The sequence below is a fragment of the Eucalyptus grandis genome, chromosome 2, assembly GCF_016545825.1.
Source record: "Eucalyptus grandis isolate ANBG69807.140 chromosome 2, ASM1654582v1, whole genome shotgun sequence".
Classification (NCBI taxonomy): domain Eukaryota; kingdom Viridiplantae; phylum Streptophyta; class Magnoliopsida; order Myrtales; family Myrtaceae; genus Eucalyptus; species Eucalyptus grandis.
In genome coordinates this window covers 3,696,718-3,768,806 of record NC_052613.1, presented here as the reverse complement: position 1 = coordinate 3,768,806, position 72,089 = coordinate 3,696,718, and the positions used below count along the sequence as shown (strand labels likewise).

The 72,089-nt window shown below is 38.1% G+C and overlaps 2 protein-coding genes, 1 long non-coding RNA gene and 2 pseudogenes across 3 annotated transcripts; 3 read left to right on the top strand and 2 right to left on the bottom strand.

Annotated features, from left to right (window-relative positions):
• Positions 1 to 16,584: 16,584 nt before the first annotated feature.
• Positions 16,585 to 17,722, top strand: LOC104418587 (transcription factor bHLH168). The gene is made up of 3 exons (XM_010029968.3): positions 16,585 to 16,886; positions 16,992 to 17,363; positions 17,452 to 17,722. Exons 1-3 carry the CDS (start codon positions 16,743 to 16,745, stop codon positions 17,524 to 17,526), a joined length of 591 nt encoding a protein of 196 aa, XP_010028270.2. The 5' UTR covers positions 16,585 to 16,742; the 3' UTR covers positions 17,527 to 17,722.
• Positions 17,723 to 27,271: 9,549 nt separating this feature from the next.
• LOC108956908 lies at positions 27,272 to 28,918 on the top strand. The gene is made up of 3 exons (XR_001983287.2): positions 27,272 to 27,358; positions 27,468 to 27,547; positions 28,775 to 28,918. It is a non-coding gene; the product is annotated as an uncharacterized LOC108956908 (long non-coding RNA).
• An 11,865-nt stretch (positions 28,919 to 40,783) lies between these two features.
• LOC104418545 (serine/threonine-protein kinase STY13) lies at positions 40,784 to 44,615 on the top strand. The gene is made up of 6 exons (XM_010029926.3): positions 40,784 to 41,366; positions 42,008 to 42,129; positions 43,011 to 43,207; positions 43,298 to 43,472; positions 43,779 to 43,913; positions 44,033 to 44,615. The coding sequence occupies exons 1-6, from the start codon at positions 41,042 to 41,044 to the stop codon at positions 44,237 to 44,239; spliced, it is 1,161 nt and encodes a 386-aa protein (XP_010028228.2). The 5' UTR covers positions 40,784 to 41,041; the 3' UTR covers positions 44,240 to 44,615.
• LOC104434310 lies at positions 44,349 to 46,675 on the bottom strand (annotated as a pseudogene).
• Positions 46,676 to 65,530: 18,855 nt separating this feature from the next.
• Positions 65,531 to 67,106, bottom strand: LOC104434309 (annotated as a pseudogene).
• Positions 67,107 to 72,089: the final 4,983 nt, after the last annotated feature.

The window sequence follows — 72,089 nt, the reverse complement described above, 5'->3', positions numbered from 1 at the left end:
TCTCTTTTCCCTTCTATATCCTGCTGATCTTGAAGCTTTGACATAAGTTTGCATCTTCACATTAGGGTTGTGACTTGTTTGGACTTGAGTAAACTGGCTCATCTCAGATATTGATCACACTTGGGCCTTATCACGATGTGGGTTGAAGCTACACCCAGTTGATGACTCAGATTTGGACAAAAAAGAAAGTCTTATTTATACTGTAAAAATTTGATACCTTCTTTAGACATCCTTCTTTTAGGGAGATCACAAAGAGGGAGCCAAATCCGATTTCATCAATATATCTAATTAGACTCATATTTACTCAAAAGTTTAAGTTAATGAATCACATATCAATTAGGATATATTAATTATTTCACATCATATCAATTATCTGATGTAGAACTTTTCTAACACAACTCATGCGTGCATTCCAGCATTATATACCTTAATTTTGGGAAGGAAAAAATTATTTAAAAAGTCTTAAACTTATTATACAGTGGCTAATTGTACTAATTTAGTTCTAAACATTTTAACATTTTGCCAAACAAATCCTAAACCTTTTAACAAATTATTAATTTAGTCATTCCGGATAAAATTAGTTAGATATCAATGACATGACGATCCAATCAATATTGGTCGTCTTACGACCAGTGTTGATGTGAACAATTTTTAAAATTTTTCATTAATTTTTTTATTTTATTTTTGTCATCATTTTTATCCCAAAATAATAGGACCGGGGGGCCACCAGCCAATAAGTGAGAGTCAACGACCTTGGCTGGCCCCTAGGTGAGGGCTGCGAAGCCCTTGTCAATCGTGGGCAAGGGTTGCGGCCCTCATAGGCCAGTGAGGGTGTTGTGACCTTGCCCAAGTTGAGGGCTGTGACACCTTCACCTCGCTAGATATGATGAGGGTGTCACGACCCTCCCTTGATCTAGCAAGCCATAGCGTGGCCGTCACCTGCCGCCAATGAAAGTTATTGCTCTGCACATTTTGTGTTTCCGGATTGTTTTGAAAGGAAGATACTTGAGCACGCAGAAAAGAAGATCGAAATGGAAAAAACGCGACTATTTTGGCCAAGATATTAAAATAAAAAATGTAAAAAAGAAACAGAAGTTGACTGATATTCTTCAAGGAATTACGTATATGTATTCTTCAAGGCATGTGCATCGTTTGAATCTAAGCAGAGAAGACAAATAAGATCCGTACGTGCTGCCAAGTTGGGGAGGAGTTTTGGCTCGACATGAACTAGGGTTTTGGCAGCATCAGCAAGTTGGCAATGAGCCATTAAAAAAATGAGTAATGTTAGGTGTACGTGTTGATGTGTAAAATTGATTTGTACAAAATGGAGGCTATCTTGAAGCGAGTAAAAATTCCTCATCTCATTTTCGTGTCAATTATGTAGATTCTCAAGCAGATGCTCTAGTTTGGACCTTGAGATCTAGCCTAACCTTGTCATCGAACTGCATGCACAATCAGGTTGAGTTGAACCGAACACGTTATAAATAGAATCTCTTGACTAGGAGACCACCAACCTTCTATTTAAAGGTAGTAAAATGGGTCTAGAATCCCTATTTTAACTCATATTTAATGGTGTGGTCATAAATGTGTTAACTTTAAATATTTAAAAAAAAAAAACTTAAATGGGTCATAAATGTGTCACATAAAAACTTAATGAGTCTTAAATGGGTTTTAAATTGGTCATAATGGTGTTACCTAACAAGTTTTAAGTTAATCACAAATATGTCATTTTTATTTTTTTTTTTTTAAATTATTTATTTATTTATTATTCCTTCTTCCTCCATTGGTGGTTGGCCATAGGCGAATGACAAGCTCACCAATTTAGCCTCTAGTGAGCTCAAGCTCATTGACCTTTATCGGTGGCAAGACTCAAGCTTGTTGATTTGGCAAGGTCGAAGCCTCGCGCACCTCTACGGAGACTCAAGCTTGCTTGTAGCTAGTCGCCGACCGTCACCATGGCTGGCAACCGGGTGAAGAAGAAGGAAAAAAAAAATGAAGATTAAAACAATTAAAAATTCGATTTTTAAATAAAATAAAATAAAAAATTGACAAAAAAATAAAATAAAAGACCATATTTACCTTCAGTCTCTTTGATTTTTTTGTTTTTCATTTTTCATTTTATTTACTTACATCTTCATATTTTGTACTTTACTTTTTAAATTTGATATAAAATTTTAATCGAATAACGTGTTAACATGAAGAGCTTAAAATGGTTAAATGAGTTAATATTTATTTTCATAATTAGGATTAAGTATGGATACGTTTTCGTATGAGGTCGGTCTCGAATTTCATTCTCTTCAATTCGACCCTGGCTTGAGGATTGGATCCGTCCCTTCGGTTTTTCTCGAATGTCCCATACTAGAGCTGGTTCTAAAAATAGCCCCGTGAAGAGGAGTCCAAGAAAAGAGGGACCTCGGGAGCTACGAAGCCTGTAAACGAAAAGACCTGAGCTTTGATCGATGGTTTACGTAGCAGATCAAATAGTGATTTACATGTCTGGCCGGTGATGATTGGCGGATATTTCTGCAGAACGAAAAGTCAAGAGGTCAAGATTCAACGCAGAGACAAAAAGCAACACCGCATAAACAAGAAGCTCTCATCTGGCAACAGTACTACGTCATTGCTTTGGTCAGCGGGCTATATGAATTACATGAGAGGTATTTTCCACATTTTTCAATCGAGAAACGCTGAAGATGGAATTTACTAAACCATTTTCCCATCAAAATTCGTGCAAATTATGAAACATTTTCTCATAACATTCTTAGTGAAAATGATTTGACATGTTTGGGTATAGGTTCCAGTTTTTTCATATAAGAATCAAATTGCAATTGTGTGTTTGGTAAAAGGCTTTCACACCCCATATGTACATGTCAATGGAGAAAAGCGAAAGAAAAGTTTTAAATTTATTATATTTATACTAATTTAATCATAAATATTATATATGTGTCAATTTAATCATTTTAGCTAATATATATTTGGCGTGCCAGTTTTAAACTTTTTGATCAATCACTTGAATGCCAAATAAAAACTCACATGTGATGAGAATGTTTGCATTTGAAAACTTTATAAATAATATTCAAGTTTATCATATAACTTTAATGCTCAAATAACCTCACATAAGGAGTTTGTGAGGGACAGTTTTATTGAGCAAGTGATATAAAAGGTAATTGAAGAAAAGCATTTGAAGTCTGAATCATCATTATTCTGCATCAAGAATAATACATTCCAAATCAGGCACATAAATATATTTTTCTCCATCACCATGTTCTAGATTTTAGTTTTGAAATTTCGAATGCCAATTTTGCGGCTTACATTTATTTGATTCAATATCTAAGTATATGTAATCAATTATATATAAATCATATAATTTCAATTCACATCTTTTGTTCTAGCCACGTGTTTACACTCGAGTGGGATTGACGTGTGGAGAAAGCAAGCATTTAGAGAGGACTTTTGCTGAATTTAGTCAGATTAATTTTATGTTACTTTGTAATGATGTTATCGAGTATATTATTCGATTTGATCTTAGCGAAATTTTTGTTGACCTTATCCATATTTGATAGAGTTAAACTATGAATTTTCTAACTTCATAATTTGATCTTCCAATATCAAAACAATAACAAATAACTATAATCAAATACTAATTAAAAACAAATGATGATGTCAAAAGCAACGAATAAAAAAATATCTGTCTCCATGCCTAATTCAACAAATAAACCTAACGTAAGATATATATCATTGTCTAATTGGCCTAAAAAATTGATCTAAGGCAATTTTTTTTCGTCATTAACTCAATAAACTCAATGAGTTTTTGTCGCCTCTAGCTAGGTTATGGCAACAACTGTCTCCATGCCTAATTCAACAAATAAACCTAACGTAAGATATATATCATCATCTAATTGGCCTAAAAAACTTATCTGAGGCGATTTTTTGTCGTCATTAACTCAATAAACACAATGAGTTTTTGTCACCTCTAGCTAGGTTATGGCAACAAAGCTAAATAAGTTCTTTTCCCTTTGAGCACGACAATCTAATTTGGTCACATTTGGTACAAAAGGACTTTTGTGCACTTTGGAATCCATTTTTGTCACCTTTATACACCTAAAAGCATTAGGTAAAGACGACAGAGCAAAAGTAACAGACGGTCCGCGACAAAATTTGGACCTAACGTGTTTTCGTTATGTGTACTCGAGTGCCGACAAGCCTCGACCCCGACAAGCAGGGGAAGCAAACATGAAGATCTTAGCTAGAGCAGCATCAATGCTAATGACTAGGCGTTCTGTTTCTCGCATTATTTTATCGTCAAAGATCAGGTGCTTTCTTCCCTTCCCTGGCGTCCCGACAGAGCCTCCGAACCAAATATAGCACCAGTAATTCATCGGAAGAAGACAAAAGGCTGGTTCAAAACAATCATGCACGTAAGTAGGATTGATCGGTCCCCAGTCCAATCTAGTTCCGAGGTGGAACTAGGAACCGGATCAACCGATCCTGAAATCGGGAACCAACCGACCAACCCATCTAGTAAATTTGTTATTTTTGGACAAAAATAAAATAAAAAATGAGAGAAATTGAGAGGAATTAGGATTTGTTTCTTAAGAAATTTAAAAATATATATTATATATAATTAACCAGTCTGATTCCCACCTTGGAACCGGACCAATTGGCTACCAGTTCCAAAAGTGGAAATAAAGAATTGGACTGCACTCTTTGGGAACTGCCCAAAATAGGCCAGTTCGATCCGTTTTAGGTAGTTCCTTGTCCGAGGGGTTCCCGTTGCACACTTCTATATACAAGAACATGGATTAAACCAGAAGCCAAACATCATTCCGATGGACCCCGATGTCCCTCAAATATTCGAATAATCTCCGTAACCTTCACATGGCTAACGTGGCCCAATGGCGACTTCACCCTATCTCATGCAGACTTTACTTTCAAAGACGTTCCATGCCTGGATTGTTACACGCACCTGTCTCTCTTTTCTCCCCCTTTCCTCCTGCTGATCTTGAAGCTGACATGAGTTAGGATCTTCATGTTTGTTTCCCCTGCTTTGTGGTCGAGACTCGTTGGGGATCTTGTTAGGATGCACTTATGAATTATCTTAAAGAAGTCTCACATAAGAGAATTGATGTGTGAAGCGGTTAGTATATCTTAATTGGCCTATAACTCATTAGCTTGAACTTTTGAGTGAAGGTGTGTCTAATTGCATATATTAATGGGTTCGGATTTAAGTTTCACTTGGTGACCTCCTCAATTGAAGATATTGAACTTTTGTTGCGTGCTCTCAACAACTTACGTACACATGAATTGGTTCATCTCGATTATCAATTATGTTGGTCGTGCTTGAGCCTCATCAAGAGATTTTGTTTAGTCAGTGGCCCAAATCAAGTGAAAATCTTAATTTTTGTTTTGAAAGGAAAATAATTGAGTACACAAAAGAGGCATTTAGATGAGAAATAAAACTTCTTGCCCAGTTGATGCATGAAGAACAACTTAAAGAATTTAAGGCTCCGTTTGGTAACGTTTCAATTTGATAATGTCAATTAATATTTTATTTCATAGAATAGAAAAGTGGTCAGGAAATAAATTTGAAATATAAATAAAAAGTGGAAATAAGTGGTTTCTCATTTGTGGAATCAATTTCAGGAATAAGTTATTTTATTTATTTATTTATTTATTTATTGCTTCTTCTTCTTCTAATTGGTCACTGAAGCCTCGCTGCTAGCTACCCATCGCCCCTTCGTTGCCTACCGTCGTTTGTTGCCATTTGCTACTTAGCTACTAAAGAAGAGAGCAGGAAAAAAATTCTCAAAAAATTAAATTAGAAAATTAAAAGAAATTCTGCATCACCAAAAAAAAAATTATAAGTTGTATTAAATACATTTCCATTCTTTTTCAATTTTAATAATATAAATTTTGGACAATTGTCAAATGTATTATTTACTTAAAAACTGTATTAAAGAATAAAAATATAAAAAAATTATTTTAAAAAAAAATTATCCTCAAATGTACTCTAGAGTGTTGAAAAGTAGAAATACAACTGAATAAATATCATGAAATGACGTTTCGGGAAGAGAGAGAGAGGCAGCATTCACTGTGGTTATTTGTAGCCCACTAGCGCCAATTATTGAGAGAGAGAGCCAGCATTCACTGTGGTTATTCGTAGCCCACTAGCACCAATTATTAGCTCTTGCCACGCGTCTTAGCAAATGGCAGACAAGCTTTTCGTCCGGTGTTGAAGTCGACATATCTTATTTGTCTTCCAATTCCAACATTCAGCAGAGTTTGCAAATGACGTCGACTGGTAATAATACGTGTCAATAATTTCTCTTGATTATTGTCAACGCTGGTTTCTAATTGTCGACCAATGCCTTTTAAATCAACTCTCTTGTTTATAAATGACCTCTATAGTAGCAGGCCAAGTTTATGATGATAAAAGTAAGTCATTTGTTGTGTGAACCAGATCGACAATAAAAAATCTTAATTCTTACAAAATCTTGATTGTCGCGTCTTTAAACATGATCGGCACATCGTATTATCAATGATATGAGATAGCATATCTTAAAATCTACTTTTCATTATGATTTGATGTTGATCCTCCCTAGCTCAATCATGCCGAGAGAATTTATGATAACACTGTTGATCGTTGTAAAAGTTTAAATTCATAGATGAAGATGTAATTTATTATTTAAATTTTTTAACACATGCAGAGATTATATCTCAAGTTGTCCTTTGTGTTTTTTTAGCAAAAAAAGGGGCTACTAAGAAAGGAGCAATTAGAGATGAAGACAAATTAGGCAGTTGAATCTCTCAAACTCGATCGGAAGACAATGGAGAGAAATCGAAGAATCCGCATGAAAGGTCTCTTCTCCAAGCTCGCTTCCCTCATGAAGAATTTGTGAGCTATATCATCATGGAGGGAAAGAATAATTTGAAAAGAAAGAGTGCGTGCCAAGAAAATATGCAATTGCGTACACAAATGCATGTTTTGATTCTTTCATGTCGTGTTAAACTGTATTCTCGTGTATTGGACAAGAGGAAACAAACAAAGAAAGCCGCCATTGCCAGGAGTTCCAATTATCCAACCAAGCTTGGCAGCGATAGTTTGTAAGAAGTAGGGCCCATTTATTTCGTATAAATAAATGATTGGAAAGGTATTTTCTTAAAAATAAAAGTTGGTATCATTAAGAAAAATTAGTTGGCAATTTTTTTTTTTTCTATCATCAACAACAACTTATGTCAAAACATCCTTAGCTTATTCATTTTCATAGGCTCCGTAATATGAATGAGAACTTGTTACATAATTTTTCCAAATCTTTGATTTCCCGTGAAATGAACTTACTAGGAGCTTAATGCCGTACGTCAATTAAAAGGTAATCTGTTTTGGCATTTTCTTCCAACCCACTTTATCTTCAAGCTAGCTACAGTTGGTCTGATCAGCTTGATTTGTCAATTCATATCGAGCAAAACCAGGATCATGCAACTATCAGCTTTTTTATCTCTCTACATGTGATGAAATGCAAGGACAGCAGGTCAGTTTAAGAATTCAAGGCCGAAAGGTTCGGCTGTTTGTACAACCCATCAAAATGCCGCTAATCACGCATTTGTCGCCTCAAAGTTTCATTAAGGTCTAAAATCTTCTTCAATCGCCTTTTTGAAGAAAGAACAAAACAGGAAAGATGCTCTCTATCTTCTTGACGAAGGTTACATAGTAGATAACAAGCAGATAACAAGCAGATAACAAGCAGAAGACTACATATTCCAGCTTAAACAGAAAAGAAAATTAGTATTGCGTTGCGCCATCAATTTATATATTGAAACCAAAGCCTTTTTTTTCTAAAGAAAATGTTTGTATCCATAAATCCTATGAAAATAGGAGATGAACCATCTGAGTATAGGATTTCTAGAGGTACTCTCTCTAGAAACCCTAGAAGAGACTCTTCAAGTTTGAGTCAGCACTTATCTATTTCGAAGTTGAACGATGATTGATACAAGAGAGCGCTAATGCATATTGCTCATTGAATATGTATAAGGACTGCAGTAATACAGTACAACAGCATACCCCACTAAGTAACTACTCGACCGCGTCTTCGTTTCTTTGTTTTATAGGACATGTCCCAGCAAGATGCAGCCATTCAAGCCACGGCGGCGTACATCAACCAAGTAAAAGAGAAGTTGATGGGTTGAAAATGAGGAAGGTGCTCGCAATGAGATCCAACGGTCGTCAACCTGGGGCTCTGGTTTCTGGTCTTGAGGTCACGTTGATCAGTGGGGTGGACAAGAACTCCGTGTTGTCTGAAGCCATTAGGAAGAAGGAGCCGAAGCTGTGTGCGCCAGCGTTTCCATCGTCGGCGATAAGGTGTTTCACACATTCTATGCTCAAGTATAATATCAAAGGTGGAATCTTTGTTTGTTTTCTCCAATCTTGTTAAGTAGGAAAAGTACCAAAAAAGTCTTAAACTCATTGCATTAATACCAATTCAGTCATAAAATTTTCAATTTGACCAATTCAGTTCTAAACCTTTTAATATTTGAAAGTACTAGTATGAATACGTAGAGGGGGGTGAATAGGTGTTGAAAGAAATTTTTGCGGAAACGTTTATAAATACTTTTTCTTTTGAACTAAAATCTACAAAGTAATGGACTAGAGAAAGTTCAACAATTAAATAAATTTACGAATAAATAAAAGAGTTTAGGGAAGAGAATAGAAACACAAAATTTATAGTAGTTCAACTTAGATCGGCCTACGTCCACTCTCCCGTACTGATAGCCCACTGGCTAGATTTCAAAAGAGATTATATAGTCCCATGTCCTTGACTTTACAATATAGAAACTCTACTACATTCTTCCAAAGTCTCACAAGTGTTTGCTCTCTCTTTTGAGTACAGATTAAGCTCGACAAATGAAATAGCAAAGAACTAGGAAGTTTCAAACTTTGAAATTTTTCTTTCACGCACTCTATCGAACAACTTGAGGGTCTGCCTTAAATACTCCTTCTTGACTTCGCGACTGTTGGCATTTTCAAAGAAATTTTTCCAATCTACCCGTTATATAAAATCAATTAAGGAGATCTCGAGTCGTTTGAAGATCGAGATGAAAATCCGTCAATCCTACTCGCCCATATAATCAGGATCTTGATTTCTATAATTAGAACTTTTCAAGTGTTTTCACCTTTCAAAAGATTTGATTATCCGAACTGATTCCAATAAAGATAATTGATCATAAGGTGCTATATCCAGCCATAAGGACTTCCAAAACCATACGAATCAAATCCTTGAAGATAATAATGCATCCAAATAAGTCTTCATTCTTCAATTTGAAAACTGTTAGTGAGGGTAGACTTTGAGATTAAATTTTAGTGGTCTTAAGACTTTGACGGTAGAGTCTAGAGTTCTTTAGACTATAGTACTTAAGTCTACAAGTCTTTAGACTAGACTTTTGGAAATGTTTTGTCAACTTCAAAATAATAAAAGATTTTTCTCTAATAATATTGATACAAATTCAGTCCATCTGGCCAATTTTGGTTGGTTGGCGCTGACATAGTAATTTTTATGATTTTTTATTATTTTTTCTTTTTCTTTTTCTTTTCTCCCTTCTTCCTAGTGATGGCCAGTGATCCTCCGATGAAGCTTGCTGGCCACTAGGCGAGGGCCACGAAGCCCTCGCCTATTGTTAGCAAGGGTTGTGGCCCTCGCTCGACCTCTCCCAAGGCCGCCAGCAAGGTGACTTCACCCGAATCTAGGCGAGGCTAGCCTCACCTTGGCCTTGCCGCGGGTGAAGGCGACCTCGCCCGCGGTTGGCGGGCCATGGCGCCATCACCAGGGTGAGGCAAGGGCCGCTAAGCTCTCACCAGCCACCGCCTAGCGATGGCCGCCTTCTCCTCGACAAGGCCAGGGCGAGGCTATCCTTGCCCAAATTTGGGCTAAGTCGCCTCACCTGCGGCCTTGGGAGGTAGAGCAAGGGCCACAACCCCCGCCAGTGGCTAGCGGCCACCATGACCTCCCAGCCACGGGCGAAGCTACCTTCACCCGCGGTAAGGCCAAGGCGAAGCCAGCCTTGCCTAGATCCGAGCAAAGCCACCTCACCGGTGGCCCTGGGAGAGGCTAGGCAAGGGCCGTGACCCTTGCCGGCGGTAGGCGAGGGCTTCGTGGCCACCACCAAGAAGAAGGGAGAAAAGAAAAGGAAAAAAAAATAATAAAAAAATTGAAAAAATAATTAAAAAATCATAAAAATCATCACGTCAGTGTTCGGCTATTAGCCAACATCCACATCACGGCTAGCCAAAATTGGCCGGATGGATTGAATTTTTTACCAATATTAAAATGTTTAAGACTAAATTAGTCCAGTTAAAAAGTTTAGGATTGAATTGATACAAATGTAATATATTTATGAATTTTTTAGTACTTTTCCCCTTGTTAAGCTATTGGTGTCAAAGCACATGACATCTATGGAATAAATCATGTATAGGAGATAAATCCGTGAGCTACTTTCCACGTAGTTTAGCAACCACGAAGTCATGTAGTTGGTCCGCCACTTTGATAATTAGTATATGGAAAAAAAATTAGGGACAAGAAATAATTGATGTGATTGGACAAATGGTCTCTAAAGTACGACTCAGATATTATTTGAAAAGAAAAAGAAGATATCTAAATGATCATTCAGTGGTGTGAAAATATCAATGAAAAAAGGGGATGTGGAAGAGTGAGAAGAAGACACCTTTCGGCCATGCAGAATGGAAAAGTGCAGGAATAATGATTGTGTGTGCTATTTTCTCTCCGTCACGAATCAACAAAGTTTGTGCACCGTCGGTTTCTGCCCTAGCCGTCATTTGCCTTGCGCAACATATATTGCCTAAAATACACCCATCAAATAAATGATTCAAATCAACCACCGGGGTTCGCCTCAGTGGCTATCCTTCCATCTTAAAAGGGAAGGTGGGGATTGAGGTGGGGACAATTTTATTTCAAGAGTGAGTTTCGACTCCCACGTTCTGCAAGGAAGTAGGGCAAAAATCTAGAATGAGTGTTAGAGTAGGATTATGGTAGGACCGATCAAAAATAAATAAATAAATGATTCAAGTCGAAAATAAATCAATCCAAATCGATCAATTTAACTCATTGTGACCTATATTTATATAATACAAATCTAGTCATTTGTATCGAACTCATGTTTAATCTGACCTATATTTAAGGTGAGAGTACTGAGTGAGTAAATACAAGATCGAGTGAAGGCAAGAAAAAATGAAGAGAAAGTTATAATGGTGAGTTAAGTTTAAATAAATTGTAAACTCATTAACTTTCATATTTACTATTTTGAACCCATTCATAAAATATAATTAACACATGTAACAATTTAGTTGAGGGTTAACAAATAGGTGTATTCATTATGAACCATTTTATTAAATATAATTAAACCATATAAGTATTCACCCTATCATATATGGGTTAAGAAATTGATCTATTCATTTTAAACACATTTATTGAATACAGTTAACCTTTTCTTTTTTTAAAAGAAACTCAAACCATTTTGAATGCATTAACTTCGAACTGAGTTACGGCCCGAGCTGATTAACCTAAATTGAAGGCCCAGTTCAGTTCGGTTTTTCAATTTTTTTTATAACATTAAGCAGAGATTTAATGAAAAATGCAAAAGATTGTGTAAATTGTAATATTAAGAAGATAGATGATTTATAGTATACTGACTGAATCGAAACTATCCGAACTGAAATAAGAAAATGGTTGTTTTTTCATTACCCTTACTGAGCCAAACGGAAAATGAACGAAATTTTAATTCGGTTGGATTTTATCTTTCAATTTGATTTTGACATCCCTAATGGAAACACCGTAAATATTTTCTTAACGAGAGATCAAGAGGGAGCTTATAACTTGAGCCTTTTGACAACTTATTGGACTCCTCTAGTAAAAAACTTAAGCCATTGCATTACAACTCAACTTGGTCGTATCAAGTACTTCTTTTAAATCTGCACGGCATGTCATGTTGCTTGGTTTCACATCACTTGTTGTAATTATGGTTAATGGAATGGATCAACGGAAGCCAATAAATTAAAATACGTTTTTTCTATTCACGTATCTCTTTTGGATTCATGAATTTCCTATACTTTTATTTTCACGTATCTATTGAATTCATGAATTTCCTACTTTTATTTTCATGTATCTTTTGTTCATAATTTATTGATTCATGAATATTTTGTTCATGTATTTTTGAGTTCATGAATATCTTGAATTCACGTATCTCTTTATTCATGAATCTCGTGGATACACGCGTCTATTTAATTCATATATCTCTATAGTACATGAACTAAAAAGCTCTATAAATAGATATGAGCATAGAACTTTATAAGAGTTTTTTTGGTTTTGACTTTTCTGACTCGATTCCAAAAAGGCTTTGATATACTTTTCTACTCTTTTGTTTTATCTGGGTGTGCTGGTTCAATTGAACGATTCGACAGAGTCCTGTTTGCATAGTGCTAATCCAAACATGTTCGAGGTGTTGTATCTTGGGAGGCATAGTTCGTGAATCTGTGGGGCACCATTGTCAGGAACTAATCGCCTTAAAGAGATTCGGTTATCCGTATCTCACCTCCAAGTTTATGTTATTTTTCCAATGATATCTTATTTTATTCTTCTCCAAGATTTGTAAGTTTACAGAAAAATAAGGATATTATATAATTGTTATCGTCTTCTTTATATTGATGTTATGATTACAACAAATAGTGTGTTTTCTCTGGATTAATTTCCAACATCACTAACATGTGTACCTGTACATTTCTTCCTCACAAGTGAGTCTCCACCACATCGAGTCGGTCAATTCCCCGTCGATCTAAGTACGGTATCATTCTTTATCAACGACCTGAAACCAAATTTCCAGTCATTACTAACCGACCTAAACACAACTTCACTCGTAATCTCCTCCCGAACCGAACTGTGATGGGGAACTACATTCAGTAACTACAAAGATCCATGAGGTTTCATGTTAGGTATGAGGGAGGGGAGGGGGAGGGGGAGGGGGTGACGCTGGAGGTGGCTAGAGGTGGCAGCACTATGGTGCACAATGATATTGAGCAAAGTCTCAGTGAACACATTGACAAGAAGAAGAAGAAAGAAAAGAAACGAGATGTGTCAACCATTTAGATGGTTTAAACTTACCATCAAATTTATGGTATCGATGACTTTAAACATTTTGTTAGTTTGTCGGACTTGAAGATGGTGTAATTCACGTGGATTCACGTGGCATTTCGCTGGCCTCAATCAAATTTATCTAGGCCGACCACATAAGATCGTGGGGGATTGTGAAGGTGCTTTCACCTCCAAGTATTTGCAAATATGGCCAAAAAGAGAAACATATGGCCCTAATTTCGCCGTCAAGTTACGAACGAGAGGCGCTGGGTCGAGTGGATCTTCGCATACACGATTGTACCTGTGTGGAGTCCCGTAATCCTCGAGATCTGGCGGTCGACAGAGGGGCCGGAAGCCGCTGTTCCCGCAAGTCCAAAAAGAATGGTCACAGAGACCCCCAAAGCGCTTTGTTAACATTCCGGCAAAAAGCAAGTCTTGTCATTTCTGATGTGCCGTTTTCCTCATGTGACGTGTGATCCGTGCATTGAACATTCAAACGTTCTTTAAAGAAATTTTGGTTAACGAGTGCCAAGAGAACACTTAGACGACAGTCATTTAATGCCAATAAATCGTATCATAAAAATAGGTGCGCCAGACACCATATGAGGAAGGAATCTCTCAAGAAAAAGATTTTTTTAAATATGCCTCTCGGCTTGTGGTCCTTATTATATAAGTACAATTTGCATGACGTGGATCACTCTCATTTTCAATATGATTTAGGCATATTTCCTCACGGACATACCTTTTTTATTTTTGTACATGAAAGCTTGACCTAGCATTACCTGGACCCTTTTTATGCAACGATATATTTCACTATAACTCGACCACTACATATCTATTCAATCAAAATTGTTGAACACCTATTTAAAGACGAAATTATTGCACAAGCCCGTCACCATTTCACAAAGCTAGTTGAGAGCCAACGGTAACATAGGTTTCTCAATCTTCAAAATTGGTTCTGATCTTTTATACAATAAATTATTCGGCTCAAATGAGAAATTTCGCTATAACTCAACCCCAACATATCAATTCAATCAAAATCGATGCACACCTTCTAAAGACAAAATTATTGTCGATGCCCATCACTATTTCACTCAGCTAGCTAAGAGCCAAAAGTAACATGGATTTCTCAATCTTCAAATTCAATTCCGATTTTTGATACAATAAATTATCCGTCTCAAACGACATATTTCATTATAACTTGCCCCAACATATCAATTCAATCAAAATCAATGAACACCTTTTGAAGACGAAATTATTGTTAATGCCCATCACTATTTCACTGAGCTAGCCAAGAGCCAAATGTAACGTGGATGTCTCAATCTTTGAATTCAATTCTGATTTTTGATATATTAAATTGTCTATCTCAAATGAGTTATTTCACCATAATTCGTCCCCGACATATCAATTCAATCAAAATCGATGAACATCTTCTGAAGATGAAATTATCTCTGATGCCCATCAATATTTTGCTAAGCTAGCTGAGCCAAGAGTAACATGGATTTCTCAATCTTTGAACTCAATTCCAATTTTTGATACAATAAATTATCGGTCTCAAACGAGATATTTCGCAATAACTCAATCCCGACATATCAATTCAATCAAAATCGATTAACACATTCTCAAGATGAAATTATCGCTAATTCCCATCAATATTTCACTAAGCTATCTGAGAGCCAAAAGTAATATGGATTTCTCAATCTCTAAATTCAATTCCGATTTTTGATACAGTAAATTATCCTTATGATTACACGCAAATGGAGAGCGGGCATGCTTTTTCAGCTCTGAAGGTTACTTTTTCTTTTTTTGTCTCAAAATTACTTAAAGTGGGATTACTTTTTCTTTTTTTTCTTTTTTTGTCTCAAGGTTAGTTAAAGTGGGAGAAAGTGCTGTCACCATTTTTCTTTTTGGCGACAAGTATGAACTAAGACTGGATCAAACCTACACGCACTGGGGCAGCACATATATGGAAAGGCAGGAGATGGTGCTGCAGTGGCAAATTCGTAATAAGCTGGCCGGTGGAGCCGCGGGCTCGCGGCGGTCTACTGCGTGACTTAGAAAGGCGAAGGAAAGTCAACGGGTCAAGATCCAACAGGAAGGGCCGCCACCCAGGACATCCGAAGGGGACAAGGGACGACGTACTACATTGGACACGGGAGGGCCCCACCCTCTCGTAAAAAGATCTGGGCCCCACGCCCCCCCTGCTGTCCTTTGGGCTTTAATTTCAACGAAAAGGACTCGGTTGTCGCTCGTCCGTGCCGTGGCCCTTTAATCCGTTAGGTACAAGATTAATAACCCGTTCTTCACATGCCGGATTAAATCAAATTATATATGTGAACGAGGTAGGCGCTCGGTAACTCGCTTTCTGAGCAGTAACACGGCTCCGCTAATAATAGACGAAAAAGTTTTGGACCCATTAGCGCCCGCCCAACCGAGATAACAGGATCATTTATTATGCTTCTCGCGTGAGATTGGTACAGTGGAGCGACGATGGGGGTACGTTAGGGTCAGTCCAAAAAGTGGATGGCAAACTAACGGTGTGCTGTAAAGCGGAGCAGTCGATCCTCAAAGCCAAATGGTCTAGTTTTTAGCCCGGGTTTAATAAGCATAGCATTTATCTGAATATTTAAATTTTGCCCAACAAATCATAAATCTATTATAATTTTATCAATTCGGTGTTGAACATTTTAATATTGCCAATTAAGTGTTAACATTGATCAGACGGATTTAATTGATAAAATATGAAAATATTTAAAATCAAATTGACAAAACTATAATAAGTATTGGAATTTTTGGACAATTTTACAAACACAACATAAAACACTTTCTCAGCGAAGCAAGGAAAAAAGAGTTTCATGCATGGGTTTCAGGACCCAATACTTGATTCACGCTTCGAGAACGACTCAATTCCCCCCAAAATAATCAAAGCAAATGTAAATCCTCGACCAGGTCATCTCAACGCGGTCATACACTCTTATCTTACTCAATTCTTAAATCGAGTAATAACATCTCACACGGTCGTTATCATCTTCTTCCGTCAGAATGTTCATCATCTTTTTTTTGGGGGGGTTGTTTCGAACGTCATCATCCCTTAGTCTCCTACCATGGGGGACCAAAAACTAGTTTTTTTTTTAATCTCTCTGCGGGCTTGGCGAGTAGAAGATAATTTTTAGGAAACAGACAAAATGCGATCGATTGGTCGGACGGACACGTGTGTGTAAACATCCCCCCAAAAAAGGGAGTGGGACCCAAATCCCTCGTTCTTTGTCTTTCCTAACGTTGTTGACAGGCGAGGCTTCGCAGCCCGTTCCTTTTCTCGCCCCCTGCGGTTCGCCATGTGGGGAGTGTCAGAATAGTTTATGTTGGCTGTAGCGCCCCCGACCCCGCACCACCTGCTGTGTACTTATATAAGTGGGCGCGCCCGCTCTCTTGTACATTGCACTTACTCTCAATCCTCTCGCTCTCTCTCGCTCTTCCTGTCTTCCGTCCATCGCATCGTCCCGAGCTCACCGCCTCGTTCTTCCCGCCAGCAAGGTTCCCTTTCCTTTCCTCTGATCATCTGTCGTTCGTTCGAGGCGTGTAGAGAAAGAGAGAGAGAGAGAGAGAGAGATGAAGAAGAAGAGCAGCAGCAGCAGCGACTCCATCAAGCCCGACCGCAAGACGGTGGAGCGGAACCGGCGCATCCACATGAAGAGCCTCTGCTTCAAGCTCGCCTCCCTCGTCCCTTCCCACCAGCCCAGATCCACCCCCAAGGTAAAACCGCCACGAGCTCGTGTTTTCCCCCTTCCGGTTCGTGGGTTTTCGCCCCCCGCATTCGTCCTTTCCGGGAAAATTCATCGGGGCGTTTCCCGTTTCCAGGACATGCTGTCGCAGCAGGACCAGATCGAGCAAGCCGCGGCGTACATCGCGCAGCTGAAGGAGAAGGTCGATATGCTGAAGGCGAAGAAGGAGCTGGCGATGGCGCGGCTGGACGTCAGCCGCCGCCGCCGCGGCGGGGAGTGCGGGCCGGCATTCGACGGGGCCGCGGCCAGGCAGGCCTCGGCGCTGCCGTTCGTCAGCATACGGGACTGGGACTCCGGGGTCGAGGTGACCCTGATCAGCGGGTGCGGGGCGAGCAAGAACTTCATGCTGTACGAGGTGATCGGCATTCTCGAGGAGGAAGGCGCCGAGGTCGTGAGCGCCAGCATCTCCAACATCGGCGACAAGGTCTTCTACACCCTCCATGCTCAGGTATAGTAAGAATTCGATCGCAGAAAAGCTCAGCTTTCACCACGGGAACACGCTTTTGACCTTAACTTTTTCGAACGTCTTCTTACAGGTGAGACTTTCTCGGGTCGGAGTGGAGACCTCAAGGGTTAGCCAGAGACTACACGAGCTGGTTTACTCGTTTTAGCTGCCGCGACGAATTATTTTGACCAAGAATCTAGAAAAGAGAAATAATGTTATTATATGGTTAGTTTCTTGATCAGGGCATGTTATTAGGGGACCGAGACAGCTCGAAAGCCTTGTTCGTCCCACCACGTGTAAAAAAACATTTGTATGAGAGTAGTGATTTTCCAAATTGGTTGGAACCCTCGTTCGGAATGAAGAGTGATCTTTTTGCAATTCCCACCTCTAAAAGGTTTCCAGCATCTTTTCATGATATTGAATTTAATCTCTTCAGTTTCTTGCACTTGATCCTACCCGAAAGGCCGAGAAAGGCATACATCGATTTTCTTACAAAGATTCAATGTTGGCGCCTTAACAATCGAGAATATTCGAGGGACGAGAAAAATGTCCCAATCACGCCTCATCCCTTTTTTAGCGACCAAAAACAGATATCTATATAATTGAAAAAAATGGAAGTAAAATAGTAGAGAGCTAATCTATGTTTGAGATAATTACTACTTTGCATTTACCTCTGTGTAAATCCTCTCTCCATAGTTTCACTTTTATTATATGAGAAAACATCTAAGTTTTCAAACTATATATATTCAATTTTTTGGATTTATAATTATTTTATTTCACAATTCGAAAGTAAAGTAAGAATAAAAATGATAAATAGTTTAATTTTTCCCCCATCTAAAAGAAACACAAAAATTAAACCAACTTGTTGCCCCCTCAGATGGTAGATCTTAAGTCTGTACGATAATAATTTTCTCACCCGTAAGAGATTTCTTTTGCTCTTTTTCCGGAACATTGGGAAATGAGTGTAGAAACGACGGGATGGTTTTCACCATTTTGTTCCGATTGCCCCCAAAAAGTCGCGTTCGGAAAGGTACATTTATGTCAGGGTCTCAATCCCCACAGAGGACCATAGACTCACTCAACAAGAAATAGATTAGTTTAATCACGCGGTTCGTATTTAATCATTGACTTCCGACTAATACAATTTTAAAACAAGCGACCTCTTTTTAATAAAATTCTCAAAACTTCTGTATATAAAAGACTAAGGCGATCTTATCGTTTCAGCAAAAAAAATAAATGATCTTATCATCGTCATGGGAGAGATTGCGTGAACAAAATTGACAACAATAACTCCCCTTCGAGTTTCCACAGCACCTTTCGAAGAAGAAGACGAAATATCCTGTCCTTTTTTTTTTTGTTAGGATTCGAACCCGGACCGCTTCGAATCGGAACAAGTACAAGCCAATTTGATATTTCATAGTTCGCATTTCGATATCATCACGACATCGACTGCACGAAAATTCAGATGATCTTTATGAGCGCAACCACCGAGTCTTGTCCGCCGCCGCGCTCGTGTCCGGGTTTGAGGAAGCCCCACCATAGACCGGGGCGACCCGGACCGGACTAGACCGGAGCAGCAGCAGCAGCAGCAGGAGGAGAACGTGGTCAAATGACGGAGGCGGAATCCCCGGAAGGTCAACAGCATTAGATATGAACACGTTTTTCTCTTTCCAGTCCTGGGGATCGAGGAGCTGACGCGTGAAGACCCGCGCGGCGGGGCCGGGACCGGGACCGAGGTGGCTTATCAACGCGATGACGTCAACGTCCCCACGTCGAATCCCACCACGTGATGGGCTCCCGCGGTCGCTGTCGAGCGACCCGGATCGTGGAGTTGGGGAATGAACATGAACGTTGAGTGTGAACACGTGCGGAAGGAAGCCGCGCGGTCGCGGGGAGGAAGCTGACCTGGCAGCTTCGCGCTCGCCGGTCGGAAATGCGCTCGGATGGTCCGATGATATGTTCTTTCACGAGAGATAGAGAGAGAGAGGGGCAAAGAAGGCGTGACGAATGTTGGGATGGAGCCCACTTCTGCAATCGATGGCAATGCACAATTTATCGATTATTTTTATGTTTTATTTAGGATCAGCACAACGAAAAATTTCGAATCGATATATTTGTAACAAATGTACATCGAGTAAATTTACCTCCTATTAGTTCCCGATAAATTTTTACTGTCAAATTATTGAGTTAGATGGAACGTGACAGTTGACGATTATATCGGTTTTGGGCATATGTATTGTTTGTGGCTTTTCGTGATAAGTCACATAAGGTAAATGTATCGATTTGGGGTTTTTTTTTTTTTATCAAAGAATTAGTTTGGAGATAGATGTATTGGTTTTAGAAATTTTTTTTTTTGTATAAAAATTAGTTCATGATAGATTTATCACATATGTTATAATTTGAATTTTTTATGATATTAACCATTTTATTTATCCCACTCTCGAGTCATTCAATAGTTACTGATTTAAGTTTGTTCCATACCATATCGCAATGATCTCAATGTTTGATCGACCATGTATCAGCTAAATTAAGGAAAATAAAATGGTAAGGATGCCATCCAATTAATTATTATAGATTTTCACGGTATGAAAAAAAAAAAAAGAATATGTTCATTAGATGTTTTAAAACTTATAGTGAAAGTATAATTGAATTCTAAAATTTTCAAAAGGTATAATCAAATTCGAAAACTTGTCAACTTGATATAATCAAATCATTATGTTAACACCACCACTTTATCTAACAAAAAATGCTAATGTGATATTTTTAAAATATTTCTCTCTTTACATGAAATTTTAAAATAATTACTCTTTCTTATATGGTGTTTTTTTTTCCTTATTCAATTTATATTAAAATTAAATAATTTTTTTAAAAAGCTAAAATTTTATTTAGAAAAACAAAACTGAAAAAAAAAAAAAAAAAAAAGAGAAGACAATAATAGGGCATTGCCAATGACCACTGCCGCCACCCATTACTAGAGAGGTTGGTGGAGGTTTTCTAGCCTTGAGTGAGGGTTTGCGAGCCTCGTTAGGCCCGAGTGAGGGTGCCTAGATTTGGGCGATGCTAGTGCCCTCGCTCAAGCCTAGTAGTGAAGGTCATCAGCCCACGCCCGGGGCTAGCAAGGCTAGTTGGCCCCAAGCGAAGGCTAGGCATTGCCTAGATCTTGATGCCTTCAACCCAAGCACCCGGATCTGGCCATTCCTTGCCAACCTTAGGCAAGGGCTAGGAGGCCCCACCTAGGGCGAGTGATGGTCAGTGACCCTTCCTTAGGGCCAAGGAAAACAAAGACAAGTATGGGTCATGTTTGAAAGGTCAAAAAAACTAGGATTTGAGATTACAACAAATGAAAACTATATAAGATATTGGATGACATGTATGGGGTACTCATAAAGGGTATCAAATGACACAACTTGTCCTAATAAACTATTCATACTTGACATCATAATTGTACTTTGATCAAGTCAGATAAATCACACATTATCTTTCGAGGAAGCCCTCAATGTGAAACCCTAAATTTGTCTCTATGCCTCGAAAAGAACATAATAATCTTGGCACTTCCTCCTAATGAAAATTATAAGGCCTGCCTTCTTTTCTTCTTGTCCTTATACGGCTTCTAGGGGACCAGCAATATAGAACCAGAGAATCTAGGGCATTGTTGAAACTAAGAGAAGGTAGAAAAGAGATTGGCCTTTGTGTCTGTGCGTGTGTTTTATTTTTTTATTTTTTTTGCCCCTTGGTCGGTGGGCTTTGTTGGAGTGCCCAAGTTTGAACTTTTTAATAACAATATCCCATGTGAATTTTTTTTTTTTTTTTTTTTTTTTTTTTTTTTTTTTTTTTTTTTTTACGATTTGAGATGAATATCTCACATGAACAATATGCATATAATTATTTTTTGTCCATTATCTTTTGTCCGCCGTTCAAATTTAACAAATTGAAAGTTATAGCAATAGATTCTGTTGACTTAAATTAATGAAAAGAGGACATTCAACATTTTCATAGGATCAAGATACTAGATTGAACAATTAGCATTAGTTAAAGGACCATATTAAGTAAAATAAAAGTGCACGGACAACATTGCATTGCACCAAAATTTATGGACTATTTGTGTCAATTTTCCCTTAAATAATACTTACGTCATTATCATTGGTGATTTTACTTGTTGATACTAGGAATAGGGTTGGATGCTAGTTATGATTGATGGAGTTTCATAAACATACTTGGGGTTGTGATCATCCAATAGAGATCATATCTTAGGTGCCAGAAACAAAAAGAGTTCAAAGTCCATACTCATCAATTCACCATTACATACCGAGTCAATTCAATATATCAACTTGTTTCATATCACGACAAAACAAATTTGATCACAGCAAAAGTCCAATGCCTCACGTTACTTTAGACCGCGTTAGTTGAGTCAATACTTTTTTGGGTGGGCTGGGGAGAAAGGATTCCCGAATGTTCATGGTACAATCCTCGCTCACGTGTGTACTCATACATCATAAGAAGCGATTCCCAAGTCTTCACGGTTCTCTTCCTTTCTTCTCTTTCTCACCGTGAAAGGGATCGGACCAGGGACCAGATGATCTCGAATTGAATCGAGAAGCGATACGCCCGCAGATGTCATAGTCCAAAAGAGCAGTGAAAGTCCAATGTTCAATTGGAGTTGTCCCTAGGGGACCAGAAATGCGAACCCTTGAACAAAGATACAAAAAAGCAGCGCGTCTTTATCAACTGATAGAAAACTCAGATCGCTGTTTGATCGACTGCGCATTCCTCAGTGTAAACTCAAGACTACTCCCAATGGTCAGGCTAACCGTCCACCTTTTTTCTGTGGAAGAAAGCTAACCGTCCATTGACTAGCCGCAGAAGGAGTTATAACTGATCGACGATGATGGGCTGGACATGGACAACCTACGATACATGCAGCAAAGTTGGACATGAAGCCCACGTGCTTGCTTTTGAAAATGGTTCGAGAGCAGGACCGAAAAGGGCATCTTAGTAGCCCATCTAGCTAGTCATACTTCGTGCTCCCCCAGTTTGTGAAAACATGTGTTTTCTGTTGTCAGTGCTTTCTGCAATGATTCCAATGGGTCTCTCTTATTCAGTCGTCAACTGGGTTTAAACATTTTCTTGAATTCTTCTAGATCAAGTTGATTAGGCGCTGCGAAAATAGCCGAACCAATATTGAAGTCCATAAATAATGAACAAGCCTTCGTTCATTCTTTTTGTTACAACTTACAAAACACATTTGTTTCAACCTTACATTTTTTCTCTCGACGTTTCACAAAAGCCACTATTGATGAATTTGAAAGAAAGATTATTGTAATGATTCACGAAGTCTCTGGAGGACATGACTTAAACCTCTCTAATGTATGATGTTTTTCAATTCAAAGCTCGTGAATTCCAAATACCGTGTGCTCTCTGGTGTCCATGACATGAATTTATGGAGTGTTTTTTGTGGAATTTGAGTGCATGTCTTTGCCATAAAACTAGAGGCCGGTGGAAGCAATTGACCAAGAAAAGGTGACATCGATGAGGCGAGGTAGGCCCCCTTAAGAATATGTTGTGATGCCTTAACGGGTCGATGTTTATCACTTTCTCATGTCTGCCAAGAAACCCTCCTTTTTCTTTGATCAAATTACGATAATGCGTCACTCGAATCTCATTGCCATACCCACCTCGATAGACACCTAACCCCATGTAAAAGCTAGCTTGACAACCTCGTCTCTTTGCTATAATAGTTACACAAGGATCTCAACATTGAATCAAGCTTATATTTTCGCATGATTGGTATTACAAGGGGAGCACTTTTGGCGAAGTGAACAAATGGATGAATGAATCGACGAGGCAGACATACCAAACATTGCGCACATGCGTGGATTAGCAGGGACAAATGTATTGAGAAAGAAATTTAAAGAGATAACAAAATAAATAGTTCCTAAATTTTGACTTAATGTGCAAAGTTGTCTCTAAATGTTAGTCCAATATATAATGTGATTTATGAATTTTTAATTTGGTCAATGTAATTTTTAAACTTTCAATACGAGTTCAAATTAGTCCTTATATTATATGAAGATGTTCAATATTATTTTTCCATTAATTCAAGATCAAGCACAATATCAACATGTATCAAAAGTTCAAGGATTGTATTGAATAAATTGAAAGTTTAAAAACGACATTAATCAAAGATCATGGATCATTTATATCATTTTTTCAAACTTATATGTCCAGTCGCTACAAAGGCGAAATATCGAGATGGACATTGCATTGCACAAAACTTATGGACTATTTGTGTCAATTTTCCCTTAAATAATACTTGCATCATTGTCATTGTTAATTTTACTTGTCGATACCAGGGATAGGGTTGGATGCCAGCTGTCATTGATGGAGTTTCATAAACATACTTGTGGTTGTTATCATCCTATAGAGATCATATCTTATGTGCTGGAAATAAAAGGAGCTCAAGTCCATACTCATCAATTCACCATTGTATACTGAGTCAATTCAATATATCGACTTGTTTCATATCACAACAAAATAAATTCGATTGTAGTAAAAGTCTAATGCCTCACATTACTTCAAACCACATCAGTTGACTCGAGACTTTTTTGGTGAGTTGGGGAGAAAGGATTCCCAAATGTTCATGGTACGATCCTCACTCACACATGCGTTCATACATCGTGTGAAGCGATTCTCGCGTGTTCACTGTTCTCTTCTTTTTTTCTCTTTCTTCCCATGAAAGTGATCGGACCATGGACCAGGTGATCTCGAACTGAATCGAGAAGCGATACTCCTGCAGAAGTCATAGTCCAAAAGAGCAGTGAAAAGTCTAATGTTCAATTGGAGTTGTCCCAAATGGATCTGAAATGTGAACCCTTAACCAAGATACAAAGCATGGCGTCTTCATCAACTGATAGAAAACTCCTTGGATCATGGTCTAATCGACTGCGCATTCCTCGATATAAACTCAAGACTACTCCCAGTGGTCGGGCTAACCGTCCAACCTTTGTGTGTGTGTGGAAGAAAGCTAACCGTCCATTGACTAGCCACAGTAGGAGTTAGAACTGATTGACGATGTGGGCTGGACATGGACAACCTACGGTACATGCAGCAAAGTTGGACATGAAGCCCATGTACTTGCTTTTGAAAATGGCTCGAGAGCAGGACCGAAAAGGGCATCTTAGGGCCCGTTTGTTTTCGTTTCTTTTTTTTTGTTTTTAAACAACTTTTCTGTTTTTTTTCTGGGAACAAAAAAGGAAAAACGCGTTTGGGTGCGTTTTTGTTCCAAAATTGTTTTTTTGTTCCTTAAACACATCTCGGAATGAAAAAACAAAAAAAAAAAAGTTCTTTCTTGTTTCAAAAACGATTTTAGAAAGACATTTCTTTTTCTTTTTTTCTTTTTTTTTTTTCTTTCTTTTTTCTTTGGCCGGTCGCCGGCCTCGGCCAGGGCCAGCGACCAGCTGTCAGGGGCCGGCGACACCATCGAGGGCCGGCGACGCCATTGGGGGCCGCGTACTCGCTCGGAGCGTCCGCGGCCCTTGGCGAAGCTTGGGCTCGCCTTGGCCGGGCCGCGGTGAGGCCGAGCCTCGCCGACCTCGCGCGCCGGCCGGGCGAGCTCGATCTCGCCCGTCCGGTGGGCCGAGCTCGCCCGGCGGTCGGCGGGCTCGGCGTCGCCCGAGCCACCGCCACCGCCAATCGGCTCCGGCGGTGGCCTAGTGAGGCCGAGCCTCGTCGGCCGCCGGGCGAGTCGGCTGGGCGAGCTCGATCTCACCCGGATCCGGCGAGGCTGAGCTCGCCCGGCGGCCGGCGAGCCTCGGCCTTGCCGGGCCACCGCCAGTCGGCGTCGCCCTGGCGTGGCCGGCGACGCCGAGCCTCGCCGAGGGCCGGCGAGCCTCGCCGTGGGCCAGGGCGAGCCGCCGGCCAAAAAAAAAAAAAAAAAGAAATAAGGAAAAAGAAATAAGAAAATAAGAAAGAAAATATAAAAAATATTAAAAAATAAAAGAAATAAAAAAATTATACAAATTTACCAAACGTGTTTCGTTTATTTTTATTCCCGGAACAAGTTTACCAAACGCGTTTTTGTTCAAAAATTGTTCCCCTAACGTAAAACACTTTTTTATTTTTGTTTCTGGAACAATTTTTAAACGAAATGTTACCAAACGCGCCCTTAGAGCTGTTTGTTTGCATTTCTTTTTTATTTTTGAACACTTTTTCTGTTTTTTTATTCCCGAGAACAAAAATGAATAGAAACGCGTTTGGGTGCGTTTCTATATTTTTTTTTTTTTTTTCTCAGAAATAAAAAAAATAGAAATAAGAAACAACAAATTTGTGTTTCTTATTTCAAACATATTTGAAGAACAAAGGAACAAAATCGTGTTCATTTTCTATTTCTTGCTCAGCCATTCGAACACCGCCTCTTCTCCTGCGAGCCTCGTCTCCAAACAGGCTTCGGTCGGCGCCGATCGTCCGGCCGGAAGCTGGTCTCCCGCCTCGGCTCGGCTTTGTTGACTAGCCGCTCCTAGTCGTCGTCGTCGCCGTCGCCGTCGTCGCTTCAAGGAGAATGAAGCACCCCACCTTCGACGCTTGAGATTCGCCATCAAAGCCTTCTCAAAAATCCTCAAGCTCCTCTCGCTAGCTCGGCCATGTTCGGTGCTCGCGACGCCTTCACCGCGTGATCTTCAGCTGCTACGGCGGTTTCCCCCGCCGGCTCCGGAGAGACGATGGTGAGCAAGTTCCTCTGCGACTTCCGGTGGTTCCTCCTCCTCGCCGCGGCGGTGGCGTTGATCCACATCCGGTGATTCCTTGGTCCCGATTCTCACGCGATCTGGAATTTTGCGGTTTTGTGTGACCGATACACGTGCATATGTGCTCACGGCTGCTTTTGTGTGGTTTTGTAGGTTTTTGTTGTTCGCTTCTTTCTTAAACGCCATTTCGCGTGTAAAACAGAAGACTGATGTGAATAAATGGAACAAAAGTTGTTTCGTCTGCTAAATTTTCAGTTTGCTAATGCTGATGGACTGAAAATGCGGGCGAATTCAATTGCACCTTTATCTTAGCTTATGTATTTTGACCAGAGATTCTATTCCTTTTGCGCGTGCTTGCATCAGTCGCTGAACTAAAGTAATTTACAAAATCATGCGAGATAGAAGGACTAAGGCTTCTTTCCTAACATGTGAAAGAAGTGTTCGATGTAGAACAAATGAGAAGGGGTTGATAGCACTAGATTGTCTACTCCTAGTAAAGATGTAGAAAATTATAGTGGTTGTGGGCCGTCTATTAATTGCAGAAAGTCTCGTAACTATAGAATAGCGTGATTTTAGATGTTTGTTGCCTTCTGTGCTCTGTTGTGGGGTTACTTTGTAGGAATTTTGCTTTGATGACCATGGACATGTGGTACTTTAGGAATTTCAGCAGGAAAATTAAGAGATGCTTTGATTCAAGAGGCAAAATATGGGTCCATTAACTCGGGTATTTGATGCTTTGTAGCTGTAGTATTTTTGGTGAAACTCGTTTTTCTTTCCTCTGCTGGTCTGGTTTCTAGTAAAGGACAGGACATCTTATGATTGAGTACAGAATTGTATGGCCATGTGCCCCCATTCATAAATTTTAACTCATCAAGTTACCATCAAGAATTATAGTAATCCAATCCTAAAACATACTAATTTTCTACAACCACACTTAAACTATCTTTTTTTGTCAGATTCACCTTCAATTGCTGCCTTTTTAGCCCTTTAGCTCTCCAATTTCATGTATAAACTGTTGTTCGATGGTTAGGGAGATGCTTATCTTTTGATTATCACAAACAGATATCCAAAACGGTTCTTGGCCGGGAAAAAGGATTTGTGCTAAACTTTTCTTTTCTCAGTTTCAGTTAAATCTTTCAATTCAGTTTCTTCCCCAACATTATCGTCTTTTTTGGCTTTAAAGAGATGCTCCAGCATCAAGCAATGTACATATGTATGTAGCAGTCATGTTGGCTTCCGTGATCAATTCTTCTTGCGTTGGTATGTTTATCCAATGGTTGTCCTTACTTCATTTGTTTATCCACCAAAATTATATGTTTCCTCGTTTGACTTTTATCTTTCTGTTTTGTTTTTTTCCCTCTCTCCACAGATGTGTCTTTTCACGACACAATTGGAACATGCTGATCAACTTGCTGCTGCTGGAAGTCTCCATCCTATTACCTCATCCTGGTATCTACTTACGGATCGATGGCCATTTGAACCTCTAGCTTTGTTCCAAGAGATACACATTCAGTTATTAAGATATGTACTCGGTAAATTTGTTATTATCATGTGCAGCCAGCATCTAGACTTTTAAGTTATGTAATTATAAGCTTAAGTGAATTTAGATCTGCAACTCACTCCGCCTAGTGAATTTGAAAAAGAAATTTGAGTGTGTGGTGGAACTGTTTCCTTGCTGTGTGGGAGGAACCTTTTTGAATTTGTCATATTGAGCAAAATTTTTGAAAACGCTGAGTGCTGAATCTCTCTTTCATCCAACGTTTAGTAAATTTACTGTCTTGCTTGAAATATCAATTGGGAAGAGTCAATCCGTTCAAGTGAGAATATTATACCCCATCAAATGATGGTAGTAATTCTCATATATTGTGTTTTTATGGTTAGTCAAGAAGTACTAATGGTGGATCCATTACATTATTTGGTTAGTTTTGTCTTCGGATGGTTTTATTGTGCTGCTGTCCTTCAGGAGGAGTAGCTTCTGAGAGGATTCACACTTAAATGATGCTAGTAATTCCCATGTATTGTGTTTAATGATTGATCCAAGAAGTTTTAATGGGGGACCTGTTTAGACAGAGGGATGCTATAGTTCATTTTATTTCAAGTTTGAAGCTTCTTTTATTCATCTTCACAGCCTTATCAACATTTTCTTGTCGAAGATATGTGTTTCCTTCTCCATCTCTCTTTTCTTGTAATCTTTAAATACATTTTGCGGAAATCCTTTATCGATCTGATTTCTTTCCTGGACTGGGATGGCTGTTGACCAGATCTACATGGAAGGAATTATCCCAAAAGTGGCCTAAGGCATATCCTTATTGGTTTGATATATTGGTTTTAGATCACATATGTTTATAGCTCATGTGTCTCCCGAAATTTTCTTTGACAACACAAACTTTCTGGGATGACTTTGAGGCTACAAGAGAACCACCAAGGTCGACAATTTATTCGGCCGAACACGTATACTCGATGTGTGGTCACTTCAGTCTTGTGTAGTTACTTTGCAAGTTTTGCATGTATAATATAGTATGTAAATTTATAACTGATTATTCACGGCCATGCTCATGGTAGAGGGCTTATAACGGCTCCCTTACGCATTGTCCTTGCTTGTATTAATGATTCTAGAGTTGGATACTCTCTCTCTCTTACTCGCACAAAAGATATGATGCTTTCTCCCACGTGTAGGATGGTGTACCAAGGACAGCATATGAAGGAGCAGTAATCTCCCGGTATTCACCACCACGGCATGTGTTTCTAGTGGGTCCGGATTCTTTCAGGCTGCTTGGGATCAAACGTGTTTGATGCATTGAAGTGAGGTTCCACGGCGCTGGTAAATCATGGTGCCAGACTGAGCTTCCTCTTTCCTCCTCAACGCCTAGTGTAACCGGTACACTATCGGAGGAACCACCGGGAGCATAGCAACCGGAGCTCGCCGATGAGCGAAGTGTAGAGGGCGACGATTCCTTTTGCGATTTTGATTGAGGAGAGGGAGGATTCTTACGAACGGCAGTGTCCAGTCCATACATATGCCTTTAAATGGCCGAAGCAAGCCGTCATTCATTGGAAGAGAGCCATAGGTCATGTTAGCTTACTTTTACACTTAATAGCACGTAACCTCAACAAATTTTGTTGCTCCCGAAGAAACATACATCTGTCTCTCGCCATGTTTCCCGCTCTTTTGCCCCGCTTTGGCGGGTTGGAGCGCGGAGGACTAAAATGTAAGAGACCCACACAGTCGAAAGTGGGAGTTCATGCCTGTCTTTGTATGCAAAACACGAGGAACTTCTAGTCATGTGTGTTGTGAACAAAATGGTGAGAAAAATTTGGTACAAAGTTTATTTATAAATTTTTCTTCAAATTATGCACTTATAACCATGTTCAAAATGTTTGACTTTACTCACTATGAACAAAATTAAATTGATGAGCATTTTATGATAATGAGAATTCAAAACCAAGTTTACACTTTATTTAAAAAAATAGGGAAAATTTTGGTACAAATTTAAAAAAATTTCTTCCAAGTAAGCAAATATGATCAAGTTTAGAATGTTTGTTTTCACTTAATATGAACAAAATTAAATTGATGAGCATTTTATGAGAATGATAATTCAATACCAAGTTTACACTTTATTTTAAAAAAAAAAGAACAATTGAAAAAAAATTGGAATAGAAATTTTGTATATTACCAAACGTGTTTCTGTTCTTTTTCTATTCTAGAAACAGAAATTTTTTGCAGTTACCAAATGTGTTTCTGTTCTTTTTCTATTTCAGAAACAGAAATTTTATACAGTTACCAAACATGTTTTTTTGTTCAGAAATTATTCCTTGGAACAGAAACATTTTTTTCTATTTCTGTTTCCTTGAACAATTTTTAAACAAAAACGTTACCAAACGCACCCTTAGTAGCCCATCTAGCTAGTCAAACTTTGTGCTCCCCCAGTTTGTGAAAACATGTGTTTTCTGTTGTAAGTGCTTTCTGCAATGATTCCAATGGGTCTCTCTTATTCAGTCGTCAACTGGGTTTAAACATTATTGAATTCTTCTAGATCAAGTTGATTAGGCGCTGCGAAAATAGCTGAACCAATATTGAAGTCCATAAATAATGAATAAGCCTTCGTTCATTCTTTTTGTTACAACTTACAAAACACATTTGTTTCAACCTTACATTTTTTCTCTTAAAGTTTCACAAAAACCGCTATTAATGAATTCGAAAGAAAGATAATTGTAATGATTCATGAAGTCTTTGGAGGACATGATTTAAACCTCTCTAACGTATGATGTTTTTCGATTCAAAGCTCGTGAATTCCAAATACCGTGTGCTCTCTGGTGTCCATGACATGAATTTATGGAGTGTTTTTTGTGAAGTTTGAGTGCATGTCTTTGCCATAAAACTAGAGGCCGGTGGAAGCAATTGACCAAGAGAAGGTGACATCGATGAGGCGAGGTAGGCCCCCTTAAGAATATGTTGTGATGCCTTAACGGGTCGATGTTTATCACTTTCTCATGTCTGCCAAGAAACCCTCCTTTTTCTTTGATCAAATTACGATAATGCGTCACTCGAATCTCATTGCCATACCCACCTCGATAGACACCTAACCCCATGTAAAAGCTAACTTGACAACCTGGTCTCTTTGCTATAATAGTTACACAAGGAAGTCAACATTGAATCAAGCTTATATTTTCGCATGATTGGTATTACAAGGGGAGCACTTTTGGCGAAGTGAACAAATGGATGAATGAATCGACGAGGCAGACATACCAAACGTTGTGCACATGCGTGGATTAGTAGGGACAAATGTATTGAGAAAGAAACTTAAAGAGATAATTAAACAAATAGTTCCTAAATTTTGACTTAATGTGCAGAGTTGTCTCTAAATGTTAGTCCAATATATAATGTGATTCATGAATTTTTAATTTGGTCAATGTAATTTTTAAACTTTCAGTACGTGTTCAAATTACTCACTATATTATATGAAGATGTTCTGTATTATTTTTCCATTAATTCAAGATCAGGCACAATATCAACATGTATCAAAAGTTCAATGATTGTATTGAATAAATTAAAAGTTTAAAAACGATATTAACCAAAGATCATGGATCATTTATATAATTTTTCAAACTTATATGTCTAGTCGCTACGAAGGCTAAATATCGAGATGGACATTGCATTGCACAAAACTTATGGACTATTTGTGTCAATTTTCCCTTAAATAATACTTGCATCATTGTCATTGTTGATTTTACTGGTTGATACCGGGGATAGGGTTGGATGCCAGCTGTCATTGATGGAGTTTCATAAACATACTTGTGGTTGTTATCATCCTATAGAGATCATATCTTATGTGCTGGAAATAAAAGGAGCTCAAGTCCATACTCATCAATTCACCATTGTATACTGAGTCAATTCAATATATTGACTTATTTCATATCACAACAAAATAAATTCGATTGTAGTAAAAGTCTAATGCCTCACATTACTTCAAACCACATCAGTTGACTCGAGACTTTTTTGGTGAGTTGGGGAGAAAGGATTCCCAAATGTTCATGGTACGATCCTCACTCACACATGCGTTCATACATCGTGTGAAGCGATTCTCGCGTGTTCACAATTCTCTTCTTTTTTTCTCTTTCTCCCCGTGAAAGTGATCGGACCATGGACCAGGTGATCTCGAACTGAATCGAGAAGCGATACGCCTGCAGAAGTCATAGTCCAAAAGAGCAGTGAAAAGTCTAATGTTCAATTGGAGTTGTCCCAAATGGATTTGAAATGTGAACCCTTAACCAAGATACAAAGTGTTGCGATGAGGCGAGCGATCGAACAAAATATAGACGGAAGAAGAAAAATAAATCGGACACCAGATTTACGTGGTTCAGTCGTAAAGACCTATGTCCATGGGGAGAAAAGCGGCGAATTTCACTATAGATCAGCGATACTGAAGATTACACACTCAGTCACTTAAACACTCTCTCTGTTTGCCCCCAATTTAGCCCAAAAATTCAAGTGTTTATAAATAAACAACTCACGGCACAAAATTACCACGTGATCAAGCTCAAAGTTTAACGCGCTACGTACGCCTAGTTTGCGTACATACGGATTTGCAAAACTTGTGGCTCTTCGAAAGCGCGTGGACGTGCGACTCCTTTCTTCGTATAAGCTGCAGCGGCTTCTTACGGAAAAAAAACTTCGGTGGCTTTGTCCTCTCTCGGCATGTACGTGTAGCGGCCCCTAAAAAAGAAAACCTGTTGGCGTTCCTTTTATATGTGTGTGTGCGCCCAAGGTCAAACTTTTGACCTTGGGCCCCACCACTTTTGATTCCTTTTTAAACTCTACGTAGGTTTTTTTTCCGGACGTGCTGTGTAGACCCCTTCTTTCTCACGTGCAGGGACTTCATCAACAAAAATAAAGAATCCTTCAATATTTCCTTTTGTTTTGCTTCGCATATCCAAAAGAGAAAGTCCAAGAAAAGAAATCGTTTCTTCTTTCTTCATCCAATTTCAAACTCGAGTCATAATTTAACACAAAGCATGGCGTCTTCATCAACTGATAGAAAACTCCTTAGATCATGGTCTAATCGATTGCGCATTCCTCGGTATAAACTCAAGACTACTCCCAATGGTCGGGCTAACCGTCCAACCTTTGTGTGTGTGTGGAAGAAAGCTAACCGTCCATTGACTAGCCACAGTAGGAGTTAGAACTGATTGACGATGTGGGCTGGACATGGACAACGTACGATACATGCAGCAAAGTTGGACATGAAGCCCACATACTTACACTTGAAAGTGGCCCGAAAGCTGGACCGAAAAGGGCATCTTAGTAGCCTATCTAGCTAGTCAAACTTTGTGCTGGACCGAAAAGTTTCACAAAAACCGCTATTAATGAATTCGAAAGAAAGATAATTGTAATGATTCACGAAGTCTTTGGAGGACATGATTTAAACCTCTCTAATGTATGATGTTTTTCAATTCAAAGCTCGTGAATTCCAAATACTGTGTGCTATATGGCATGCATGACATTAATTTATGGAGTGTTTTTCATGGAATTTGAGTGCATGTCTTTGCCATAAAACTATTGGGCGGTGGTAGCAATTGACCAAGAGAAGGTGACATCGATGAGGCGAGGCAGGCCCCCTCAAGAATATGTTGTGATGCCTTAGTGGGTCGATGTTTATCACTTTCGCATGTCTGCCAAGAAACCCTCCTTTTTCTTTGACCAAATTAGGATAATGCATCAGTCCAATCTCATTGCCATGCCCACCTCGATAGACTCCTGATCCCATGTAAAAGCTAACTTGACAACCTGGTCTCTTTGCTATAATAGTTACACAAGGAAGTCAACATTGAATCAAGCTCATCTTTTCACATGATCGGTTTTACAAGGGGAGGACCTTTGGTGACGGGAACAAATGGATGAATGAATCAACACGGCAGACATATCAAACGTTGCGCACATGCGTGGATTAGCAGGGACAAATGTATTGAGAAAGAAACTTAAAGAGATAACAAAACAAGTAGTTCCTAAATTTTAATTTAATGTGCAAAGTTGTCCCTATATATTAGTCCAATGTATAATGTCATTCATGAATTTTTAATTTGGTCAGTGTGATCTTTAAACTTTTAGTAAGTGTTTGAGTTAGTCCTTATTACATGAAGATGTTCAATACTATTTTTCCATTAATTCAAAATCAGGCACAACATCAACGTGTATCAAAAATTCAAAAATTGTATTAAACAAATTGAAAGTTTGGAGATGACATTGCATGACCACATTGCACATTAAATCAAAGGTTATGGATCATTTATGTCATTTTTCCAAACTTATATATCTCGTCCTAAAAAGGTGAAATATCAAGATTGACATTGCATTGCACTAAAACTTATGGACTATTTATGTCAATTTTTCCTTAAATAATACTTACATCATTGTCATTGTTGATTTTACTTGTCAATACCAAAAATAGGGTTGGATGCTAGCTATCATTGATGGAGTTTCATAAACATACTTGGAGTTGTGATCATCTGATAGAGATCATATCTTATATGTTGGAAATAAAAGGAGCTCAGGTCCATACTCATCAATTCACCATTGCATACCTAGTCAATTCAATATATCAACTCGTTTCACATCACAACAATATAAATTCGATTGCAATAAAAGTCTAATGTCTCACATTACTTTAGATCGCTTCAGTTGACTTGAGACTTTATTGGTGAGCTAGGGAGAAAGGATTCCCAAATGTTCACGCTGCTACGATCTTCGCTCACACATGTGCTCAAACATCATGTGAAGCAATGTTCACGATTCTCTTCTTTTCTTCTCTTTCTCACCGTGGAAGGGATCGGACCATTGACCAGGTGATCTCGAGCTGAATCGAGAAGCGAAACGCCTATGGAAGTCATAGTCCAAAAGAGCAGTGAAAAGTCCAATGTTCAATTCCAAGATACAAAACATGGCATCTTCTTGAACTGATAGAAAACTCCTTAGATCACGGTCTAATCGACCGCGCATTCCTCAGTATAAATAAACTCAAGACCACTCCCAATGGTTGGGCTAACCGTCCACTTTTTTCTTTTTTCTTTTTTCTTTTTTGGTGGAAGGAGTTAGAACTGATTGACGATGATGGGCTGGACATGGACAACGTACGACACATGCAGCAAAGTTGGACACGAAGCCCACGTACTTACACTTAAAAATGGCTCGAAAGCAGGACCGAAAGGGGCATCTTGTTAGCCCATCTAGCTAGTCAAACTTTGTGCTCCCCCAGCTCGTGAAAACATACGTTTTCTGTTGGCAGTGCTTTCTGCAATTATTCCAATGGGTCTCTCGCATTCAGTCGTTAACTGGTTTAAACATTCTTGAATTCTTCTAGATCAAGTCGATTACACGCTGCGAAAAATAGCTGAGCCAATATTGAATTCCATAAATAATGAACAAGTTTTCATTCATTCTTTACGTTACAACTTACAAAACACATCAATTTCAATCTTATACCTTTTCTCTCAAAGTTTCACGACAGTCGCTCTTGATGAATTTGAAAGAAAGATAATTGAAATGATTCATGAAGTCTCTCGGTGACATGATTTAAACCTCCCTCGTACATGATATTCTTCTATTCAAAGCTCTTGAATTCCAAACACCGTGTGCGCTTGGACGTCCATGATATGAATCTACGTAGTGTTTTTTTGGTGGATTTGAGTGCATCTCTTTGCCCTAAAATTCGTGGGCGGTGGTAGCAATTGACAAAGAGAACGTGACATCGATGAGGCGAGGTAGGCCCCCTTAAGAATATGTCGTAATGCCTTAGTGGGTCGATGTTTATCCCTTTCGCATGTTTGGCAAGAAACCCTCTCTTATTTTCTTTGACCAAATTACGATAATGCCTCTCGCAAATCTCAGCCATACCCACCTCAATAGAGGCCTAACCCCATTTAAAAGCTAACTTGACAATCTCATCTTTTGCCTTAATAGACAACATTGAATCAAGCTTATCTTTCTCATGCTCTTGAATGATCGTTTTAACGAGGGGAAGACTTTTTGGTGACGTGAACAAATGGATGAACGAAAGAATGAATCGACGAGGCAGAGATATCAATCGTCACGCACACGCGTGGATTGTTGAATGTAAGCTTGGTTTATCGATGAGTTTAGTAGGGACAATTTTTTTCCCTCTAGTTCGATTTACCATATAATAATTGAAGAATAAGCTTTCAAGGAATAGTAAAACAAATATTTCATAAACTTTGATTCAATATGCAATTTTATCTCTAAAATTTAGTTCAATGTGTTATATTGTCCATAAACTTTCAATTTGTTCAATATAGTTCCTAAATTTTTTGCAGGTATGCGAATTAATCCCCAAATTATATGAAAATGTTAAATATTATCCTTTCATTCATTCAAGTTTAGAAACGACATTGATCTTTTCATATAGTCTAAGGACTACTAAATTGAACATTTATTAAAAGTTTAGAAATGACATTACATATTAAAAAAATTAAAAATTCATGAATTATGTTGGGCGAAAATTTAGGGATCATCCTCATCCTTTTGCCATACTTAAATGTCCCGGTGGAGTAAGTTTCGGCTAAAATCCAAAGGTTGTTCAAGTAATTCTAATATGAAAACGAAATACAAATAAAAAATAGCGCCGGGTTTACTCGATTGGGACGTCTGCTTTATTGAAAAGCCAACTCACTTCTCTTTGCCTTTTCGATGTGACGGGGATGCAAGCCGGAGCCTCGTTAGGCAAAACGCAAGGGGGACTTCTCCTTTGACTTTACCTTTACAGATTGCGACGTCTTGCCACTTGGAGCGTTGCTTGAAGTTCCTTATCGTTTCACGGTCAAACGCCCCCCGATTTGAAATTTGGTTGTAGTCGTCACCATCATCCCTTCTTCCTTGCCCGACCGTGCATTTGAAACTCTCCGTGCACATAACCAAATCTTTCGCCTAAGATCGGAAGGCATCCGCCGTTTCTCAATGCGTACTGGCTAGGTAGCTGTCGGAACGCATCGACCTAGGGCATGTAGACGTACTGCCGGTAAGGGATTTGCACGAACGATATAGATGTCGACCTTGGCCCTAAGTGGAGAGGATAAGCACGGTTATGACATGAACAAGTCTCGAAATCAGAACTATCTACTCGCTCATCCAAAAAGACAATTTTTTTTTTTTAATATTGCACCGTGTTCATCTCGCTTTGAAACATATCATTCACCAAGTCTCACTAGATAAAAAAAAAAAATACTACCGTTTGATCATCTTTACGTCTTTTTCTACAATGGAATAGTGACATCTCCAAATATTTTGTCTCTTATGAATAAGTTTAAACTATTGAAAATAAACTAATATTTCAGATATCGCAATCGTCATGAAGCCAGGAAACCGCTTGATCTAACCTAACGGGATTGATTCAGCGGTCGGATTAAAGTGCCAAAATACTTGTCCCGATTAGGCTTAGGGCATGTGTTCAATTTCTCAACACATCCTCCGACGAGATAATAAATTTCAAGAAGTTTGCTCAAGTTTTGCCTTGTGTTTTACTTGATTCAGAAGATTAGTAGGTATTTTATATGTGCCGAATATACCTACCTAGGTCAACTTTTGGTATAAAAAAAATTCAATATAAATAAAATGAAAACATTTTGATTGCGCACTCTCTTGAATGCGTCGCAAAGCTCACGGCAAAATGATCAGCACCGTGACAATAGCCGCGGTTAGTAGGGAAAAGCTTCACGAAGACTAGGAGACAATAGCAATGAATTAGCTTTGCTTGACAATTAAGCAGCCAAAACACTACATTATACCATTGCATTTTGCTAAAATTGTGCAATCTTGCGTTCCACATCATCAACGCTCGAGTTCTGCCCCATTCTTCACAATGTCAATTGATGTCCTTTTGTCTTCTCTATTCGACCGATAATCTCGTTAATTTAGTTCCGTCTACAACTTGACTCACATGTGTAAAAACCAGCTTATAAGCGAGGGAAGTGTTAAAGTAATTTTGGAAAAATTGTTCAAAAAGTCTTAAGCAGCCAAAACACTACATTATACCATTGCATTTTGCTAAAATTGTGCAATCTTGCGTTCCACATCATCAATGCTCGAGTTCTGCCCCATTCTTCACAATGTCAATTGATGTCCTTTTGCCTTCTCTATTTGACCGATAATCTCATTAATTTAATTCCGTCTACAACTTGACTCACATGTGTAAGAACCAGCTTATAAGCGAGGGAAGTGTTAAGTAATTTTGGAAAAATTGTTCAAAAAGTCTTAAGCATATCATACTTTGGCCAATTCAATTCTGATTTTTTTTTAATTTTGCCAATTAACTAAATATTTTCACGTTTTTGTCATTTGAGTTCATCCGACTAAAATTAGATAAAACTAAATTGGCAAAACATGTAAAGGTTCAAGACTCAATCGGTAAAATTAAAATATATATATAGGAATAAATTAACAAAAGTGCATAAGGTTTAGAAATTTTTAGACAAATTTTCAACTAATCTGCTATGAATACATCACCTTGAGTTTTATAGAAAGTCGAGCAGTACGAAATACACATAAGCAATAAATTAATAGTCGAAATGAAACTAATGTATGTCTATCTATATGTTCTTGAATAGGACTGCATGAGTGTGCTACCAGCTTACGCAAGAAATAGTGACCAAACATACGGAATAATTTTTTGGATTCGGCCTTCTTCTATGTTAGCTTTGCTTATAAAAAAAAGAACAAAATTTAGAGCAACTCTATCCGCCTAGGATTAGAGAATATTCTCTCTAAATATTGTAAATCGTTACTTTCCCCATTTTAAATATTTGGAATTATGTAGGAGCTTTTTTTGCTACAATTTAGTTTTTGGGAAATTTAACTTTTGAAATTAGTATTTATGCTTTTTACCAATTTAAGCAAATAGAATCATAATCAGGCAATGCTAAATGCACTAAAGTTATATAGTATGCTAATTAACATAGGTATCACTCATCTACCAATGAAACGAATGAAATTAACAATATGGTGTCAAGCCTTATAATTTTTACTAGCCGTTCAAATATCTCTTGGTGCTAACTTTTTTTTTTTTACCACTAGCATTACAATTTTAAAAATTGATGTTACATGATTTCCTCGAGAATAATTTCTTTAGAAGCTCAAGTGACTATATCGCAGCTAATTGACTTGAGACTAGTCTATGTTTCTTAAAAGAAAAAAATATTCAAAAAGTCATAAATCTATTATAGATCTTTGGTCAATTTACTTCTAAATATTTTGACAATTTTTCAGTATAATCCTTCCAACCAAATCCAAACAGAAATGGTCAAAATGATCATAATGGAAAATTGTCAAAAAATTTATGACTAAATTAGCCATATCAAAAAGTTTGAGGCCGGGTTGGCCCATGCACAATCAATTTATGATTTTTGTGGTCAATGTACCGGTTTTTAAAAAGATCATGAAAAGGGTCGGTACAAGTGCTTCCCAAAGTGTTATGAATATTTTCTTTAGAAGCTCGAGTGACTATTTGACCGCTAACCTACTTGAGACTTTTCTAACTTTCAAAAATAGAAAACTTATCAAAAAAAATCATAGATCTACCATATAGTGGTGAATTTAATCCTAATTTTTTCAATTTAGTTAATTTGCTTTTAAACTTTCTGATGAATTTCCAATGTAGTCATTTTGGCCAATATTATAAGGAAATGAATTCGCCATAAATGTTGTTCTTTATGGATCCATAACGAGCAACATTTATGGCATCTCTATCCGCAAAGGATAGTTTCCTTTATTAGAGAATATTCTCTCTAAATATTGCAAATCGTTACCTTCCCCGCTTCATATATTGGGAATTATTTGGGGGTCTTTTTGCTACAATTATTTCTGGGAAAATTTATTTTTGAAATTGGCATGCATGATTTTACCAATTAAAGCAAATATAATTATAATCGATGGGCAATGCTAAATGCACTAAAGTTATATGGTATGCTAATAAATATAGGTATCACTCATCTACGGTGAATTGAATGAAATTAACAATCTTGTCTCAGGCCTTGTAATTTTTACTAGCCGTTCGAGTATCCCTAGGTGCTATATATATTTACCTCTAGCATTACAATTTTAAAATGATGATGTTACATGATTTTTTTTGTGAATAATTTCTTTAGAAGCTCGAGTGACTATACCACGGCTAATCAACTTGACAGTAGTCTATGTTTTTAAAACGAGAAAAATTATTCAAAAGGTCATAAACATATTGTATATCAACCAATTTAATCCTAAACTTTCTAGTTTGATCAATCACTTCTAAAAATGTTGACAATTTTTCAATGTAATCCTTCCGGCCAAAACTAAAGGGAAATCGCTGGAATCACTATATTGGAAAACCGTCAAAAGATTTATGACTAAATTAGTTATATCGAAAAATTCGAGACCGAATTGGCCTATGTACAATAGATTTAAGAATTTTGCAGTCAATTTTCTCAATTTTTAAAGAGATCATGAAAAAGGTCAATACAAGTGCTTCTCAAAGCATTAAGAATATTTTCTTTAGAAGCTTGAGTGACTATTTGATTGCTAATCTACTTGAAACTTTTATATTTTTTTTTTAAAAAGAAAAATTATCTAAAAAATCATAAAATCTATTATATGATAGTCAATTAATCTTAAACTTTTCAATTGGTTAATTTACTCTTAATTTTTTGACGAATTCAATGTAGCCATTTCAGCCAATATTAAATGGAAATTGCTAGATTTGCTGGAATGACTATATTGAAAAATCGTTAAAATGTTTATGATTAAATTAAATAAAATTAAAACTTTAAAACCGAATTAGCCTCTATAGAATGAATTTAAGATATTTTTGGTCAATCTTACCGGTTTTTAAAAATATCATGAAAATGGTCGGCAGAAGTGCTTCCCAAAGCGTTATGGGGTTCCATGAATCCTGGCATAACTGCCCCCTCCCCTGATGACAAAAATAAATTAATCACTCAATTGTTTTTCACCACGATTTTTCAGTAACTAATATATTCTAGTAAAGTCAGGCTTTTTTTATAATAAAAAAAAATCGAATCTTTTTCCCCATCATGATATATCATTAAACAATGCGTGTAAAAAATATTAAAAAAATTGCGCCCTACTTAGGGAGGAGAAGAGGCACTCCCCACCATAAAGTCAAAGCATATAAATACTGACTATGGACAGAGGAGAGAGAAAGAAGAGGATCAAGATTTCCAAGAAAGCAAGCGCTCGTCTTCGTCCACAGGCAGCAACAACTCCAACTCCATGTGCCCCCATTGAATGATTGGACTGGGGACCCCAGATTCCGATCAAGATCGCCCATCGCCCCGAACCCAGTTGAGGGTAGGGAGGGAGGAGCAGGAACAGGGGAGAAAGATCCCATTTTTTGCATCAACTGGAGCTGCTGCTGCTGCTGGGCGGGAGCAGGGGGCGGAGGGGAGATGAAGATGAAGGAGGGCGGCGAAGGGTACGTGAGGGCGGACCAGATTGACCTGAAGAGCATCGACGAGCAGCTCGAGAGGTTCACCAGGGCCGCCACCATGGAGAAGAGCAGGAAGGTCGGGGGCAGAGGGGAAGGCGGCGAGGAGGCGACGGGCGGGAATGTCGGCGCTTCCTTGGTCAAGAGCCTCTCGTTGCCGAGGCCCAGGAAGCAGGAGAGGCTGGAGTGGGAGATCGAACCGGCCAAGCTGCTCATCAAGTCCGTCATTGCCCGCGGCACCTTCGGCACCGTCCACCGCGGTGTCTACGACGGGCAGGATGTCGCCGGTGAGTCGACGGCCCCGGCCTATTCGTTTCTTGATCTCGGAGTCGTCCCGTGATAATTTTTTCCATTCTCAGTGTCTTCGCATGGTTTAATGTCGGGTCTCTCTCGATGGTCATTTTTTGGACGAGATCTTTTTCAATTTCGTTCCTTCTTGAATAACTCGTGGGTCTAGAGATGAATGGATTACTTGGTCCTCCCTGCCGCTCGTGTTTTATTCTTTAGAATACTACCTTTTATGTCTCAGCAGCAAGAGGATCTGCAACGTTCTTGACATACTGAAAACTGACCTTTTGTGGCTCTTAATGAAACCGTGGGTCGAAGGAAGGAATTGGATCGAATGTCCGCGGCGATATATGTCAGTATTAGCAGCGATTTGGATGATATATAGGCTGTGACGTTTGCACACTGATTCCTACTGATCTGGTGGCCAGGCCGATCACTTAGGGAATGGTTGGTTCGCCTTACTGGAAAATTATCATCAGTACATGGAACACCTTTTAGTAAACTATTCGTTCAGTTCCCTCAAATCTAGCTAACTCGCATGCGATCATGTCATTGGCGTAATTTCTATTGGTGATTTGCCTCTGACTGGCTCAGTGGATATTGTTTGTTTTGCCTCGCTGACCTAGTATGTCTTTGATAGTCAAACTTCTTGACTGGGGTGAAGAGGGACAGAGGACCGAGGCTGAAATCGCTTCACTGAGGGCTGCTTTTAGCCAAGAAGTCGCGGTGTGGCACAAGCTTGACCATCCTAATGTTACCAAGGTTTATGCTTCGCCCTATTCTTTTCTCTCATAATGCTTTTTCCTTGACTGTCATGGTATGCAGAGTCTTGGTATGCATTTCAGTGCTGCTCAATTAGCTTGCATATGGACCACCTTATGATGTATGAGTTCTATCATTGTGTTTTGAGGGAAAAATTGATAATGAAGAATGCCTAGCCAGCTTTGGTGTGTATTATCTGCCTACGATGAGTATTACAGTAGGAGAACCTCAACTTCCCCTGCTGTCAATAGCTGCATGCTCTAAAGGCTGATTACACTAATGAGTTTCATTAGTTCCATCCTTAAGCATCATAAGCATGTATGTACTCTATTGTAAAAGTATCCTTTGTTGACAAAATTGCCATTTTTATTGTCGTGGGAAAGACTTGACTACGGATGAGTCATGTTTTACGCCTAAATGTCAAGCACCATGTAAACAGAATGATAAGAGGGAGAAGAGGGAGTAGCAAAATGGCCATAACTCAATGTCTACTGAAAAAGGTGGCTGAGATAAATGAAAGTTAAAGTGTTGTATAGATCTTTTGCCAAACTTTGACCTACCGGTTTGTTATATCTGTGTATATATATATTTTCATACTTAATAGAGCTCTCCGGAGCTTTTATTCTCCATGTTCTTCGGTAATGTTCACTTGCTACGTATATCCATCTTCTCCGCATTCTTCAAAGCTGCGGCGTGGTTGATGGTGTCATATCTATGTTTCCATTACTAATTAACTCAAGAATGCTTTTGGAAGTATTTTCAGGAAGCAGAATGTTAAATGACAGAATAGGATGTGCAAGAACATTAGCATTGTCCTTCTTTGCTTGTACACAAGAAGTGATTTCTACGGGCTCTAAATTTCAGTCTTGTCTCCTTTTCAGTTCATTGGGGCAACAATGGGCTCATCAGATCTACAAATACAAACTGACAATGGTCCAATCAGTATGCCCAGGAATATTTGCTGTGTTGTTGTTGAATATCTTCCTGGAGGAGCTCTCAAATCTTACCTCATCAAGAACAGGAGAAGGAAACTAGCATTCAAGGTGGTTGTCCAGCTTGCACTTGATCTCGCCAAAGGGTATATAAAAAAACACACTGCTTTTAATTGGGCGCACCACAGACTTTTATCCCTAAGTGGTCAAGTTAATTTTCATTTTAACTATTGCAGCTTGAGTTATCTCCACTCACAGAAGATTGTCCATAGAGATGTGAAGACTGAGAACATGCTATTGGACAAGTCACGTACTTTGAAGATCGCAGACTTCGGGGTGGCTCGTGTTGAAGCTTCAAATCCCAATGACATGACTGGGGAGACTGGGACATTGGGTTATATGGCTCCTGAGGTACTAGAAATTTCTGGTTTTTCTTATTTCCTGCTAAGTTGTAGCAGTTTTTGATCAGTTCACACCTCTGGAGTTTGAAAATTGCATAGTTCCGTCCAGAAAGGCCACGGTAGTCCTTTTTCCTTCATCTTCTTGTTCCTGTTTCTATTGTTTCTAATTTTCAGCTTGCAGCATGTATAGCTAAATTGCAGTGATGATTTGGTGTTTCATCATTTTAAGTAACCAAAAACATGAAGTGAAGGACAAAAGTAAAAGGTAGATTTGCTACAGAATAAATAATAGGTGACTCAACAAAACTGGGTGCAGGTACTAGATGGAAACCCATATAATAGAAAATGCGATGTCTACAGTTTCGGCATCTGCCTATGGGAAATATATTGTTGCGACATGCCATACCCTGACCTTAGTTTCTCAGAGATGACTTCGGCTGTGGTGCGCCAGGTATTGTTTGGTTCTATCCCTTGCATTATGAGAGACAGATAGCCAGCAGAAATTCTGCTGCTAGCGGGAAGTAGTTGTCTCTGATTTCTAATCATCTTTGGGGACTGTACGTGCTACAGAACCTGAGACCTGAAATTCCGAGATGCTGCCCGAGTTCTCTTGCAAATGTGATGAAACGATGCTGGGATGCTCAACAAAACAAACGTCCAGAGATGGACGAGGTCGTCTCTTTGCTTGAAGCTATCGACACATCAAAAGGGGGTGGCATGATTCCTGTCGATCAGTCACAGGGTTGTCTTTGCTTCCGTAGGTATCGCGGACCTTGAGGAATTAGTTGGTATAATTATTACTATAATTTTCAAATACTGTGGTGCTATCAACCTTTAGGGGGAAGGTGTCTGCTTATTGTATCTACAGTCGAGAATTAGGGCATGGGATTTATCCAGAAGAATAGGGATGGCGATTCGTCAATATAGATCAAGGAGAGAGTGCGTACCGCTACATCTTTTCTTCTCGAATGGTGTAAAGCTTCATTTTCTAATTATTGTTCTTCTATTCCTCTTTTGCATGTCAGTTTTAGAAGCTTGGGGGGATTTCACAGAACTTTGTGCTATTTTTGGATACGCTGCTCGGAAAGACTGGGTTGGCCACCTGTAATGTATGATGACTACACTTTCTGTTAATAAAGAACAATTTTAAGACGAGCGCTCTATTTTTGCTCCCTGTATCATCTATCTCATTAAGCGGACAACATGCTCGGCCGAACATACAGGAGACAGATGGCCCGTGTCCTTCCATTTGGTGTGTAAGCATCTAACTGATGAATTGCAGCATATGTTAATACTCAAATTGTCAGCGGCATTCCTGCTTTTCCACTTTGCTTGTTACCATTTGGTTAGAAGTACACATTGTATTTTTATAACAACGATTAATGTCAAACATCGTACTCATGAAAATTAAGGACTCTGGTAAAGAAAAGAACTGAATCTTGAGGAGCAGAGAAGCACTGGAGAGTTCAACCTCAGACACCGGTTTCTCCGGCTCGTCCCACTAGGTGTGGTTCTGTAGTATGTCGCATAGAGAATCAGCTGCACCAGACTTGTCTCCCAAACCATTCGGCACCTACAACAATGTATGGACACATTTACAAAACCAACTGCCCAAAAAATGTCTTCAAAAAGGAGGCTTCATCCTCCTGGAAATTTCAGTTATTGAAGTGAAAGCATAAGTATGCTTTCACTCTCTATTTCCTTGGACTGTCAACTAGTACAGCAGAGCATGATTATACTCCGAATGATTTGGATGAAGCAAGTTAGATGCGACTGAGAAAGAGGTTTCGATATTTTACCAGGACATAGGGATCTAATTTGAGGAGCGCATAGACAGACCAAATGATGCCGTTTAAGAAGTTGGCAAGAGAGATAGAAGGGTCAGCTCTTTGTCTGGATGACACGGCGCTGCCAATACCAAAAAGAAGGAAGTTGATTTTCCATTTTCGTGGTTGTTGATCAGCAACTTAATAGTTTCAAGGAAAAGCCAAACAGTCGACATACCATGATTGTCAATGGTGAAGTGTACATCGTTATGTTGAAGATGATGCACAACGTTCCGACAAATGCAAACCTCTTGTTTATGGCGTGGATAGGCTCCAGGTGATGACAACTACTGCAGCCATGAAGATCAGTTCAACGAGGAGCGCAAGCAAGATATTCCGCTGCAAAATGGCGACAGAAGCACAAAAAACAGATCAGAATGCTAAAGCTGAAAAATGAAGATAGGACAAGCACTCTTATTTTTCTGAACAACCCAGAAACTTACACGTCTGTTCCTTGGAGAGTATATTAAAAATATCCCAACGTAAATGAGCTCGAGACCAAGACCGAAACCATTGATTGTGACGACAAGAAGGCTGTCCGGATGGACAATGGGCATACCAAAGAACACCACAGCGCGCAGTTGAGTACCATCGCAACGTATGGATCTGGCTTGAATCCCGCCGCCGTTTTCTTCTTACATATCATGATGAATGTCGGGCTGATGAGATCCACCGATGATGCAAAAGCAAATCGAAGTCGAAATGTCAATCCATTGATAAAAAATAAGCAAGGCAATAAGACTTTCATTGGTTAAGTTATGAGAGGAGTAGAAGTTGCTGATCTAAGCTTACATGGGAGAAAGGAATAAACCGCAAGAGATGGTATTTCCTGCAAAATGGTCGAATAAAAATATTGAGATCCATCTTACTCCGTATAATTATCATATCGATTCATCATTAACTCTTCTTCACTTGTACCCGGCTTCATTTCATCACGTAATCCTTTGGTCACTTATGGACTTTTCACACATATAATTTCACGATTGACAATATATTCAAAACGGTTAGTGGATTATATAATGGATTAGGATCTTTTTTCTTCACATTTGTATCATATGTGTTCAGGTGTGTTGTATCAACTTATTTTGTATCTTTTCTAAACTTTTTCAGCATTTATTTAAGATATTTTATGGATTTAAAAAAAAAAAAAATTCATCGACCTTTCGTGTTTCACCTTTGCAAATATTTATTCTCATAAATTCAGCAAAAATGGTTCCAAAAATTAGTTCCCATGCATTGTTAGCAGAAGGATCATGTGACCAATGCGAGTCGGCGAGAAGATCTTTGCATGAACATACGCAAGAAAATAGAGAGTTCATGCATCTCGGGTCTTCAAGAACTCACCGACAATTCCTACGATCATTCTGGCTGTCCCGGTGTACACCATTGTCGGGGGTTCTCAAGGACGAACAACGAAGAGATCCAAAGGAGGAAGAAAGATCAAAAGGGTGCCGCTTAATCTCCGTCACCGACAATGCTCAAGCAGATTAGATCATCTACCTCACAACTGCGCAGGCAATTTAGAAGTACACTTTCCGTTTCCAGGAAAAGCTGCCAACACACTAAATTTGGAGAGGATTAGGAAAAAGAAATCGGAACAACTTCCCAGGAATCCTTCGAGATGGATGAAGAGTCTTGGCTGGAGGGGATCGATGACGTTTTTCGTTTGCTCTCTGCATGCAGTGCATGCAAAGTGCCCGGTATGTGTCAACTCCTGTCCATAAAAGTAGAACGGCATGAAAGTTTCTACTGTTGTGCATTGCGTCTATGCAAATTGGCTGGAACATCTAGATTTAGAAATAAAAAAACAAAAAATTGATTGAAATGTCAATTTGCAGTTGGGCCACGTCATCGGAAAGCTTTATCCATTCACTTTCCCTTACATTAATTTAAATCAACCATTCAAATATATCAAATAAAAAAAAACCTTAATTCTTCACTTAATATTTAACAATAACGTTCCTATGAAAAATAATTTAAAAATGAGCTTGAATATATCATTAATTTAAATGAAATTTGATATAATGTTCATCCCACCAATTGAGATTATTTTTATAAAGGGTTTCTATTTAATATTGGATAAGTGACACAAAGTAACAAAAAATGTAATTGAATGAAGTTTAATTCTGTTTTTAATTTTTTTAATAAAATTATGCATTTACCTTGCAATTTAGAATTCATGTATTACAATAGCTTAAGTAATCATATCCTCAGTGTTTGTATATAAAAAAGTACTTTTAATGATTCAACCATTGCTTATGGTATTACCCTCATTCATTCACATAAACGCTCTCCACAAAAGTCTTATTAGATCAAAGAGTTTCGTATATTTAGGAAAAAAAAATCGAGAGCATTTCATATCTGAATAGAAACTAGAGAAACTTCCAAATAGATAACATATAATTCAGGATGAGCGCCTCCAACAAAAAAAAAAAAAATAAAAAATATTAGTCCTACTACGTTTTTGTTGGTTGATTGATTGCTATGAATTATTTGTAATGCGAAACTTTTATATATTTCATGTATTAGAGAATTTTCTAAAAATCGTAAGCCTATTGCACTTTTGACAATTCTATCATAATTTTTTTAATTATACCAATTGTGTACATCCAGCCAATTTTAGTTGAAATTCACTGAAGTGAACACCAATTATTCTACATGGTATAGTAGGCATTGATGTGAACATTTTTAATAATATTTTAATTTCTTTATTTTTCTATTAATTTGGTTCTTTTCTTTTTCTTTTCTTTGGACTTAGGCCGGCTAAGGTTGGTCGGTCAACCTTGCCTTGGCTCTGGGCAAGGGCATTGCGACCTCACCTAGATGGGGGAGTGTGTCACGGCCCTTGCTTGGCACATATCTAGCGAGGACAATGCGGCCCTTGCCTAGTGCCGGTGAGGGGTGACCAAGATCCAAGAAAAAGATATAAAAAAAAGATAAACACATGATTAAAAATGTCTACATTAGCGCCAATTGTGCCATATAAGATAGCTATTATCTGCGTTAGTGATTTTCAGTCAAAATTGATTAAATAGACTTAGTTGACAAAAGTTGAAAAAGGTCTAAGACTCAATTGACACAATTAAAAGGGTCATGAATAAATTGGTAAAAGTATAATATGCTTAGAACTTTTTAGATAATTTTCTTTTATGTTTTGAAATAGAGAAAATGATACAAATAATCATTGAATTTTGGCTCAATACGCAATATTATAACGACCCCAGCATGTCACGGCTACTGTAGAACTACTAGTGCCATTATTTTTCTCGTTTTGCTTTTTTATAAGCATATGGAAGTATAAGGGACTAAAGAAAATCCTAGGGTACACGTGATTTTCTATAAGTAGGGCGACACATCAAGCGACAAGTGGAGTGCTATGGGGAATTCAAAAGGTTAATGCTACTAACTACACTGGATTGTATGTTAGTCACCTATCCCTACTTAGTTGTATACATGTCACCTAACCCTAGCCCCTGACATCATCAAGATCTTCCCAACTCCAAAAATCCTGCATCCTTCCTACGTGAAGTCAACTAGCACCCTGTAACGACCATAGGGGAGGCAAATGAGATTGACATTCTATTGATTTGAAAAGATGAAGTCAATGATCAGTGAGTCATAACCTAGCACGTAAAAGGTCCACCAGTCTATACCACACAAATCGATGACCATACTGACACAGAAAGCCTCAATAGAAAGTTCAGTAAATCACATGTACATTAACTTAACTAAAACCTTTTCAACATACAAGACATACCAATACAAGTAATAAATTCCTAACAAGTAACCACTAGTTCAATTCAGAAATGTCAAAGTCATAATCAATATAATTTTATGTTGCCATCATCATATGGGGAACCCTATTACCTCCCAAACATCTCGCACCCATTTGGCATCGCGAGGCTTGTGGAGGACCCACGTTACAACCCCTAGGAATCTAAAGGAATCCAATTACCCCTCCAGGCATCCCTACTTTCACCCAAGGCATCGTTGTCCCAAGAATCGATGGCATTCTTAATTACACGTCCACATCATGATGCAACAATTCCATATTTCAATTAAAAGTACGTTAACGTCACTATTATTCAAGAATTCAAGCATGCATCTAATGAATCATTAGTCATTTTCATCCTTTAGACTCATATAAACTATCATTACATATATTAAGTGAATTGTAGAGAAGGTCCCGGATTCTAGGCCTAAACTACTCTTATAAGGCATTCCACATGCCTTTAGAAATGATGGTTGTTGTCTAGGTAAATGGTTTTCAAAATTATGAAACTTTAATATGAGGTAGAAAGACTTGGGGGATTTTATTTTATTTTATTTTATTTTTGTGAAGGACTAGAAGTCATATTTAGTTTATACAGTTCTAGATAATTTTTGCAATCCGGCTCAAAACAATCAAAATTTCCAGAAGGAAATTGAGTAGGAAAATAAATATTTTGCCAACCATATGAGACCGAAAAATTATGGAAATTTAATATGTGGTAGCTGAGGATGTACTCTACAACTTTCATGAAGATGGAAAACAAAGAGAGGTTGGTGCATTAAGTCCAAAAATAGATTCCGAATCCCAAAGTTTTCACATATATTTTTGTCGTACAAAGTCCAAAAATTATGAAATTAAAGTATGTCATAAAACAGCCAATAAGAGATGACTTTTGTGAACGCATCATGAAATTTGCACCGCATAAGTCGGTACAAAATTAGCAAACTTCTGAGTTGGACTAGAACCAAACCTGCCCTCAATCCAATCACGACTTTCCTTCAAAGTTTCTGCCATGCCAACTCTCTCACATGCCAAATATCAACCGTCCATGCCCCAATAATCTAATCACGAGCTCAACTATTTTGAACTTGACAACGTAACTAGGTAACGTAGTTGAAACTCCTGATTAAACGAAGTTCTAAACAATGTTCTTGAATTTTTAAAAAACTATCCTCATCAAACAACAATCGATCGAGGTAGGATAGAACGGGAAATATTTACTTGCCTTGAGTCCTCGTGAACGGCGATCGCGACTCAACGAGATGAAGGCGAGCTGGTAACGACGACGCAAGTGCCGAATTAAGAGAGAATCTTCTTTCGCCGAGAAGGGTCCCTTCGTTGCTGGCTTCTCAAGTTCACGGGCTGCAACAGAAATGGGGAGAAGAAGCTAAAGGAGTTGAAAAGAGTGCGGTGAATGTTGGCAATGAGGACACCAGGCTTAGTGCCCCCCTCCCTTCTTTTTCTATCTCTCTTTATTCCTCCACTGCCATTCTAGTCTTCAATTTGAGCAGTTTTTGTTGACTTTGCTGCCCCATCTCACGCCAGCTAGAAAGGCGGTCTTGTTCGTGGCAGATGCGGAGAGAGGGGAGCAGTTCAAGAATCTTCATATGATGGACGGAAGACGTGGCAATGGCTTCGAGCGTTCTAAACAAAAGAGGGGAGTTAGAGAGCGGCAGTTTGTTCCCATGCCGATCTTGGTCTTCGTGCCGCAAAGAAAAGACACTGATTTTGGTCTTCGCGCCACGAAGAAAAGTTCGATGAAGTTGCTAATCGTCTGAGCAGGCTGTCGAGCGATCTTCATGATTGCCGAAGGTAATTGATTGGAGAGTAGTGTGACGATGCGTGATGAAAAAGGACATCGGGATTGTCGGCAACAAATAGTTGCGACGATTCGGTGATGTAGATATGTCATCAGATGAGGTGAAAATAGCATTGCTTAGTGATGACGCGGTGAGAATGTGAACGTGGTAGATTGACGATAGGCTCGCTAATGTACCATAGACCATCAAACATTTGGAACTCACTATTTTGCCAAGCGAAAAATCCGTATGTCATAAATGTTGTTCTTAAACTTTTTTTAATATATATTTATATTAATTCTTAAATTATATAAAAATGTTTAATGTAGTTCCTAATAATGAATTAATAAAAGATAACAAAAAATATTTTAATATAATCTAAAGACTAACTTTAACATGTACCAAATGTTTAGATGTTACATTGAACAAATTAAAAATTTAGGGACAACATTACATATTGAGATAAAGTTCAAAATTCACATTAAACAAATTAAAAATTTATGTACCGCATTGTACATTAGATCAAAGTTTTTTTTACTGTTTGTATCATTATCCATTTGTAATAATAGTACATAAACAAAGAAAAAATACGATAATATAATTTCAAGTATTAGTACATCAAATTTCAAGTCAGAGCAGCGTATGGATTTTCAATCAGTTAAGACTATATTCATCATTTGTTTTGTCAAAGCATTTGATGTTGCTCAAAAATAGTTTCCAGTGAAATCATTTTCAAGGGAAAAGGTTCCATTATTTAACTTTTGAAAATGAGCTGCAAATCCTCTTCTTTTGTATGCAACGGAAAATTTTCAAAATTCTTGAGTTTTGTTGTGGACGAGTCGGATCTGAGTGCACGAGTTCATTGTCATAGGTGTGGCCATCAAGGTCCTACGTTCGGATCCCCAGCTCAAATTGTCGATATCAGGTTCCCAAGTTTGCCAAGAACCCAGGTCCAAGAAATCAGGATGCTGATGACGGGAGGAGATCAAGGCAAACTTCCGGAAGAGGATTTTCGATATGTAAAGGTGTAAATCGTTGTTTATGGCTCATTTTCCTTAAACACGGTCAAACAATGTAAAGTCAAGGGTATATATTTTTTGGACCATCTGAGCTTTTGCTAAGGAAACAGAAGAATCCGCCATTGTCATTGTTACGATCTTCATCTATCATCATCATCTGTGGCTCGATGCATGCGTCCTCTCATCTAGATGAAATAGTAAGGACATGAAGAAAATCGGCTGGAGATCATAGATGTCACAGACGAGAAAAAGAAAAGGAAAAGGAAAAAAATCTCATCTAGATAAAATAGTAAGGGACAAATGAATGTTGGCATTGTTGCTTAAAAGCCTTTATATTTTGAAAAGTTACAAATTACTCACCACGAATCTTGGCATCATTGCTACTGGCTGTCGGACTCTGAAAAATTAAATAGATTACTCCCAAACTTTTGATTTTTTTCACAGCCATAAGTTTTTTTCATCTGCAACATCGTTAATTATTACATGATAATGGCTAATTACTACATGAGATGAAGTTAAGAAAATATAGAAGAAACATGATAAATAAAGGGAAAAAAGGAAAAGTTTCAAAAATGTAAAGGACAAAAATGCCATTAATAGGCGGTAAAGTAGGCTCTTCCTTAAGATTGACATGATAACTTTAGGATTTAATTTGAAATAATGTACATTTTAGGTCTTTATTTGAGAAAATGACACTTCAGACCTGTATTTGAAATAAAGTTCACTTCTATCCTTATCTTTTTTTTTTTTTTAAATGAAGACATTTTAGTCCCTTATTTGAAATTTTTTCATGATAATATAGAGGTTCAGCAGAAATTGCCTTAGTAATGAAAAATGAGTTAGTCCATTTTCAGATAATACTCTTAAGCTATCTACATGATAAATCCAGTAATTGAAATATAAATCAAAGTTCAAGGTTCAACATAGCAAATAGTTGGTTTAGGGGAGTTTGAGCAATTATCCCTGAGATAGCTAGTACGAGTACCTAGAGGGGGGTGAATAGGTATACACAAAAAATTTCTCGATGTTTGCACGATATTTAAACAATTAGAGACTTTGCAACAGTTGAAAATTCAATCGCAAGACTGAGTAAGGGAAAGAGAGAATTGAACACTCGGTTTATAGTGGTTCGGCTTGATTCAAGCCTACGTCCACTCTTTTCGCACCGACAGCCGATTGGCTGGATTCCACTATGATCAAAGAGTTGTTACGGTGTTGATCTTCCTTGATTTCTAGGTGTAGATGATCTACCACACTTGCTCAAGGCGTCACCAAGTATAAACACTCTCGGTATACAATTTCGCTCGAGTCTCAACTAACAATCAAAGGATCTTCGGACTCTGGAATTTTTCTATCGATCACACACTTAAAACAACTAGAACGTCTTCCTTTTATACTCCTTCATGCCATCATAGCCGTTGGCACTTACCAAAGGAATTCCTCCAATCTACCCGTTGGACGGAATCAATCAAGAAGATCATCCGAGCTATATAAGGAATCGATGATAGCCCATCAATCTGTTCGCCCATACAATCGGGATCTCGGTTTCCAAGAATAGAATAATCCAAGATTATTTCGTCGACCATCGGATCTTCAATCGTTCTTAGATAAGATATAAAGAATCCGAAATGATTATCCAACCAAAGAATCTATCCCGAGAGGATAGGATCAAATCCTCAATCATAAACCTCGACTTTGGATTTCCTTCAACACTTGGATTAGAAAGATCGGTGAGAATAACTTTGAGTCTTGAGTCTTGAGTCTTGAGTCTTGAGTCTTGAGATAACAAAGTCTTGAGACTATAAAATCTTGAGACTTTAACTATCGATATCCAGACTTAGATGATAGAAATGTTTTGTCGGCTTCAAAATATTCGGAAAGATTTCTCAACAATCTCCCCCTTTTTGATGGTGACAAAACTTTCTTGAAGATTTGAACAACTTTGACCCGCAAAAACATTTCTCAAGCAATATGGCTAACTCATAAAGATTAATAAACAACCAGACTCTGCATCCACAGCAAATTGGTTAGTCTTTCATGAGTAATACCATGTAACAATACTTGATATAAATGCAACCAGTCAAGCATCAAAATCCACAACCAATTCAGTCTAACACTCAAGTTCAAGTTCTCAAGTCATACTCAAAAATAAACATAACCACAAAAGTTAAATAAAGAAAGTTTTAAAATAATGTTTGTTCAAATTGGTTCTCCCCTTTTTGTCATCATTAAAAAGAGGGTGAGAAAGGAGTCATGTCGCAGGGAATGCGCACGATCCGGAAATCCCCAATGGATGGACTACTCCTTCGAGCTTCTTCGAGATCTTCTCGCAGATGAGCTACCTCTTCTCTCTTGGCATTGGCTTGAAGTTGTAGAGCGAGGTCTTTGTATTTTCTTCCGGAGAGACCGAAGATGCTTGTCCGATGCTTCAAGACTTGGATTTCACAATCCAGAATATATATCTGTTACGCATTTCCGGAAGAATATTCATGATACTACGAAGATCTGAGAATCATCCGTCCGTGTACTGGCATTGGCTTTCTCGGATGGTGTGTGTGCGACGATGGCGCTTCAACGGTCTTGCAGATTTGGAATCGTCGTATCATCTTCTTCTGAGCAATTGAGAGACCCGAGCTTCTTCGGGTCTTCCGGAGATTTTCTTTGATCTTCGGCGGCATGAGGTGGAGACCTCTCTTGCTCGCTAACTCCCCCTGTCTCTAGGACATCGAAAGGGGAAGAGTGATGATCAATCTCTTGATTTCCCTTCTCTCCGTTTATCAGCGGACCGATCTTTTACTTCTACTTTTTCTTCCTCAACTTCTTTCTCCTTCTCTCTCTGTTCTTCTTCTTCTCTCGCTCGCTGAAGTTACGTCGAATAAGACACAGAACGTCTTGTTCTTGTCAGTGCTGGAATAGTGGGATCTTCATCATCTTCATCTTCATCCTCATCCTCCAGGATAAGAGTTCTTTTCCTCTTTTTCGAAGAAGCACTAAATGCCTTCTTTCCTTTTCCTTTTGAAGCGGATCGACTGGAGATTTCACTTTGAATTTCTCCATTGCCTTAGAAAGTTCTTGCACGAGACGCATCTTCATTAACATTTTCAGCCCTACCACCATCTTATCACACGGTCGAACACAAAAAGTATGTGGCAGTTCAATATTCAGATGTCGAAGATCTTGGTCACCGAGACCGGGATAAGGCAATTGTCCTTTGTCTTTTGACACGATTCTGTACATATGGAAAAGAATAGTGTGCGGGAGAGAGAACTTCCGTCTGAGTTGATCGCATACATCAACTTTGCTTCAGAAAGAGACACGAAGTCTTTGAAGTAGACTTAGGTCTTAGACAATTGATCACAATCTTGTGAAGCACAATGTTGATAGCGTTCATTCTCGAATAGATAATTTTCTTATCTACATCCCTATCTTTGACAAGATCCGAGTAGTTCGAGCAGGTGAGACTTTAATTGGGAGATAGCGTCCCCGTTCAACTCCAACTATGTCTGCCAACATATTCACATCTACCACATAGACTTTGTCTCGAACATCGAATGAAATTCTATTCGCATCCAAAAGCTAAGATTTGAATAGAAATAAGCATCGAGATGATCATACCCGTCTGTAGAGTCGGAAGCGAGAAAGTCTCAAGTTGAAGTAAATTCAACTTCTCTCTTAGGTTCAAGTTGATGGAATCCGGGAAGTCAAAATCGACACTTCTAGGGTTGATTACCCCTCTTTTCAACAGACGTAATACACTTTTTCTTGATCCTTGGATTTAAACAAATCCATCCGATTTCCTTTCGCCTTTGCCGCCACACCCATTCTAGGTTCAAATTCAAGGAACATTTTGTCATCATCATTCGCGTCAATCAGATTTTGTCCTGGCATACGAGGATCTCTTGGAATGTTCGCAAGAGCTTCCTCTGCTTTTCCTTTTGGGGCAATTCCCCATTCCTCCATTTTCTTCAGAAAAAGATACTCATTCCCATAATTTTTGTCCTTAAGGAAGTCATCTATGTAGTTCAATGGAGTACCTGTGCTTTTCAATGCACGATAAAGTTTATACAAAAAGGAAGGCTTTTGAACTCTTCTTGGGTCGGCATCCTCGATTATCTCTTCTTCCAGTTATGACTTTCACTTTGTGGGGCAGGAGATGCTGAATGACGTGGAGGAGAGCGAATCGGACTTTGTCGGCGACCGGATAAGTCTTCTTCCTCGGTGAGATCGAAATGAGTCGGTCCCTTCTTCATTCTTTGTGGTCCCCTGTTCGCGATTCTTGATGATTTCCTTGAAGACGACATCTTTCTTTGTCTATTGGAGGATTCCTTCACTTGCTTTCCCAAGAAAAATGACCACTTTCTCGACGATGAACAAAGAGTAGAAACATGTCGAGAGAAGAGTGCTTTTTAGGGTTTTGAAGATTTGGGGAAAGAAAAACTGTATATATATATATAACTTAGTTTTTGAAAAGGGAAGTTCAATCGGTGCAATGGAAAGTGAACGATTACTTCTTTTCAAAATCTATAACGCCAAAATTATTAAACAAAAGATCGTACCTTTTCGACTAAATGACAATTAGTACCTTTTAGAAGAAATACAACTTACAGTCTTTATCCACGAATGTCTGAGTCTCAGGACTTAGAGTCTAAGAGATCAGAGTCTTTAGAGTTGGTGAGTCTCTAGACTTTAACTTCTTCAAGCTTCAAAATGTTGAGTCTTGAGCGGATAAAGTCAAACCGATTCTTCTCCAAAGGCTTTGTGAATATGTCTCTAGTTGACTTTTTGAATCAACAAATTGAATCGAGATTTCTCCATTTTGAATATGATCTCCAATAAAGTGATGTCGAATCTCAATATGCTTTGCTCTTGAATGAAGGATTGGATTTTGGTGAGATTTATAGCACCGGTGTTGTCACATCTCGATTTCGTGCATGAGTCTTCAATGCCAAAGTCTTGTAGCTGTTGTTTTATCCATAGAATTTGCGAACAGCTGACTTCCAAGAGCTACATACTCGCTTCGTTGTTGAAAGAGCTACGGTGCTTTGTTTCCTCGAAAACCAAGACACCGTTCTGTTTCCAAGTAGTTGACAAGTTCCAGAAGTGCTCTTTCTATCGATTACGCAACCGGCCATCCGCATCCGAGTATCCTAGAAGATTAAAGTCTCCTTCTTTGGATACCAAAGACCGATGCTTGAAGATGAAGCAACGTATTTGATAATTCGTTTCACGGCACCGAGATGTGATTCTCTAGGATCTGATTGAAACCTAGCACAGATACAAACACTAAACAAAATATCGGTCTAGAAGCGGTAAGATAAAGAAGTGAACCGATCATGCTTACATGTACAGCTTTTGATCTATTTTCTTCCCTTCTTCATCCTTGTCTATCTTCCGAGAACATGACATTGGTATGTCGATCTTTTTGCATTTTTCCAATCCAAACCTTTTGACAAGATCATTCGCATATTTTTCTTGATGGATGAAAGTTCCTTCCTTCATTTGTTTCACTTGGAGTCCAAGAAAGAATGTTAATTCTCCCATCATACTCATTTCAAATTCATCCCGCATAGACTTAGAAAATTTCTTGCAAAGACTTTCATTAGAAGATCCAAAAATAATGTCATCAACATATATTTGAACAAGTAAAAAGTTTTTGTTTTCCTTTTTGATAAACAAAGTAGTATCTACTTTACCTTTGACAAAACCATTTTGTAATAAAAACTTACTTAATCTGGCGTACCAAGCTCGAGGTGCTTGCTTTAGACCATACGAGCCTTTTCGGTCCAAAGACGAGTCCGCTTCTTTGGGTCTTCAAATCCAGGCGGTTGTTCCACATAAACTTCCTCATGGATAAATCCATTTAGGAAAGCACTTTTGACGTCCATTTGGAATAACCTGAAATTTTTGTAACAAGCAAACGCAAGTAATAGACGAATAGCTTCTAACCTTGCAACGGGTGCGTAAGTCTCGTCATAGTCTATTCCTTCTTCTTGCGTATACCCTTTGGCCACGAGCCTTGCTTTGTTTCGTACGACTTTTCCTTTTTCGTTCATTTTGTTCCTGAATACCCATTTGGTTCCAATAACAGTTTTACCTTTTGGTTTGGATGTCAATTCCCAGACATCATTGATGTTGAACTGTCTAAGCTCTTCTTGCATAGCTTCGATCCAGCTTTCATCGGATAAAGCTTCTTCTATGCTTTTTGGTTCAATTTCGAGATGATGAGCCACAAAGACACTAGATTCTTCATGCCTTTTTGATCTGTGCGGATTCCTTCATTAAGTTCGCCAATAATAAGATCTTTGGGATGACTGGATTTGTGTTTCCAGGTTACCGGGTTGATGATCTCTTTCTTTATTTGATTCTCCATGAGCGTCTTGATGATGGACTTCCGAATCCGAGATGCTTCTTGAGATGTAGACATTTGAAGATCTAGAGCGGATTCGTCTCATCGTGCGAGTCCGGCTGGATTCATCTTGCACCGAGTCTTGGAATTTGACATTCATTGATTCTTCCACGATCGCTTTTTTTTTGTTGTAGACTCGTAGGCTTTGCTTGATGTAGAATATCCAAGGAAGATGCCTTCATCGATCTTTCTTCAAACTTACCAACTCGATCATTTGCATTTTTCAAAATAAAGCATTTGCAACCGAACACATGAAAGTATGAAACAATAGGCTTCTTACCTTTGAACAATTCATAGGGGTTTTATCAAGAATAGGTCTTAAAAAGACTCTATTTATAATATAGCAAGCAGTTGAAAACGACTTCAGCCAAAATCGTGAAGAAATTTTACTTTCAATTAAAAGTGTTCTAGCCATTTCTTGAAGAGATCTATTCTTTCTTTCCACAACTCCATTTTGCTCTGGAGTATACGGAGAGGAGAACATGTGATTAACACCAGATTTATCACGAGAATCTCGTAAAATCTTGATTTTCAAATTCACTTCCATGATCTGTTCTTATACTAGAAATAGCACATCCTTTTTCATTTTGAACCTTTTTAGCAAACTTTTCAAAGTACGAAAAGGTTTCGATTTGTTTGCTAGAAAATATACCCGTGTAAAACGAGAGTAATCATCTACAATTACTAGACAATATTTCTTACCTCCAATGCTCGGGTTCTTGTTGGTCCGAAGAGATCCATATGAAGCAAATATTACATGATTAGTAGATACATGATTTATTTGTTTAAATGAATTTTTTACCTGCTTCCCGAGAATGCATGGAGTACATAAGTCGAGACTTTTGGTATGGCAGTTTAGGTAGACCTCTAACAAGCTGCTTTGAAGAGATTTTGGCTAATTGCTTCTTGTTGATATGGCCAAGCTTTCTATGCCATAGAATTGCTTCATCTTGAATTGAAATTAAGCATTGTTCTTCATTTGGCTTTACATCAAGGAGGTAGATGTTTCCATGCCTTCGACCCATGAAAGACGAGTCGAATCTTTGCTAATTCCAGAACAAATGCCTTCTTGAAAGAAGATCTTGTAACCAAAGATCACACAATTGGCTAATCTTTGAGTAGATTGTAGTTGAGTCCTTCCACTAGAGAGACATTGCTTATTGTGAGATTTCCAATTTTCGCAATTCCGAATCCCACAATACTTCCTTTGCTATTTCCTCCGAATGAAACTTTTCCACCATTCACTTTAATAAGCTTTATGAAACACTCTGAGTCTCCTGTCATGTGTCTTGAGCATCCGCTGTCAAGATACCACTTTACCTTCTTTTTGACAGAGACCTGCATTCAAAAAAGAGTCTCAAGCTTTCTTTGGTACCCAAATTTTCTTGGGTCCTTTCGTGTTAGTAGGATAAGCATTATTAGGCCATACTCTCTTCACAGGCTTCCAAACCATAGGACACTCTTTTTCAAAATGATCCTGACTGTTACACTTAGAACACCTTAAAGCATTTCGACCTACAGGCTTTACAAAGACTTTTTTGAAATGATTTTTATAAGCCTCTCTCGATGGTCTTTTCTTAATTCTTTCTTTTACTTTTGGAAAATCAATCAAAGGGATTGTTTCTTCTGTCATACCTAGACCCGACTTATTAAAGTAAGGTCTTTGGATTGAAAGAACTTTTTCAAGTTTTTCGGACCCTATTGAAAATTTCTTTGAAATATTTGATAAATCAGTTTTTAAGAAAGCATTTTCTTTTGAAAGATTGTCTTCACTCTCTTTAAGAGTAGAAACATTCAAGTCTAAATTTTTTACCTTTTCTTCTAAAATGATTTCCTTTTGTTTTAAAAATGAGTTTTCCTTTTTAAGTTCGGAAATCCTTTTAAGAGAAGTCTTAAGACTAAAACATAACTCATTAATATATTTAGAGACTTTGACAGGATTTTATAATTACTTACCTCAAATTCACTGTCCGAGTCGATCCAGTCCGAGTCCGATTGCGCCATTAGACACGAGGTTGGCATATTCCTCATCACTCTCTTCACACTCGTATCGCTCCAGGTTTCGGCTTTAAGAGCTTTTCGAAATTTCTCAGCTTTTCCTCTTTTCTTTTTCAGAAGAGGACAGTTGGGTCTGATGTGTCCCTTCTTTTTACATTCGAAGCAAACTACTTCTTTGTTTGGTTCCTCATCATCAACAGACTTGGTCTGCTGTCTCTGAGAATTTTGTTTCCTTGGGATAAACCTTCTGCCTTTTCTATTCAGTTTTCTGAATCTTCTTATCATGAGGGCGAGCTCCTCATCATTCATATCATCTTCGAATCTGCATCATCGGAATCATCATTTGATTTCAGTGCAATAGATTTCTTACCTCTTGGATCTTCGTCTTCATTAATTCGTTCCACTTCGTAAGACTGAAGAGTTCCAATCAGTTCGTCTACAGATAATGGCATGATTCTTTGCGTCTCTCTTATTGAAGTCTTTATATGATTCCAATCCTTGGAGAGTCCACGTAGAAGCTTGTTCACCTTCATGGGATCAGAAATTTTTTGTCCTTGGTTCTCAAGACCATTGACAATATCTCGTAAAACGACTAAACATGTCGGTTATAGATTCTCTGGTTTCATTTTGAAGGATTCATATTGACCAAGAAGAATGTTAATTCTGGTCTCCTTCACTCGACTGTTCCTTCATAAGTGATATGTAACTGTCCCCTGACTTCTTTTGCTGTGACACAAGAAGATATTCTGTTATATTCAGTTGGTGACAAAGCACAATATAAAGAATAAATTGCTTTAGCATCAAGTGCTTGTCTCTTGTTTATTTCTTCTTGAGACATTCCGCTGGTTTCAACGGTTTCTTTTCCTCTTTCGGTGTTTGATGCAGCAGCAATAGTGATTCCTTTTTCCACTACGTCCCATTCCGAGAGGATCCTTTGATCGTAGGAAAGCTTTCATCTTGTTCTTCCAGATGTTGTAATCCTTTCCATCGAAGTAGGGAGGTCTGGTATTGCTTTGCCCTCCATCAGCCCGGTGCTAGCATACTAGCCATGGATCTTTTACTCAAGTAAAACACTTCAAACAAAGTAAGAACACGGGCTCGATACCAATTGAGATAGCTAGTACGAGTACCTAGAGGGGGGTGAATAGGTATACACAAAAAATTTCTCGATGTTTGCACGATATTTAAACAATTAGAGACTTTGCAACAGTTGAAAATTCAATCGCAAGACTGAGTAAGGGAAAGAGAGAATTGAACACTCAGTTTATAGTGGTTCGGCTTGATTCAAGCCTACGTCCACTCTTCTTCGCACCGATGCCGATTGGCTGGATTCCACTATGATCAAAGAGTTGTTACGGTGTTGATCTTCCTTGATTTCTAGGTGTAGATGATCTACCACACTTGCTCAAGGCGTCACCAAGTATAAACACTCTCGCATACAATTTCGCTCGCCTCAACTAACAATCAAAGGATCTTCGAGACTCTGGAATTTTTCTATCGATCACACACTTAAAACAACTAGAACGTCTTCCTTTATACTCCTTCATGCCATCATAGCCGTTGGCACTTACCAAAGGAATTCCTCCAATCTACCCGTTGGACGGAATCAATCAAGAAGATCATCCGAGCTATATAAGGAATCGATGATAGCCCATCAATCATGTTCGCCCATACAATCGGGATCTCGGTTTCCAAGAATAGAATAATCCAAGATTATTTCGTCGACCATCGGATCTTCAATCGTTCTTAGATAAGATATAAAGAATCCGAAATGATTATCCAACCAAAGAATCTATCCCGAGAGGATAGGATCAAATCCTCAATCATAAACCTCGACTTTGGATTTCCTTCAACACTTTGATTAGAAAGACTGTCGTGAGAATAACTTTGAGTCTTGAGTCTTGAGTCTTGAGTCTTGAGTCTTGAGATAACAAAGTCTTGAGACTATAAAATCTTGAGACTTTAACTATCGATATCCAGACTTAGACTGATAGAAATGTTTTGTCAGCTTCAAAATATTCTGGAAAGATTTCTCCAACAATCCCTAAAATGAAATCAAATTCATTTATTTATACGATGGCCAAAACAGCAAGTATAAGTTATCTTCTCTTCCTTTTTCTCTTTTAGTCACGTGATTTTTCTCCTTGCTTGCCATTTCAATCAAAAAAAAAAAAATAAAAAGGAAAAAATAAAAATAATTAAAGCATTTAAAACAATAAAAAAAAATCCACGTTAGCGCCTACCACATCACGTTGGACAGTCAACATTGAATGGACTAGCACGTCCACGATTTTTTGCCAAAATTAGCTACTGATAATTCATTAAAAAGTTTAAGATTAAATTGATAAATCGCTGAAAGGTTTAAGATTAAATGGGACAACTAAAAAAATTTAGAACTAAATTAACAAATTGTCAAAATGTCTAAAACTAAATTGGTATAATCGAAAGATTTAAAGCTAAATTGAACATTGTGTAATAGATTTAGGACATTTTGGATAATTTTGCCCACAATCTAGTGAATAAGCTTGAGTTGGATCCTACTTCCTTAATGAAACTATATTAGCATTTGGTGTTTCTCTGGCTAGGGTGCAAATCTTTGTGCTTGTCCCTAATTTAGGATATTCGAAGACATAGTTGAAGCTTCAAAGCTCATAGTTAAAATAAAATAGATTAGATAATTTAAACCAAAAAAAAAGTGCTAATAAGAGAGGGTGAATGCACCAAAAAATACTAAACCTTTTACATTTGTGCCAATTCAATGTAATCCTTTTAACCATTCGCCCCGGTGGCCACTCTTTCAACTTTGAGAGGTTCAAATTGTGGGGGGGGATGGGGTGGGGACGTGTGAGTTTCAAAGTGGGTTTCGACTTTTTTGAGTGTAGAGTAAGGATTTTGTAATCCTTTTAATTGTATTGATTTTTTTTTTTATTTTGTTCTATTGTAATCCTCAACTCACTCTCGGACTTTTGTCCTATCTCTTTGCAAAACCTAGGACCCAAACCCCACACTTGAAACTAAGCATCCCCACCTTCAGGCTCTTGAGAAAGTGAGGCATTAAACTCTCACCTCCCCCTTCCCCCTTCCCATGTGGGAAGGGTGGCTACTGTGGCCTTTTAATTGTAATAATCAAGTCCTAAATCTTTTGAAGATTCGCCTATGTAGTCCATTCGGCTAATTTTTGGCAAAAATCACTAACATGAAAATCAATCATCTTATTTGCCGTGACTGGTAGTGACATAGACTAAATTTGCGACTTTTTCAAAATATTTCCTAAATTAATTTTCATTATTTCTTTCTATTTTCCTTTTTTGCATTATGGCCGATGAGTAAGTGAGAGGTTGTGAGCCCTTACATAGGCGAGCCCTCACTAGATGTGGCGACGACTGCCCTTGCCCAGGCCATGAGGGTCAAGCCCTTGCCAGATCTACAAGGGCAACCCTCCCCCAAGCGAGTGCTTGACCCCGTAGCCAAGTGAGGGCCACCCATGCCAGATTTGTGAAGGCCACAACCCCGGCTAGCCAGAATCAAAAAAAAAAAAATCAGAAGAAAATTTAAAAATCGTGTTTCGTCATTTAAGTCACCAAAAACTTGAAGTGAAGGACCAAAAGTAAAACACAGATTTGATACAGCATAAATAATAGGCAACTCAACAAAAATGGGTACAAGTACTTAATGGAAAACTATCTAATAGAAAATGCGATGTCTATAGTTTCGGCATCTGCTTATGGGAAATATATTGTTGTGACATGCTATACCCTAACGTTAGTTTCTCATGAATGACTTTGGCATTGTGCGCCAAGTATTGTTCGGTTCTATCTCTTGGCATTATGATTTATAAATAGCGAGCAGTTGTTGCTGGAAGCATGCAGCACAAATCTGATATCTTCATCTTGGGAGATTGTCAAGAAGGAGCTCAAATCCGAATCCATTAATATATTTAGTTGGACCCACATTCACTCAAAAATTTAAATCAATAGATTATGAGTCAACTAGAATATATTAACTGCTCTACACCATATCAATTATCCGATATAGGATTTTTCTAATACAACTCACACGTGTATCGTAATAGTTGTCTCTGATTTCTAATGTGTGCAATAAAACCTGATACCTGATATTCCGAGATGCTGCCGAGTTCTCTTGCAAATGCGTTAAAACGATGCTAGGATGCTAATCCAGACAAACGTCCAGAGATGGACGAGGTTGCTCTTTGAGGAATCAATTGGTATCATTATTACTTTAATTTTCAAAGACTATAGTGCTATCCACCTCTAGGGGAAGTGTTTGCTTATTGTACCTACAGTCGAGAATTAGGGCTGGGGATTTATCAGAAGAATAGGGATGGCGGTTTGCCACATCTTTCCTTCTCGAATGGTGTACAGCTTCATTTTCTAATTATTGTTCTTCTAGTCCTCTTTTGCGTCAGTTTTAGAAGCTCTGGGGAATTTTACAGAACTGTGTGAAGAAAATTAGAAAAATTAAGAAAGCAACGATTCAAAGGTAAATTTTTTAGCAGAAGAATGTTTTTCACAGAAAGCAATAATACACACTTTTCTTCTACTAAATATAATGCTATTTATATTAAGAAGACAACTAGATTTTCTATTATATATTTCAAATATCTAATCTTACATATTGACCATATCAATTAACCCACGATTAAAATAATCAAGATCAAATCATATCTCACACTCTAACCTAATCTTCCGAAGGTATAATCAAATCATACTCTAATTTAATCTTTCAATGGCAGAATCAAATCACATCTCCTACTCTAGTCTAATCTTCCGATGGTTCACCAATAATATTATCAACCTTATCACCATGTACTGTTTTTGAATGATGGTGCTCGAAAAGACTGGGTTGGCCACCTGTAATGTATGACTACACTTTCTGTTAATAAAGAACAATTTTAAGACTAGCGCTTTGTTTTTACTCCCTATATCATCTATATCATTAAGCGGAGAACATGCTCGGCAAAACATACGGGAGGCAGATGTTCCATGTCCTTTCATTCGGTGCGTGAGCATCTAACTGATGGATTGCCGCATGTGTTAATGTTCAAATTGTCAATGGAATTCCTTCTTTCCCACTTTGCTTATTGCCGTTTGTTTGGAAGTACATATATTAGATATTTACAACAACAGTTAATGTCAAACATTGTACTCATGAAAATTAAGGATTCTGGTAAAGAAAAGAACTGAATCTTGAGGAGCAGAGGAGCCTGTGTCAATTAAGTGTCTCGGCCTTAAGCTCTGGAGAGTTCAACATCGGACGTCGGTTTCTTTGGCTTGTCCAACTTGGTGGTTCTGTAGTATGTTGCATAGAGAATTAGTTACGCCAGACCCGAGGCTTCCAAACCATTTGGCACCTACAAAAATGCATGGACATGTTAACATAAGCAAATGACCAAAAGATGTCTTCAAAAAGAAGGCTTCATCCTCCTGAAAATCTCAGTTATTGAACTCAAAAAAGGGTATGCTTTCACTCTCTCTATTTCTTCTGAACTGTCAACTAGTACAACAAAACACGTTTAACTCTGAAAGATTTGGATAAAGCAAATTATGTAGCAAAAAAGCTGATGAGAATAAATAAATTTGTCTGAGGCATGCAAACGTAAACATTGTCCTTAAGGATAATTCCGCCCCTTGGAGTGCGAAACTCGGTGCGATAAGCTTCTGACGATTATCCTCTCAAGATACAACAGTCCTTCTTCTATATTCCGCACTGAATATTAGAAGGAACAAAAACAATGTTATGTATAACCCAACAAGGAAAATGAAAGGAAAGATTTTTTTAAGAAAGAATATTCTCTATTTCATTTGGTGTAGATATTTTTTAAGATTGTCTTATGAGATTTTATATTCAAACAAAATAGAGTCGTTAAAAGAGCCGTTATAAAATAATGAAGGATTTATTTGAGAAATAAATTAAATGTTACAAAACGATTGAAAAGCCATTATATGATTGTTAAGAAACCGTTATGTGACCATTAAAAATAATGATGGTCTTAAATGCGATCATAACTTTTATAAAAGCTATTATTGTAAATATTTCAAAATATTATTGAAATATCCAACAAATTACATGCGACTGAGAAATAAGTTTCAAGATTATACTAGGAAAAAGGGTTTGAATTTGAGGAGCGCATAGACAGCCCAGGTGATGCTGTTTAAGAACATGGCAAGTGACATATAGAAAGGCATGTACTTGACGCTCTTTGTCTAGATGACTTGGCGCTGCTAGTACCAAAAAGAAAGACATTAATTCCCATTTTCTTGATTGTTGATCACTGACATATTAGTTTCTGGGAAAAGCCAAACAGTCAATGTACCATGATTGTCAATGGCGAAGTATACATCGCTATGTCGAAGATGATACACAACATTACAAGAAGTGCAGAACTCCTGCATAAGGCAACTAATGCAGCCATGAAGATCAGTTCAATGAGGAGCACAAGCAACAAGATATTCCACTGCGAAATGGCAACAAAAGAAAAAAAAAAACAGATCAGAATGCCGAAGTTGGGAAATGAAGATGGGAGGAGCACTCCTACTTTCTTAAACAACTTAGGTGTTTCAAAAACTTACACGTCTATTCCATGGAGAGTACGTGAAGAATATCCCAACGTAGATGGGCTCGATACCAAGACCGAAAGCGTTGATTATGATGACAAGCGGGCTTCCTGGACGAACAAGGGACATACCATAGTACACCCACATTGCGCAATTGATTACTGTCACAACATATGGATCCGGCTTGAATCCCGCTGTCTTTTTCTTCTTCGATATTGTGATAAATGTTAGGTTGATGAGATCCACCATGATGCAAAGTAAATTGAATTCGAATGTCAATCCATTGATCAAAATAAACAAGACAACAAGAATTTCATTGGTCAACTTATGAGAGGAGTAGAAGTTGCCGAGCTAAGCTTACATGGAAGACAGGAATAAAGCCGTGGTTGTGACATTTCCTGCAAAATGGTCGAATAAAAAAATTGAGTTCCATGGTCATAATGTTGACATTTCGCTTTTTATTATATAATCGATTAGTCATTAACTCTTCTCCATTCTACTCTACTTCATTTCATTATGTAATCCTTTGATCACTTAGGGATGTTTCACATATATTAGTTAACACTTCAATCATCACTCTGCACAATAATTTATTCAAAACAACTCAATCGATTATGTAACGGATTTTTCATGGATCACGATCTTTGATTTTCACCTTTGTATCGTAGTTGTTTAGATGTGTTATATCAACATAATTTATATCTTTTGTAAAGTTATTCAGCTTTCTAATTTAAAATATTTTATGGATTTTTATATTTTTTTTAGGGATCTTTTGTATTTCGCATTTGTATATATTTATGTCTCGAGTGCAGATACGCATATGAATATATAGACACACCTTAACAACGACAACGGGCTTCCGGAAATGGTTCCCATGCACTGTTAGCAGAATGATCATGCCACAACGAATTTTTAAGCACAAATGCAAGTCGGCCAGAAGATATTACATGAATGTACGCAAGAAAATGGAGAGTTCATGCATTCTTGGGTGTTGGGAATAACTGATTCCCTAAATCGAATTCGACACTAAATCGAACCCCTAAAACGAATGCGGAAGACGAGCCCAAGAAGAACATGTATCACCGATCAAAAGTTACACTACATAATCGAGCGTACCTTATTGTCCACAATTAAACACAAATGCTGAAGATTGAGGAAGAAATTCTGATCCCGTTCTACCGAGGAGCATGCTGTTCCTTTTTGTTTTCTTCTTTTTGAGGGAGAGAGAGACTGACGTACGTTCACTTGAAAAGGTACATTCCTCTCTTTTCTTTTCTCTCTTAAATACGTTTTCTCCAAGAGACTAACTCTTCAACGTAATACGTTCCCCCCAAAAGTCATAACCCCTCAACATAACACCTCTTCATACATGGGTCATTATTTAGCGGGCCAGGCTTTTAGGACCAACATGGGTGGACGGGCCAACTTAAGCCCATCAACATACAAATAAAACCATCATCGGATATTCAAGAACTCACCAACAATGCCTACAATCGTTCCGGTTGTCTCAATGTTTACCATTTGTTAAATTAATGTCTCGAGTTTGAATTCGAATGATGATTTATTCTACCGAATTTTGTTGATTAAGATTTCCCAAGTAGAAGAAAATTCGTTGGACTCTTGAAAATTTACAAAAGAGGAAATATAAAATAAAAGGGAGCAAAGTTTCTTCTTTGCTGTGGAAGTCTACGGAATCCGAAAAAGGCAATCCATATCGTGGGGCAGAGTCAAAGTGTTGACTCTGGCACACGCACGTATAAGGATCCTTTGGTGCGAAGGAGTCCTCCACACATGTATAAAACAGTTTTCTTTATACGAAAGAGCCGCTGAAGCTCTAAAAGAAGAAATAGTCGCCGAAGCCCCCTTCATGTAGAGAAGGAAAGTAACGGCGGGGCCCAGAGTCAAAGTTTGACTCTGAGCACACATATATACATGAGCAGAAAGTAATTCCCCTTTTTGGGGCTTGCAAGAAACGGATGAAAAACCTACGAAAAGGAATGAGCCGCACATCAAGCTAAAGAGAACCGCGCACGTTATACTTTGAGCTTGAATGTGTAGTAATTTGTTCCGTGAGTTTATATCCAAGTGAGTTGTTTATTTATAAATACTTTGGGTTTTGGGTTAAATCTAGATATGGAAAATACTCGAGCGTGTGAGTGACTGTAAACTCTGATTCTCCAATTATAGTGGATTATTCGTTGCTGGCTTCCTCGTAAAGTAGGTACCGATACTCGTACTCAAGATACAACAAACCTTCTTCTATATTCCGCATTGAATATTAGAAGGAACAAAAACAACGTTGTGTATATAACCCAACAAGAAAAAGAAATAAAAGATTTTTTAAAGAAAGAATATTCTCTGTTCCATTCGGTGTATATATTTTTTAAGATTGTCTCACGAGATTTTATATTCACACAAAATAGAGCCGTTAAAAGAGCCGTTGTAAAATAATGAAGGATTTATTTGAGAAATAAATTAAACGTTACAAAACGATTGAAAAGACAAACCATTATGTGACCGTTAAAAATAATGATGGTCTTAAATGCGATTATAACTTTTATAAAAGCTATTATTGTAAATATTTCAAAATATTATTGAAATATCCAACAAATTACATGCGACTAAGAAATAAGTTTCGAGATTATACTAGGACAAAGGGTTTGAATTTGAGGAGCGCATAGACAGCCAGGTGATGACGTTTAAGAACATGGCAAGTGACATATAGAAAGGCATGTACTTGACGCTCTTTGTCTGGATGACTCGGCGTTGCCAGTACCAAAAAGGACATTCATTCTCATCTTCTTGATTGTTGATCACTGACATATTAGTTTCTGGGAAAAGCCAAACAGTCAACATACCATGATTGTCAATGGCGAAGTATACATCACTATGTTGAAGATGATACACAACATTACAAGAAGTGCAGAACTCCTACATAAGGCAACTAATGCAGCCATGAAGATTAGTTCAACGAGGAGCACAAGCAAGATAGTCCGCTGCGAAATGGCGACAAGCAAAAAAAAAACAAATCAAAATGCCGAAGCTGGGAAATGAAGATTGGAGGAGCACTCTTACTTTCTTAAACAACTTAGGTGTTTCAAAAGCTTACACGTCTATTTCATGAGAGTACATGAAGAATATCCCAACGTAGATGAGCTCGATACCAAGACTAAAAGCGTTGATTATGACGACAAGCGGGCTTCTTGGACGGACATGGGACATACCATAGTACACCCATATTGCGCAGTTGAGTACCATCGTGACATATGGATCCGGCTTGAATCACACCACCTTTTTCTTCTTCGATATCGTGATAAATGTCAGGCTGATGAGATCCGCTGTGATGCAGAGTAAATTGAATTCGAATGTCAATCCATCGATCAAAATAAGCAAGACAACAAGAATTTCATTGATCAACTTATGAGAGGAGTAGAAGTTGCCGAGCTAAGCTTACATGGAAGACAGGAATAAAGCCGTGGTGGTGACATTTCCTGCAAAATGTTCGAATAAAAAAATTGAGTTCCATGGTCATAACGTTGACATTTCGCTTTTTATTATATAATCGATCAGTCATTAACTCTTCTCCATTCTACTCTACTTCATTTCATTATGTAATCCTTTGATCACTTATGGACTTTTCACATATATTATTTAACAATTTAATCATCACTCTGTACAACAATTTATTCAAAACAGCTCAATCGATTATGTAACGGATTTTTCATGGATCACAATTTTGATTTTCACCTTTGTATTGTAGTTGTTCAGGTGTGTTATATCAACATAATTTATATCTTTTGTAATGTTATTCAGCTTTCTAATTTAAAATATTTTATGGATTTTTTTATATTTTTTTAGGGATCTTTTGTATTTTGCATTTGTATATATTTATGTCTCGGGTGCGGATACACATACGAATATATAGACACACCTTAACAACAACGATAGGCTTCCGGAAAATGGTTCCCATGCACTGTTAGCAAAATGATCATGTCACAACGAATTTTTAAGCACCAATGCGAGTCGGCCAGAAGATATTACATGAACGTACGCAAGAAAATGGAGAGTTCATGCATTCTTGGGTATTCAAGAACTCACCAACAATGTCTACGACCGTCTGGCTGTCCCAATGTCCACCATTTGTTAAATTAATGTCTCGAGTTTGAATTCGGATGACGATTTATTCTACCGAATTTTGTTGATAAAGATTTCCTAAGTAGAAGAAAATTCGTTGGACTCTTGAAGATTTACGAAAGAGGAAATATAAAATAAAAGGGAGCAAAGTTTCTTCTTTGCTGCGGAAGTCTATGGAATCCGAAAAAGGCAACCCAAATTGTGGGGCCAGAGTCAAAGTGTTGACTCTAGGCACACGCACGTATAAGGATCCTTTGGCATGAAGGAGTCCTTTGCACACGTATAAAACAGTTTTTTTTTTTTTTTTTTTTTACATGAAAGAGCCGCTAAAGCTCTAAAAGAAGAAACAATCGCCGAAGCCCCTTGCACGTAGAGAAGGAAAGTAACGGCGAGGCCCAGAGTCAAAGTTTGACTCTGGGCACACATATATACATGAGCAGATTGTAATCCCCTTTCTGGGGCTTGCAAGAAGCGGGCGAAAAACCTACAAAGAGGAAGGAGCCGCACGTCAAGCTGAAGAGAGTGCCGCGTGCATTATACTTTGAGCTTGAACGCGTAGTAATTTGTGCCGTGAGTTTATGTCTAAGTGAGTTGTTTATTTATAAACACTTTGGGTTTGGGGTTAAATCTAGATGTAAGAAACACTCGAGTGTGTGAGTGATTGTAAACTCTAATTCTCTAATTATAATGGATTATTTGATGCTGGTTTCCCCGTGGATGTAGGTACCGATACTCGGACCGAACCACATAAATTTCCGGTGTCCTTATTATTTCTCGTTTATTTCTTTAGTGATTTTGTGTTGACGTAAATTGCAAGATCATGTCATTTCCACGTATTATATCCCAACAATTGGTATCAAAGCTTGGGATCAAATTTCTTAATTGTGATTTGAAGCTTTAGCTTGTTTGATTATTATTTGGAAATTCAATTATTACAATTATATCTGAGAGGAAATCTGAAATTGAGAAGTTTAACGGGAGCAACAACTTTGTGTTATGGAGCATCAAGATGCGGGCATTATTGAAAACACAAGGTTTGACCAAGGCACTAGCTGGTGAAGATAAGTCGCCGATTATAATGAAAGCCTCAGAGAGAGT

Excerpts from the sequence above, each read along its gene's own strand:
- LOC104418587 (XM_010029968.3), top strand. The coding sequence starts at position 16,743 with ATGAAGAAGAAGAGCAGCAGCAGCAGCGACTCCATCAAGCCCGACCGC. Across the intron at positions 16,887-16,991 it reads AGCCCAGATCCACCCCCAAG|GACATGCTGTCGCAGCAGGA; the intron begins GTAAAACCGCCA and ends TCCCGTTTCCAG. Across the intron at positions 17,364-17,451 it reads TCTACACCCTCCATGCTCAG|GTGAGACTTTCTCGGGTCGG; the intron begins GTATAGTAAGAA and ends GTCTTCTTACAG.
- LOC104418545 (XM_010029926.3), top strand. The coding sequence starts at position 41,042 with ATGAAGATGAAGGAGGGCGGCGAAGGGTACGTGAGGGCGGACCAGATT. Across the intron at positions 41,367-42,007 it reads CGACGGGCAGGATGTCGCCG|TCAAACTTCTTGACTGGGGT; the intron begins GTGAGTCGACGG and ends TGTCTTTGATAG. Across the intron at positions 42,130-43,010 it reads ACCATCCTAATGTTACCAAG|TTCATTGGGGCAACAATGGG; the intron begins GTTTATGCTTCG and ends TCTCCTTTTCAG.